Raw genomic sequence first — 72,089 nt, forward strand, 5'->3', positions numbered from 1 at the left:
GAGACCACCACATCTGTTCAGATTCCTGGCCCAAAAGGAACCCACTTGGAGCCCTCTGGACACAGAAACCGAGGAGCAGTCTGGGACAGTATCCTTCCAGTTTCCACCTGTGCCTGGAGCTGACCTGGTCCTACAGCTCTCTGTACTCAGATCCTGCTGGAAGAAAGCCTTTCTCCAGGAGTGTTGACACACAGGCTTGCAGGAGGGTCAAGATACTGTCAGAGACAGCAAGACCAGCTAACACCAGAGACAACCAAATGGCTAAAGGCAAGGGCAAAAACCTAAGCAACAGAAACCATCATCAGAATCCAGTTCCCACACCACAGCAAGCCATAGATAACCCAACACACCAGAAAAGCAAGATTTTGATTCAAAATCACAACTCAGGATGATGTTACAGGATTTTTAAGAAGGACACAAATAACTTCCTTAAAAAAAAATTACAGGACAACACAAACAGATGGAAGTCCATAAAGAGGAAACACAAAAATCCCTTAAAGAATTACAGGAAAATACAAACAGGTGAAGTAATTGAACAAAACCAACCAGAATCTAAAAATGGAAAGAGAAACAATAAAGAAATCACAAAGGGAGACAATCCTGGAAATAGAAAAACCAGGAAAGAGATTAGGAGTCATAGACACAAACATTACCAACCGACTACAAGAGATAGAAGAGAGAATCTCAGGGGCAGAAGATACCATAGAAAACATTTACATAACAGTCAACAAAAATGTAAAACTCAAAAATCTCCTAACCCAAAACATCCAGGAAATACAGAACACAATGAGAAGACCAAACCTAAGGATAATAGGTATAGAAGAGAACAGGTATAGAAGAGAAGATTTGCAGCCTAAAGGGCCAGTAAATATCTTCAACAAAATTATAGAAGAAAAGTTCCATAACCTAAAGAAAGAAATGCCCATAAACATACAAGAAGCCTACAGAACTCCAAATAGATTGGACCAGAAAAGAAACTCCTCCCGTCACATAATAGTCAATACACCAAATGCACAAAAAAAAAAAAATTAAAAAACAGTAAAAGAAAAATGTCAAGTAACATATAAAAGCAGACCTATCAGAATTACATGAGACTTCTCACCAGAGACTATGAAAGCCAGAAGATCTTTGGCAGATATCATACAGATACTAAGAGAACACAAATGCCAGCCCAGACTATTATATCCAGCAAAACTCTCAATTAATATAGATGGGAAACCAAGATATTCCATGCCCAAACGAAATTAATACAATATCTTTCCACAAATCCAGCCTTACATAGGATAATAGATGGAACACTCCAACACCAGGAGGGAAACTACACCCTGGAAAAAGCAAGAAAGTAATTTCAACTAATCCAAAAGAAGATAGCCACACAAACATAATTTCACCTCTAACAACAAAAATAACAGGAAACAACAATCATTGGTCCCTAATCTCTCCCAACATCAATGGACTCAATTCCTCACTAAAAAGACATAGACTAACAGACTGCATATATAAAGAGGACCCAGCATTTAGCTGCATACAGGAAACACAGCTCAGTGACAAAGACAGATGCTACCACAGAGTAAAAGACTGAAAAACAATTTTCCAAGCAAATGGTCCCAAGAAACAAGCAAGAGTAGCCATTCTAATATTGAATAAAATTGACTTTCAACCAAAAGTAATGAAAGAAGATAAGGAAGGACACTTCATATTCATCAAAGGAAAAATCCACTAAGATGAACTCTCAATCCTGAATACTTATTCTCCAAATGCAAGGCACTTACGTTCATAAAAGAAACCTTACTAAATCTCAGTGCACACATTGTACCTCACACAATAATAGTGGCAGATTTCAACACCCTATTCTCATCAATGGACAGATCATAGAAACAAAAAAGTAAACAAAAACATAGAGAAACTAATATAAGTTACAAACCAAACGGATTTAACAGATATCTGTAGAACATTTCATCCTAAAACAAAAGAATATACCTTCTTCTCAGCATCTCATGGCACCTTCTTCAAAATTGACCATATAACAAAACAGGCCTCAACAGATACAAAAAGATTGAAATAATCCCATGCATCCTAGCAGATCACCACAGACTAAGTCTGGTCTTCAATAACAACAAAAACTACATAAAGCTCACATACACATGGAACTCTACTCAATGATAACCTGGTCAAGGAAGAAATAAAAAAGGAATTAAAGACTTTTTAGAATTTAATGAAAATGAAGGCACAACATACCCAAACTTATGGGACACAATGAAAGCAATGCCCATAGCTCTGAGAGTCTCCAAAAAGAAACTGGAAAGAGCATCCACTACCAGCTTGATAGCACACCTAAAAGCACTAGATCAAAAGGAAGCAAATACACCCAAGAGGAGCACAAGCAGGAAATAATCAAACTCAGGGCTGAAATCTACCGAGTAGAAACAAAAAGAACTACACAAAGAATCACAAAACCAGGAGCTGGTTCATTGAGAAAATCAACAAGATAGATAAACCCTCACCCAGACTAACCAGAGGGCACAGAGAAAGTATCCAAATTAACAAAATCAGAAACGAAAATGGAGACATAACAGACATGGTGGAAATTCAAAAATTATCAGATTCTACTACAAAAGCCTATACTCAACAAAACTGGAAAATCTGGAGGAAATGGACAATTTTCTAGAAAGATAACAGGTACCAAAGTTAAATCAGGAACAGATAAACCATCTAAACAGTCCCATAACTCCTAAAGAAATAGGAGCTGTCATTAAAAGTCTCCCAATCAAAAAAGCCCAAGACCAGATGGGTCTAGTGCAGAATTCAATCAAACTTTTATAGAAGACCTATTACCAATACTGTCCAACTATTCCACAAAATAGAAACAGAAGGAACACTATCTAATTCCTTCTATGAAGCCATAATTACATTTATATCTGAACTGCACAAAGACCCAACAAAGAAAGACAACTTCAGATCAATTTCCATTATGAATATCTATGCAAAAATACTCAATAAAATTCTTGCAAACCGAATCCAAGAACTCATTAAAATGATCATCCATCATGATCAAGTAACAGAGACGGTTCAATATATGGAAATCCATCAACATAATCAACAAACCCAAAGGAAAAAAAACACATGAACATTAGATGCTGAGACAACATTTGAAAAAATTCAATACCCCTTCATAATAAAAGTCTTGTAAAGATCAGGAATTCAAGGCCCATACCTAAACATAGTAAAAACAATATACAGCAAAACAGTAGTCAACATCAAACTAAGATGGAGAGAAATTGAAGCACTCCCACTAAAATCAGGGACTAGATAAGGCTGCCCACTCTCTCCCTACGTATTCAATATAGTACTGGAAATCCTATCCAGAGCAATCAGATAACAAAAGGAGGTCAAAGGGATACAAATTGGAAAGGAAGAAGTCAAAATATCACTATTTGCAGATGATATGATAGTATACTTGAGTGATCCCAAAAGTTCCACCAGAGAACACTAAGCCTGATAAACAACTTCAGCAAAGTGGCTGGATATAAAATTAACTCAAACAAATCAATCGTTTTCCTCTAGTCAAAGGATAAACAGGCTGAGAAAGAAATTAGGGAAAGAACACCCTTCACAGTCACAAATAATATAAAATACCTTGGTGTGACTCTAATCAAAAAGGAAAAGATCTATATGGCAAGAACTTCAAGTCTCTAAAAAAAAAGATAAAGAAGATCTCAGAAGATTGAAGGATCTCCCAAGCTCATAGATTGGCAGGATTAATATTGTAAAAATGGCCATCTTACAAAAAGCAATCTACAGATTCAATGCAATCCCCATCAAAAATTTCAACTCAATTCTTCATAGAGTTAAGAGACAAATTTGCAAATTCATTTGGAATAACAAAAACCCAGGATAACAAAAACTATCCTCAACAATAAGAGAACTTCTGGGGGACTCACCATCCCTAGCCTCAAGCTCTATTACAAAGCAATAGTGATAATAAAAAAAACAAAAAACAAAAAACAACTTTATGGTATTTGTTCAGAGACAGACAGACAGACAGGTAGATCAATGGAGTAGAATCAAAGATTTAGAAATGAACCCACACACCTATGGTCATTTGATCTTTGCAAAGGAGCTAAAACCATCCACTGGAAAAAAAGATAGCATTTTAAACAAATGGTTCTGGTTCAACTGGAGGTCAGCATGTAGAAAATGCAAATCTATCCATTCTTATTGCCCTAACAAAGCTCAAGTCCAAGTGGATCAAGGACCTCCACATAGAACCAGATACACTCAAACTAATAGACGAAAAAGTGGGAAAGAGCCTAGAACACATGGGCACTGGAGAAAATTTCCTGAACAGAACACCAATCGCTTATGCTCTAAAATCAAGAATCAAAAATTATGACCTCATAAAATTGCAAAGCTTCTGTAAAGCAAAGGACACTGTCATTAGGACAAAATGGCAACCAACAGGTTGTGAAAAGATCTTTACCAACCCTACATCTGATAGAGGGCTAATATCCAAAATACACAAAGAACTCAAGAGGTTAGACTTAGAAGAATCAAATAACCTTATTAAAAATGGGGAATAGAGCTAAACAAAGAATTCTCAACAAAGAATCACCTAAAGAAATGATCAACATCTTTAGTCATCAAGGAAATGAAAATCAAAACAACCCTGAGATTCCACCTCACACCAGTCAGAATGGCTAAGAAAAAAATTCAAGTGACAACAGATGTTGGAGAGGATGTGGAGAAAGAGGAACACTCCTCCATTGTTGGTGGGATTGCAAGCTGGTACAACCACTCTGGAAATCAATCTGGAGGTTCCTCAGAAAATTGGACATTGCGCTACCTGAGAATCCAGCTATAACTCTCCTGGACATACACCCAAAAGATGTTCCAACATATAACAAGGACACATGCTCCACTATGTTCATAGCAGCCTTATTTATAGTAGGCAGAAGCTGAAAAGAACCCAGATGTCCTTCTACAGAGGAATGAATACAGAAAATGTGATACAACTCAGCTATCAAAAACAATTTCATGAAATTCTTAGGCAAATAGATGTAACTAGAAAATATCATCCCAAGTGAGGTAACCCAATCACAAGGAAAGGAAGAAAGAAAGAAAAGAAAGAGAGAGAGAGAGAGAGAGAGAGAGAGAGAGAGAGAGAGGGAGAGAGAGAGGAGGGAGGGAGGGAGGGAGGAAGGAAGGAAGGAAGGAAGGAAGGAAGAGCGAAAGAAAGAAAGAAAGAAAAGAAAGAAAGAAAGAAAAAAGAAAGAAAGAAAGGAAAGAAAGGAAAGGAAAGAGAAAAAGAAGGAAAAAAGAAAGAAAGAAAGAAAGAAAGAAAGAAAAGAAAGAAAGAAAGAAAGAAAGAACATGGTATGCACTCACTGATAAGTGGATATTAGCCCAAAAGCTCAGATTACCCAAGGTACAATCCACAGACCACATGAAGCTCAAGAAGAAAGACCAAAGTGAGGATATTTCAGTCCTCCTTAGAAAGAGGAACAGAAATATTCATAGAAGGAGACACAGAGACAAAGTTTTGAGCATAGACTGAAGGAATGGCCATTCAGAGCCTGCCCCAACCTGGGGATCCAGCCCATATATATACAGCCACCAAACACAGTCACTATTGGGGATGCCAACAGGTGCATGTTGACAAGAGCCTGATATAACTGTCTCCTGAGAGACTCTGCCAGAGCATGACAAATACAGAAGTGTACTCTCCTTGTCAACCATTAACTGAGAATGGGGTCCCCATTGGAGGAGTTAAAGGATTGAAGGAGCTGATGGGGTTTGCAACCCCATAAGAACAACAATATCAACCAACCAGAGCTCCCAGGGACTAAGCCACCATCAAAAGAGTACACATGGGCAGACCCATGGCTCCAGCTGCATGTGTAGTAGAAGATGTCCTTGTTGGGCACCAATGGGAGAACCCCTTGGTCCTGCCAAGGCCCAACCTCCAGTGTAGGGGAATGTCAGGGCTGGGAGGTGGGAAGGGTTAGATGGTTGGGTGGGGGAACACCCTCATAGAAGAAGGGGAAGGAGGAATGGGATGGGGGTTTCTGGATGGGAAACCAGGAAAGGGGGATAACATTTGAATTGTAAATAAATAAAAAAAATCCAATAAAAAAATTCAAGTGACAGGATAGGGCTCAGTGCTCTCCTCCTGATATCAATTTGCCTCGTTTTACTTAACAGCTTTTGCTGTAATTATTAATTATAGGATCCGCTGGCATTTATCCAACCCATTTTACTCTCACCGTGATCTGTGGAAGCAAATACTTCTGAGGTGTTTTCAGTTGCTCGCACTTATTGCTCTGACCCACATGTAGGCTCCTTCCTGTTTGTCAAGCCACAATCACTAGAAATCAGCATATTCCCTCTCCAGACCCAACTCCACCACTGGGTCTGGACAACTTCTTCCCTTCCTCCTCAGGCATGACATCCCAGAATCTTCTTGAACATTTCTCATTCCAAAATGGAAATCAACTACTTCTTCAAATACTCTATATCCTTCTAAGATAAAATATGAAATTCTTCTGATATTTCGAATTCAAACTGTAGAGTTCTCCTACCTTTAATCATGTTTTTCTTTTCTCTCTCTCTCTCTCTCTCTCTCTCTCTCTCTCTCTCTCTCTCTCTCTCTCTCTCTCTCTCTCTCCCCTCACTCCCTATCAAACATCAGCCTGATTATGAATATGCCTTAATATAAAAAGTAAAAGATACTCAAATGTATGTGAATGACAAAGTTAATGAGAGCTGTTTTTCTACCTAAACTTCTTATAGCCTAGAGCTTCAGGTTTCAGGTGTATCTCATAGTTACGTGGTGAAGCAAGAGTGCTTTAATGTTATTTGAAACTAGTGTGTGTAATTAGAGCTCACTCAACACAGTTAGGCTCATCTGGCTCTGCTTTTCTTTTATAAGGATGGCATTTTGAAAGTTTAATTTAATTGCGTTATAAAATATTTACATAGTGTCAAAACCCAGTCTGCAAAAGCTGATTTATTCAGAGAAAGGTGACTTCTATTCATACCTCTTCTAAATCTTCCCTGTCAGTAACTTTCTGCTCAATATTGGATTATTGGTTTTGTCAGGAGAAAATACGTATATATTTTAATCTCACAACTCTTTCATGAGCAAATGGATTTGTACAGTGCATACCTCTTCCACTGTGCTCTTCCCTACCCTAAAATTGAAAACCACTGCATATCAGAACATAAAATATCCCTTCTATCCTTTAGAGATCTGTTCCCAGAGCCACTCGTCATTCAGCAAAAATCCCACTAAGGATGTTTAGTCTTTTCCAGTCCTTCACTCTCACAGGTAGATCTGTGGTGAATGGTTTCAAGACAGTATGCACTTGTGTGTGTGTGTGTGTGTGTGTGTGTGTGTGTGTGTGTGTGTGTGTGTGTGTGCGCGCGCGCGCGCGCGTGTGTGTATTTTAAGGTATTTTAGAGAATGATTCCTAGAAATGGGAGGTTATTTAACATGAATGTTAAGGAATAGTGCTGAGCTCCCATTCATAGGTGGTGTAAATTATAGTTTCTGACCAGCAGTAATGTGTGTAACCACCCATCTTCCCAGTCTTAACCCATTGGATTACATTGTCAGATTTATGCATTTTTGCAAATTTGTTAGGCTGTAAGATTATTTATGTATATACACATACACAAACCACAATTTTGTCATTACTAATAGGATATTAAACATCGAATGTGAAAATAAAACCCCATTGTAACAGAATGAATTCAACAGCCTGCATTATAAAACACAAAAATAAATACTTCTCTCTCTGTGACTTGATAGTCACTTAGCAGTCACTTTGTGGGCTTCTTCTGAACTCTGTTTAGTTAAACTTGTCTTTCTTTCGCCTTCACATTCAACAGCAAGCCATTCCTGGGATGCACTGGACTGGAATTTATCCTCATATACACACCCTGTCAGAGTACACCCTGTCTGAGAGATTACTTAGTAAAACCATGCTGACCCTGGGCTGGTGGCTAAATCAGATGATTGTCATGCACTCTAGGGGGTTGTAACCTCCTTCCAGCTAGGTGCACCTCTCAGTCGGTATGCCGCACCCACACAGGGACCTAGCAACCATCGCCCACCAGCCTCACAGCCTTATACTGACAAGTTAATTTTCTCCCATTTTACTACTTAACCTCCCTATAACCTCAATCTGTGCAAGGTTTGATGATCAGGACTTTGGTGACCCCACAGAGATGCAGTTTCTCGACCTGGTTTGTCTCCACTTTTAATGAATGGGGAAGAGCAAAGAGAGGTGTTTAGACAAACTACATTAACGTGTGTATTCAAGTACTCAGCCACTAGTGCACTTTTACCTATTTATATTGTTTGAATTATAGCTGTCTATTCTTTAACTACACTGACAATGAAATGTTTGCCACCCCTGGTTCTGGTCAGCCAAGTGTGTTCATCACTCTTTCCTCATGATCCTGCTTTCATCTAAACTCAAACAAGAACCCTTATGTGATACTTTGTAGCTGCTTGCTATAAAAAAAGCAGATGAGCACAAGCAAGCCGAATCCTGCCTTCCTTAAGTTTTGTTAAATTAAATTCTGTTAGAGCAATAAGGGCATTTTCTCAACCATGGGTGATTTTCTGATTATTCTTAAAATAGAGACTCGCTTTAAATTAAGTTTTCAGGAAGGATAGGTGTATATCATAATGAGGAGCTGAAATTGTGGTTGGAAAATGCATGTTTTCTTGCAACTGACTCACAGACTGGATTCTACCTATAGAACTGAATGTCTATGTTTCAAAGACAAAAATACCTAAGATTTATTAAATTAAATAATAAAGGTACTGTGGCACTATTCTAACCGTATGCTCCTAGAGAGAAAAATTAAAGCAAAAATATCTCTCCTTAGTTGCTTTTCTAATTGCAGTGACAGCATATCTGGCTGACACAGTTTAATGCATGAAGATACATCTCGGCTCATGGTGAAAGGGGATGTAGGTAGCTGGGGCATGGAAGACGTGGGGACCAGAGGAGGCTGCGGCTGTAGGAATGGGAACTCGATGTCACCTAAGTGGATTAGGAAGCAGAGTGGAGACAGGAAGAGGGGTCGGTCTCATGATCACAAAGTTCCACTTACCCCAGCCTGATCCAAAGCTCCACAACCTCTCCAAACATGAACATGTGCTGGGGATGAAGGATTCAAATACATAGGCCTGTGGGAGACAAGGTACATCCAAAGCACAACCCTTCCAAGATTTATTTTCTATGCAAGTTCATTAGTATGAAAAAAAATCTGTGAAGTGTCTCAAATTTTGCATGTATATGTATGTTCAAAACACACATGCATGTTTGTATGCAGGTACTTGTGTATGGGTCCACATGTGTGTGCATGGTATATGTGTGCATGTGCATGCAGGTATGCAACTGTGGGGGGGGGAGGAGTCAGGGATCAACACTGGCTATATCTCTCAATGCCTCTCCACCTTAGTTCATGGGGAGCATTCCTTACTGGATCTGGAGCTCACCAATTGGCTAGCAAAGAGGATCCAGGGTCCTCCTGTCTGCCGTCCAGCTCTCGGGTTACAAGGCATGTTGCCTTGTCTCGCTCTTACGTGAGTTCTGGGGAGTAAACTTATGCTTGCACATGAAAACCTTACCAACTGAGCCAGCGCCTCAGCTCCTGTTCTGAAGCATTTTTAATGGAACACAACTGTTCTGTACTCCTCAAATAGATCAACCTAGGAAGCAAGAGCATTCACACCTCCATCAAGTTTTATTGTCAAATACCCTTGCATTGATCATTTTCAAAAGCCACTACCTACTATATTATTTTGTCTGTGTTTCTTTGGGAATGGCATAGAGTTGGGGAATATTATTCACTTTACTAAGATTTGAAAAAAAGAAAACATCTACAGCTGGACTGTGGCCATTCAGCTTTATTTGGTGAGATAAAGGTCATGAGGCTCAATGTTTCTCAGGGTCTTGAATGTCATTGGCGTCTTGTTCTGGTTTGCTTCTCTTGTGTACAAATGAAGGGATCTGGGGTATATCAAACAGGCCATTGCCTTAGGAAATTATTTATAGGCACATTGGATCATGCTTGTCACCATTTATCAGAATTGACTATGTATTCTGCTCCTTTTCTTCCTCAGCTCCATACTGGTAAACGAATGCACATAGAAAAAGTCTCTTCACTGAGGCAGAACAACAGACTTGAGGCAGATTGCTAGCTGAAGCTTTTTCTATAGTGAAGGGGAGGAAAGAAAGTAGGGGACATTAATGTAGTTTCAAGACAGAATGTAGGGAGAGAACTAGACCCTCAGAAATGCAGACACTCCTGAGAACTCAGAGGAGACTACTCTGTCCACATTCCCAACCAAAGATGAAATCACCTACTGCCATCTGTGGCCCCTGAGCACAGAGACCTAGGAGCAGTCAAGAGCAGGACCCTTTGGGCTTCTGCCTGCACCTAGAACTGAAAGCCAGTCACCAGGAGCATGTACACATCCGAGAGCAGAGGTAAGATCAACTTTTTTGCTCCAAGCGACCTACCTTATGGACTCAGGACACACAAAGGCAGAAGTCCTCTTGGACAGGGCACTGCCGGTTTCTGACTGTGCCTGTAACTGATCTGAATGAGCCAACAGTTCCCTGCACACAAATCCCACGGGGAAGAGAGCTGAACACCCAGAAGTGAAGAGCATACTGAGACTTCAGCACAGACTACCACTACTGCCAACCTTTCCTACATCCCTGGCCCAAGAGCTGAAAGCCAGTCGCCAGGAGCGCCTACATGTCCAAGAGCAGAGCTCTCTGTTCCCAGAGCTAGCTGAAAGAAAACAGGTCTACAGGAGTGCTGACACACAGTGCAATAGAAGAGTCAAGCCACTGTCAGAGACAGCAAGACAAGTTAACACCAGAGACACAACCTGATGGTGAGAGGCAAGGGCAGGAACCTAAGCATCAGAAGCTAAGACTATTTGGTATCATCAGAGCCCAGTTCTCCCACCAAAGCAAATACTGGACATCCAAACACACCAGAGAAGAAAGATTTAGATATAAAATGACATTTTATGATGAAGATGGAGGATTTTAAGAAGGACATAAATAAATGTCCTTAAAGAAATGCGAGTCAATACAAGTAAACCAGTAGAAACACTTAAAAAGGAAACACAAAAATCCCTTAAAGAATTACAGGAAAATACAACCAAACAGCTGAAGGAATTGAACAAAACCAACCAGGATTTAAAACTAGAAATAGAAATAATAAAGAAAGCACAAAGGGAGATAGAAAACCTAGGGAAGAGATCAGGAGTCATAAATGCAAACATTACCAACAGAATACAAGAGATAGAAGAGAGAATCTCAGGGGCAGAAGATACCATAGAAAACATCGACACAACCATCAAAGATAATGTAAAATGCAAAAAGCTCCTAACTAAAAACACCCAGGAAATCCAGGACACAATGAGAAAATCTAACCTAAGGATAATAGATATAGAGAATATATAGAGAAACTCCCAACTTAAAGGGCCAGTAAATATCTTCAACAAAATTATAGAAGAAAAGTTCCCTAACCTAAAGAAAGAAATGCCCATAAACATACAAGACACATACAGAACTCCAAATAGATTGGACCAGAAAAGAAATTCCTCCTGTCACATAATAGTCAAAACGCCAAATGCATAAAAACAAAGAAAGAATATTAAAAGAAGTAAGGGAAAAAAGTCAAGTGACATATGAATGCAGACCTATAAGAGTTACACCAGACTTCTTACCAGAAAGCCAGAAGATCCTGGGCAGATGTCATACAGACCCTAAGAGAACACAAATACCAGCCCAGGCTACTATATCCAGAAAAAAATCTCAACATAGATGGAAAAACCAAGATATTCCAAGACAAAAACAAATTTACACAGTATCTTTCTACAAATCCAACCTTACAAAGGATAATAGATGGAAAACTCCAACACAACGAGGGAAACTATACCCTAGAAAAAGCAAGAAAGTAATCTCCTTGCAACTAAACCAAAAGAAGAGACACAGAAACATAATTCCACCCCTAACAACGACAATAACAAGAAGCAACAATCACTATTACTTAATATCTATTACCATCAATGGTCTCAATTCCACAATAAAAAGACAAAGACTAACAGACTGGATACATAAAGAGGACCCAGCATTCTGCTGCATGCAGGAAATACATCTCAGAGGCAAAGACAGATACTTCCTCAGAGTAAAAGGCTGGAAAACAACTTTCCAAGCAAATGATCTGAAAAAACAAGCTGGAGTAGCCATGCTAATATCGAATAAAATCAACTTTCAACCAAAAGTCATCAAAAAAGATAAGGAAGGACACTTCGTATTCATCAGAGGAGAACTCTCAGCCCTAAATATCTATGGTCCAAATGCAAGGGCACCCACATTCATAAAAGAAACCTTGCTAAAGTTCAAATCACACATTGCACCTCACACAATAATAGTAGGAAATTTCAACACCCCACTCTCATCAATGGACAGATCATGGAAACAGAAATTAAACAGAGACACGGAGAAACTAACAGAAGTTATGAACCAAATGGACTTAACAAATATTTATAGAACATTTCATCCTAAAACAAAATGATACACCTTCTTCTCAGCACCTCATGGTACCTTCTCCAAAATTAACCATATAATCAGTCACAAAACAGGCCTCAACAGATACAGGAAGATAGAAAATAAATCCCATGCATCCAATCAGACACCAGGGACTAAGAGATCATTCTTCAATAGCAACAAAATGACAGAAAGCCCATATACATGGAAGTTGAACAATGCTCTACTCAATGATAACTCTGTCAAAGAAGAAATAAAGAAAGAAATTAAAGACTTTTTAGAATTTAATGAAAATGAAGGTACAACATACCCAAACTGAAAATGAAAGCAGTGCTAAGAGGAAACTCCTATAGCTCTGAGTGCCTGTAAAAAGAAACAGAAGAGAGCATATATCAGCAGCTTGACAGCACAACTAAAACCTCTAAAACAAAAAAAAATCAAATGCACCCAAGAGGATTAGAAGGCAGGAAATAAACTCAAGGCTGAAGTCAACCAAATAGAAACAAAACGGACTATGCAAAAAATCAACAAAACCAGGAGCTGGTTCCAAATTAACAAAAGCAGAAGTGAAAATGGAGACATAACAACAGACATGGAGGAAATTCAAAAATTATCAGATTCTACTACAAAAGTTATACTCAACAAAACTGGAAAATCTGGAGGAAATGGACAATTTTCTAGACAAATACCAGGTACCAAAGTTGAAGGAGGAAGAGATAAACCATCTCAACAACCACATAACTCCTAAAGAAATAGAAGTAACTATTAAACGTCTCCCAACCAAAAAGAGCCCAGGACCAGATCGGTTTAGTGCAGAATTCTATCAGACCTTCATGGAAGACTTCATACTAATACTGCCAAAACTATTCTACAAAATAAAAACAGGTGGAGCACCACCAAACTTCTTCTATGAAGCCACAATTATGCCTATACCTAAACCTCACGAAGACCCAACAAAGAAAGAGAATTCAAACTAATTTCCCTTATGAATAGCTATGCAAAATATTCAATGAAATTCTCGCAAACTGAATCAAAGAACACATCAAAATGATCATCCACCATGATCAAGTAGGCTTCATCACAGGGATGCAGAGATGGTTCAATATGCAGAAATCCATCAATGTAATCCATTATATAAAACAAACTCAAAGAAAAAAAAACACATGATCATTTCATTAGACGTTGAGAAATCATTTGACAAAATTGAATACCCCTTCATGATAAAAGTCCTGGAAAGATCAGGAATTCAAGGCCCATACCTAAACATAGCAAATTCAATATACAGCAAACCAGTAGCCAACATAAAACTAAATGGAGAGAAACTTGAAGCAATCCCACTAAAATCAGGGACTAGACAAGGCTGCCCACTCTCTCCCTACTTATTCTGTATAGTACTCAAAAGTCCAAGCCAGAGCAATCAGACAAGAAAAGGTCAAAGAGATACAAATTGGAAAGGAAGAAATCAAAATATCACTATTTGCAGAAGTTATTATAGTATATTTAATTGACCCCAAAAGTTCCACCAGAGAACTCCTAAGCCTGATAAACAACTTCAGCGAAGTGGATGGATATAAAGTTAACTCAAACAAATCAGTAACTTTCTTCTACTTAATGGATAAACAGACTGAAAAAGAAATTAGGGAAAGAAAAAAAAAAGAAAAAAAAAGTTGGGGATTTAGCTCAGCGGTAGAGCACTTGCCTAGAGAGCGCAAGGCCTGGGTTGGGTCCCAGCTCCGGAAAAAAAAAAAAAACAAAAAAAAAAAGAAATTAGAAATGACACCCTTCACAATAGTCACAAATAACATAAAATACCTCCATGTGACTCTAACTAAGCAAGCGAAAGATCTGTATGACAAGAACTAGAAGTCGCTGAATAAAGAAATTGAAGAAGATCTCAGAAATTGGAAAGACCTTTTATGCTCATGAATTGGCAGGATTAATATATTAAAAATGGGTTTTTTCCAAAAGCAATCTACAGATTCAGTGCAGTCCCCATCAAAATTCCAACTCAATTCTTCATAGAGTTAGAAAGAGCAATTTGCAAATTCACTTGGAATAACAAAAAACTCAGGATAGCAAAAACTATCCTCAACAATAAAAGAACTTCTGGGGGAATCACCATACCTATTACAAAGCAATAGTGATAAAAAACAAAAACAAAAACAAAAACTGTATGGTATTGGCACAGAGACGGTCAGATCAGTGGATTAGAATTGAAGACTAAGAAATGAACCCACACACCTATGGTCACTTGATCTTTGACAAAGGAGCTAAAACCATCCAATGGAAAAAAGATAGCATTTTCAACAAATGGTTCTGGTTCAACTGGAGGTCAGCATGTAGAAGAATGCAAATCAATCCGTTTTTATGCCCTGTACAAAGCTTAGGTCCAAGTGGATCAAGGACCTCCACATCAAACCAGATAGACTCAAACTAACAGAAGAAAAAGTGGGGAAGAATCTCAATCACATGTGTGCTGGGAAAATTTCCTGAACAAAACACCAATGGCTTATGTTCTAAGATCAAGAATCAATGAATGAGACCTCATAACGCTGCAAAGCTTCTGTAAGGCAAAGGACACTGTCATTAGGACAAAATGGCAACCAACAGATTGGGAAAATATCTTTAATTCTACCAACCAGAACCAATAGAGGCCATATCCAAAAATATACAAAGAAATCAAGAAGTTAGACTGGGAGACAAAACCCCTATTATAAAATGGGTTCAGAGCAAACAAATATTCAGCTGAAATGCTGAATGGCTGAGAAACACCTAAAGAAATGTTCTACATCCTTAAGCCCATCAGAAATGCAAATCAAACAACCCTGAGATTTCACCTCATACCAGTCAGAATGGCTAAGACCAAAAACTCAGATGACAACAGACGCTGGGGAGGATGTGGAGAAAGAGGAACACTCCTCCATTGTTGGTGGGATTGCAGACTGGTACAACCATTCTGGAAATCAGTCTGGAGGTTTCTCAGAAAATTGGACATTGCACTACCTGAGGACCCAGCTATACCTCTCTTGGGCATATATCCAACAGATGCCCCTACATATAACAAAGACACATGCTCCACTATGTTCATAGCAGCCTTCTTTATAATAGCCAGAAGCTGGAAAGAACCCAGATGCCGATGCCCTTCAACAGAGGAATGGATAAAGAGAATGTGGTACATCTACACAATGGAATATTACTCAGCTATCAAAAACAATGACTTTATGAAATTCATAGGTAAATGGATGGAACTGGAAAATATCATCCTGAGTGAGGTAACCCAATCACAGAAAAACACACATGGTTTGCTCTCACTTATAAGTGGATATTAACCCAAAAGCCTGAATTACCCAAGATACAATCCACAGACCACATGAAGCTGAAGAGGAAGGATGACCAAAGTGCGGATGCTTCACTCCTTCTTAAAAGGGGGGGGGCAACAAAAATACTCATAGGAAGGGATATGGAGTCAAAGTTTGGAGCAGAGACTGAAGGAATGGCCATTCAGATCCTGCCTCACAGGTGTCATATATATAAAGCCACCATGACTAGATAAGATCGATTAAGCTTAGAAGTGCTTGCTAACAGGAACCAGATATAGATCTCTCCTGAGAGACACAGTCAGAGCATGCCAAATATGGAAGCGAACACTAGCAGCAAACCACTGAACTGAGAATTGGACCCCCATTGGAGAAAGTAGAGAAAGGATTGAAAGAGGTGAAGGAGCTTGCAACCCCATAAGAACAACAATGCCAACCAGCCAGAGCTCCCAGGTACTAAACCAGTACCCAAAGACTATACATGGACTGAACCAGGGCTTCAACTGCATAGGTAGCAGAGGATGGCCTTGTTGAGCACCAGTGGAAGGAGAAGCCCTTGATCCTGCCAAGGTTAGACCCCCAGTGTAGGAAAGTGTCAGGCGGGCAGGAAGGGGGATGGATGGGGAGGGGAACACCCTTATAGAAGAAAAGGAGGGGGATGGGATAGGGAGCTTATGTCCTGCAAACCAAGAAGGGGAGTAACTTTTGAAATGTAAATTTAAAAATCCAATAAAAAATTGAAAATAGATAAATGAATAAAACAGAACGTTTCCCTGAAGAGAAGAAGCAATGAAGAATAGGGACAGTTATGTGGTTGGTCTGGTCTTAGCTCAGCTCATCACTTGGTGGATTTGCCTAACAGATTCTAGTGGATGTTGAACTCTGTCCATCTATCACACTGGTTAGGACAAACGGAAACAGGATAAACAGTACTCCTAAGAGTGGACGTCCCAGGCATCGACAGACTCAACCTGAGTCTGTGGCAGTGAGTAAAGGTGGCAGAAGGCTCTCTCAGGGAATTTGTATCTCAAAGGCATTCGCCTTTTTTCCTCTCGGTGTCTCTACATGCTAAAATGAAGAGACATTTGGAGTCATTTTATGATTTAAGGTCTTAATGCTATTTTGAAAGGTTGAAGGTAAAGTTCTCTTAAAATTAATGGCATGTACAAGTCTATGGTGGAGTGAAATTTAATCAGTATTATTTTATCAAGTCAGTCTGCACAGACAATTCAATGATGGTGGTGCTTGTGTATCTGCTCTGCGTGCTATGTTCCTTCTATATTGTCACAATAATTCCAATTGTACTCCTCCTTATAAAACTTCTTTCTCATTTTATATGCCATGCATACACACACACACGTATATGTATATGTATATGTATATTATATATAAAAGTTTACATATAATTTTTATTATTGCTGCCACTTGGTTTTTTAGTAATTTTTTTCTCTGTCACACTCATAAGCATTGACTATACTATGCATACATTTATTAATCAGAATGGATTGCATTCCTCTATTTTGGCATCTCTTATACTAATTATCAAATTAAAAATTATGCACACAGCATAGCATGATTCTTTCATTGTTCCTAAAACATGAGACAATGAGGAGATAGATGATCCAGACATGCAGTATCTGGAGTCAAACTTTCACAGAGAACTCTCAGTTGATGGTGTAAAAATAAAAGTGATTTACTGAAATCACTTTAACTCAAGCATGTGTATTCAAATGTACAGACTCATCTAATAAATATTCATGAAGTTTAATTTAATATTATTTCGATGTTTTTCAAATGGCCTCTTAGAACACAAGTTAATGAAGCTCCTAAGGATGAATTCATTTCATCTAATCATGAATAGCGCTCAAATTTTTTGAACATTCCAGTGTGCTGTGAGAAGTGCTAATTTTTCCGTGTGCCTTATCATGATCAATCTTATCCATCTGCCATTTGTTCTTTCTGTCTCACCCTTCCCCTCCTGAACTCATAATTTATGTTTTCTCTGCAGGAGAAAGATTGCTCCCTGGCCAGGCCAGAACAAAGATGGCAGATTTGCAGCTCATTGAAAAGATTAAATCACATAACATCAAAGATTATTTAAAGCTGGTACAGTTCAAGGCACTGAAATGACAGAAGTCACTGGAAGAGTGGAGAGGGTACCAATGCCTAAGCAGCAACCTAAGGAATCACTTAATGTGCCATGCCTAAGTCAACAACCTAAAGGATTGTCTTAATGCCCAAAGTCTTCACCATGACTCTTATCTGGATTAATTCACCTCGTTATTTTATTTTCCAAGTTCTTGTCATGGAGCAAAAGTCTATTCATGTAGAGTTCAATATCATGTGTCATATCTGTTCTTTCAAATAGCGATACTTTGTTGCATTTGATGTTTAAAGATTCCCCAACATTCAAATGTGTGCTAAATGACACAGAAGATACATAAGCACTCTGCTATGCCACCATTGAGGGGTGTCCCCAGCCACCATTCTTCTGGTATGGATATGATTCATTCAATCCTCTTTAGTTATTATTACTATGATGTTCTTTCCTTAAGTCTACATACTTTCAGATTATCTTACAGATCGCTATGATAGGTCATTCTTTTATAAAGAAGAATAGTTAAATTGGTGATGCTTATGAATTCCATCTTATATTTTAAAATTACCAACAAAGTTGACCTCAGAGCATGCATTTTCATTGGCTCGGGGTTTTCTGTAGCTGCAGAGTTAGAGGCTTCTCTTGTGGAAATAGACACCAGTTGTTCAAGGCATATCTTGTCTTCAGTCTCACCTCACATTAATGTGTGAGGGAAAAGCCTAACCCTTTACCTCATAGCTTGTACTTGTACCTTCCTGAGCGTGGAGTTCAGTGGAACACACATTAGACTGAGAATTTTTGTTACACGCTGGATTCTTTTAATCGTCTTTTGCTGAAAAGGGTCGTGTTGTTGCATACAGGGAACAATTTCATATTCACCATATCATCAAACATGTCTGAAGCGTTACTGCTCCTGACTGCTCCCAACGTGTTCAGTGTGGAATAACCACAGTGCTCCATCCACTTTCACTTAGGCTAGACACAGCACTTAAATACAGCCTTTGCTCTGAAGTCGGCAGCCTGAGAACATCACCCGCGTTGCTTATGCTGCTCGATAATGAATGAATTTGGAGTGATTAAGCTGGACTCTCATTTGTACATCTTAGCCCGATATTTTAAGGACGAATTACCATACCAAGAGAGCTATGTCTCTCAGTTGGCTCCTGAGTGACTTTCCAGTAATGACCAGCTAACCTTTCTTTTTCTCTTTGTCTTGGCATGTAAGGTAATGCTTCTTCACATCCTTCAGAGGAAGCCTATGTGCCAGTGCTTTCCTACTGTAAAAGCCCACTTATAACGCATATGTTTCTATTTAATTAAGCTCCCCATGTGTCACACATTTTCCAGGCAAAATTCACACAAGCAATGCATCGCCTCATGTATTTCTTAGGTCGACTCAGCTACATAGAGTTTTATATAAACAAAAAACCAAACTTCAAAATTCCAATAACATAAAAAAAACTCTCTCTCTAAATATGTTTCCTATTTAGGAAAGTGTTACCAAGCTTACTCCGGTTTAATTCCAAATTTAATCCTTAACCAGTTCAAACGCACCCAAACATAATGATCTACTTACCAATCCATCACTTGGTGTGTCTGCTAGGACGGGCAGGTGGTCTCTTTCAGAAATACCATTAGATAATGATAATGATTGTAATTAGGTGGTAATGATTTTGGTCATTTACAACATGCAGAGTCATTTGTATAAATGATTTTTTTGTAAGTATGGCAAGTAGCTGGAAGGAACCAAAAGATATTTCATTCCTAGATTACAATTTCTCTAAATAGACACAATTAGTTAGGCATATGGGTCTGGGAAAGTTTCTTCCTTGTTCCTATTTAATAAGGCAAATTATATCATTATTTTCAGGGATATGAACTGGCAAAGAGTCATGGCAAATGCGGTCTCCTGCTTACATGTTCAGCTCCCATCAGGCCTCAGATGTTTTGTGACTGAGTCTTATTAGGTAGCTAAGCTAGGTCTAGAACCTGTGGCCATTCCACCTCTGCATCCTGAGTCCTGGGATCACATCCTCAACCACCAAGCAGGTAAAACAAACTAGAAGTGGCTGGAGTTTTTTAATCTCAAAGCCCACCCCCTAGTGCTGAATTTCCTCTACCATGGACCCTTTCACCTAAACCTCCCCAAACAACATTACCAACTTGGGAACAAGTTTCAAATGCCAGATTGTGGGAGCCATTTCCTATTCAAACCAGCTCGATAGTAACCCCCAACCCCCAGATTTAGCACGGAAGTCCTGCTTCTACTTCTGCTTCCTTACAAGTCAGTCTGAGATGGAGCCCTGTGTTGTTCTCCCATGGTTCCCCTTCTCTTATTAAAGAAACTGTGGACCATTTACCATTTTTCTGACGTGATTGACTCCAATCTCCAACACTAAACTATCTTAGTTAGGGTGCTGTGAACAGACATCATGACCAAGGCAACTCTTATAAGGACAGCATTTAATTGGGGCTGGCTCACAGGTTCAGAGGTAAAGTCCATTATCATCAAGGCAGAAGCATGAAAGTGTCTAGACAGGCATGGTGCAGGAGGAGCTGAGAGTTCTACATCTTGTTCTGAAAGCAAACAGAAGACTGGCTTCCAGGAAGCTAGGAGAAGGGTCTCAAAGCCCACACCCACAGTGACACGTTTCCTCCAACAAGGCCACACCTACTCTAACAAGTCCACACTTCCTAATAATGTAGCTCTCTGGGCCAAGCCTATACAAACCATCACAAGGACGTAGTCTCCTCGTGGAATTTTGTTCCTCTCTAATGAACCACTGAAAACACAATTCTAGATGAAGATAGTTTTTTTTTTAATTTCTCTTGTGGTTTAAAATATAGTATTTCCTAGTTTACATATAATTTTTTTAAATATGATATGAATTGTTAAGCAAACCATATTGTTTGCATATGAACTCTGCACAACACAATGCATTCTGACCAAATAGGCATGTTTCTTTGCCTTTCATAAATAAATTCCACAGTGTGTTCTACAGAAATACATTAGCTTCTTTAGTGCACGTACATGTTGTAGCAACACTATATTTGTTGAGCGCCATTCAACAAGACCTATGTAATTAACACATAATTCATGTCAGTGTTGCATTAACACAAGGCTAAACTGGGTCTCAGAGGTCAAGTGAACGTTCATACCAAGTATCAGAAATGGAATATAAATTGATTTTTCTTTTAGACCATTTATTCTTTCTATCAGATTATGCCGCTTCACCTCAGGATAAGGAAAAGAGAGAAAGATTGTTGAGAGTGTTTTGGGTGTACCAAGTTTCTCGAATAGTGACATTAGATTCCACCTAAGCAAAAATGATTCTCTCAGAAACCAAGCAATAGATAACTTTACTAATTCAGACACATGGTTGCTAGTTTCTGTTTTATAATCATTTTGCCTAAGATACAGGAAAAAGAACCAAAGGGAATTTGTCTTGAACTCTTCTGGATCACAGGCATCATCAACAAAGAATGAATACAGGCAAGGGGTGGACAGCCTTGCCAGAAAGAAGGTTTGGAAGCTGAACTGCACACTGAAATAATTTCTTCTTAGATTTTTTTATAATGTCCTTATTCTTGGATTTCCATATGTCTAGATACTGTGTTCAGATCAAATCAACTCCTCCCATCCCCTCCCTCCAACTCCTTCACTGCCTCTACTTACCTTTCCTGACCCTACTTGGTGCTACCTGCAGGTACACAGATGCGAGACCATCTACTGGAGCATTCGTGGTCTCTTTGGGGCTGCATCTCTGAAGAAAACTGACTGTCTCACCACCAGCAGTTATCAATTGCTCTACAGTTAGGGGTAGGATTTCATGAGTCCCTCCCTATCTATACTAGATGTAGGTTGGCTTGATCTTGAGCAGGTCTTGTGCCAGTCATCCAGTAGAATCAAAGACCAATTGAAAAGTACTGGTTAGTCCCATGACATCCATCCCTCCATTACACCAGTGATGGCATGCCATACATATCTGTGTGGGGATGTATTCATGTAAGTTCATATGTGTTCATATATAAGTTCAGTGCCCAAGGAGGCCAGAAGAAGCCATATCCTCTGGAGTTGATTATAGGATATTGTGAACTTCTGCTATGGATACAGGGAACTATACTTAGATTCTCTGGAAGGTCATTAGGGATCTTAACTCCTTAGCCATCACTCCAGCTCCATAAACAGCAATCTCTAAGGTCCAAATGCCATTGATTCTATTTAGGGAAAGTGTTCTCTTATAAACATTGTTTTACAAATGAAATTATGCCCCAAATTGGACAACTGGGAATTTTACTGAACATAGAAAAGTTAATGATGAAAATCCATAACAAATAAACTTCCTAAGCAATTTTTTGGGACGTGATCCAAAAAGGAATTTGATAAATCTGTGTTTTGAGAGTCATAGGCAGTACTTTGAGGGAATGAATTGTGGGGTAGTAAGGGCAAAGTCAGTTGTTACAAACCCACTGTAAACTGACTTTAGTTAGCACTCAATCACACTACTGTTTGACGTATTAGAAGGACTGGTTTTATATTGCAAGATACACTTAATAATGAAAACACAGTGCAAACTGTTCTCTGACAATAAGAGACTATTGTGACACTGAATTCAAGAGTAACAGTCCAACAATAGACCCTACAGAAGAAAGGAATTTCAGACCCTTAGAGGGAGAGGCCCTGCCAGGGACTGGAGCTACTTCCTGAAGTTCCCTTCTCTCTCCTAGCAACCATAATCTACTTCGTATGTTCATAAGAGTAGTTGTTTGACATCAGAGAAGAGACTCCAACACAAAGCAGGAGAACTGACAGAACAACAGCTGTGAATTGCAGAGGGCATTCCTTTGAGAAAGACAGACAGTAGTATCAACATGCGGGTATGTGGGGGGGGGGTGTGTGGTGTGTGATAAATAGTTTTGCCTATATAGGCTGCACTATGGTGGGTCACACTTGTGATCCCAGTGTTTTAGACGCTGGGGCAGGAAGATTGACACTAACTAGTTCAAGGTCTGCCTGGACTGCACAGGGAGCCCCAGGATACTCTGGGCTACATAGTAAGAACCTGTCACAAGCAAACAAAAGTGTCATAACGAAGAACTTCAAAAATATGCAAGACATACACAGGCCATCCCTTGGCTCTGGGCTTTGTCACAGCAGTCACACATGATATCTTTAGAGGATGCCTCCTGTCTAGAAACAACCTTCCCTTTGTCAATGTTTAATGACAAATCTCATAAACACAAACGTGGAAAAAAATAAAACAGATAGCCATGAAACTGAAATCACTTCAATGAAACAGTATTGTATTTGCAAAACATGTTTCAAATTATAATAAAATGATTATTGCAAATAAATTAGAATAAACAATTCAATATTTTATTTGTGTAACATTTATATTTTTTCTCAAATATATTTTCAAAAGGAAATGTAAACTGGGAAAGGTTAGAATTAGATAGCATTTTCTGTACTTGGAAATTAAAGAGATTAACTAATTAGGCCCATTCTAGAAATAAATACTCAGGTTTTAATGGGTTACATGACGTTTATTTCAGACTTAGGTGAGAGTTTTATATAATGGGTCAGGTGGTATTCCTGTCTCACTTTGACCCAGTCTGATGGAGACAGTGAGGTCATCGTCTGGTTTCTGACATCTCCTGGCACTAACCATCACCATGAGTAGGAGAAAGGAAAGCGTTTCTACAGCTTTAATCACAACACCCCACTTCCACACAAAACCCATGAGCTGACTCTCATGTACGTTGCTGCATACAGCTGCCAGAATTAGCTATAAACGCTTGTATACTAGAAGGGGAAGTAAGATTTTTTTCCCCTAAGAGTAAGACAACTAAATTGACATTTATCTACATTGTCAAACCCAGATTTTATATATCTCTAGATAGTAAGCTGAATTTTTTGTCTAGCATGGTATTAACTCCTGGCAGAGTTAATCAAAATTGGATTTTAGTATAAGTATCTTAAACCCATGATACCCTTTTAGTTAGGACTCATTGCCAGTTGGAAGCAACAGAGAGGATTCAAATCACCTGAATCCAAAGCACAACAGAGCAGGTTCCTAGGGCCATGTGGGAGTAGGCAGAAGCAGGAGTTAGGGAAGCCTTAGCAACGAGCTAACGACTATTCCTTTTCCTGGCGTCTGATTTCTTTCCCCCATTGAACTATCATCTCCCATGAAATGATTGCTGCTTTCACTCTACTTCCGTAGATTGTTCTGTCACAATTCCCCCACCTCATAACAAAGGCTCCCTCTAGATTCAGTCTCCATGGTCTTAAGTCTTACGACATCATGACATTGTATCAGATTCCTGAGAGGAAAAAGAAAGATAGATGCCAGCTCATCTAAAGTCCAACCCTAGAAGACAAAGATCTAGCCGGTCTATTGATTTGTTTGGTCATGGATCACTGTCTGCTTCAGGTCTAATCAACTGTAAACAGGTATTGAGTGTATGTAATTTCTAGACAAGGAATTACAGTGGTAATGAGTTGGCTCATTGATTAAGATATTTATCATAGGCTTTGAAAATAATACAAACATATCTAAAGAAAAATAAACAAAAACTCAAATAATCCATGTTTGGAGTCAACAGGGGGTAGCACAGGCTTCTTTTTTTTTTTAATTTTTTCCCCATTTTTATTAACTTGGGTATTTCTTATTTACATTTCGATTGTTATTCCCTTTCCCGGTTTCCGAGCCAACATCCCTCAACCTCTCCCCCTCCCCAAATTCGAGCATTTGGGTTAATATCCACTTATCAATGAGTGCATATCATGTGTGTTTTTCTGTGATTGGGTTACACCCTTCTCTATGGGTGTTCCCCTCCCCATCCTCCCCCCATTACCACTCTTCCCCCAACAATCATGTTCACTGGGGGTTCAGTCTTGGCAGGACCAAGGGCTTCCTCTTCCACTGGTGCTCTTACTAGGCTATTCATTGCTACCTATGCAGTTGGAGCCCAGGGTCAGTCCGTATAGTCTTTGGGTAGTGGCTTAGTTCCTGGAAGTTCTGGTTGGTTGGCACTGTTGTTCATATGAGGTCTCAAGCCCCTTCAAGCTCTTTCAGTCCTTTCTAAGATTCCTTCAACAGGGGTCCCATTCTCAGTTCAGTGGTTTAATGATGGCATTCACCTATGTATTTGCTGTATTCTGGCTGTGTCTCTCAGGAGAGATCTACATCCGGTTCCTGTCATTCTGCACTTCTTTGCTTCATCCATCTTATCTAGTTTGGTGGCTGTATATGTATGGGCCACATGTGGGGCAGACTCTGAATGGGTGTTCCTTCTGCCTCTGCTCTAAACTTTGCCTCCCTATTCCCTGCCAAGGGTATTCTTGTTCTCCTTTTAAAGAAGGAGTGAAGCATTTGCATTTTGGTCATCCTTGATTTCATGTTTTCTGTGCATATAGGTGTAATTCGAGCATTTGGGCTAATAGCCACTTATCAATGAGTACATACCATGTGTGTTTTTCTGTGATTGGGTTACCTCACTCAGGATGATATTTTCCAGTTCCATCCATTTACCTATGAATTTCATAAAGTCATTGTTTTTGATAGCTGAATAATATTCCATTGTGTAGATGTACCACATTTTCTGTATCCATTCCTCTGTTGAAGGGCATCTGGGTTCTTAAAAGAAGGAGTCTTAATTGAGAAAATACCTTCATAATATTGGCTTATAGGTATATTTGTCTATCATTTTCTTGATTTATGATGTAGGAGGACCTAGCACACTGAGAGTGATGCCTCCACTGAGTAGGTGGTCCTGAGTTCTATAAGAAAGCACGGAAAGCAACCAGTAACAAGAAGCATGCCAATAAGCAGCTTTCCTGTATAGCTTCTGCCTTAGTTCCTGCCTCTAGTTTTCTGCCTTGACTTTCCTCAGTGGTGGACTTTTATGTGAAAGTCTAAGAATAAATCCTTTCTTCTCCATGTTGCTTTCATGGTATCTTATAACAGCAATAGAAACCTCAACTAAGACAGGCATCCTTTCTCAATTATTGCACATATTATTTTTAGAGACAGGGTCTTTCATTGAGCTTGGAGCTCACTTACTTAGCTAGGCTGGTTGGGTGGCCCCAGGGATTCTTCTGTCATGGCCTCCCTACTGCTGTGATTGTAGGTGGTCACCATGTAACCTTTCTGTGTGCGTACTGGCATTTGGAACTCCTGTCCATACACTTGCTTGGCAAACACTTTATCAGCCAAGCCACCCACCCATCAGTCTTTCAGAGATCATTTAGTCATCTTGGATGCTGTACATTATAAGCAATGAAAATGACGAACATCATATGACTTTCTTTGAATTTAGTGGATTTGACAATTCCAAAAGGAAGGAAATATTTTATTTATTTTCGCTTTTGTGAGACAGGGTCTGGCAACTTAGCCCAGGGTCGGCTCCAAATCGTGATCCACCTGTTTCAGCCTCCCAAGTGCTGAATATTCATGTCACTAGTTCCTGATTACAAGGTTATCTTTTAATGAGATAGACGATCAAGTGAATGCTTTGATGGTGAAAAATGGCAAAAGAAACTGTTTAAGTAGTAATGGCACTATTGCAATTAAAACATCATTGGGTATTTGTCCAAATCTGCATATAAAACAGATGATATAGACAGCAAAACTATGAACCTGTTGATAACATTTTTATGTGAGGGCGTATGTGTGTGTGTGTGTGTCCTTGTACATGTATACACACAAGGGTGTAGAGGCAAGAGGATGATCTTGAATGTTCTTTTTAGGCACTGTCCACTTTGCTTTTGAGATTCTGTCTCTCACTGGCATGGATCTCTAATTATGCTAGGTTCATCAGCAATCTCTAGTGATCCCCAGGGATCCTTATGTCTCTGTCTTCCCAGCTTTGAGATCGCAATCAAACTCCCTACGTGATGCTTGACTTTTCCTCATCTCCCACATGGGGTTGAGCTCACATTCTTTTTTTTTTTTTTTTTTTTTTTTTTATTAACTTGAGTATTTCTTTATGTACATTTTCGAAAGTGTTATTCCCTTTCCCGGTTTCCGGGCAAACATCCCCTCCCCCCCCCCCTTCCTTATGGGTGTTCCCCTCCCAACCCTCCCCACATTGCCTCCCTTCCCCCAACAGTCTAGTTCACTGGGGGTTCAGTCTTAGCAGGACCCAGGGCTTCCCCTTCCACTGGTGCTCTTACTAGGATATTCATTGCTACCTATGAGGTCAGAGTCAGGGTCAGTCCATGTATAGTCTTTGGGTAGTGGCTTAGTCCCTGGAAGCTCTGGTTGGTTGGCGTTGCTGTACATATGGGGTCTCGAGCTCCTTCAAGCTCTTCCAGTTCTTTCTCTGATTCCTTCAACGGGGGTCCTGTTCTCAGTTCAGTGTAGCACAGGCTTCTAATCCCAGCATTTAGAGTGTTGGAGGAGGGTGGAGAAATCAAAGTCTACCTCAGTAACTCAGTAACACAGAGAGTTCAAGAGCAGGCTGGGCCACAAGAGCTCCTGTCTCTGGATAGTCCAGTGGTTGGGGGATTATCCTCCAAGAGACCTTGTCTCACAAAACCAAAAACAAACAAACAAACAAAGAGAACAGATGCCCAGTTTTTGTACCCATTGCCCAAAACTGAGACATCGCTCACCCACTAATTTACAATTTCCTACTTTAGTTCTCAAGGTCATTTGTGTAGTGAAATAAAGTCCCCACAATTTCTCTTTAAAGGGTTCAGACAGCAATTCCAATGAAGATCAAAACTATTCTCCAACCAAATGTATGATTTCACACCTTTAATCATATATTTCTCAAATTTAGCGACTGTCCAAGTGTCATAAGATACAAGCCCCCAATTGGTCTTTCCAAGTACAGAGTTGTGAAGCATTACTACACAGTGTCCAATGTCAATGCTCTCCATAGATCATATAAACACTATAAATGCCCTCTTGTTGGGTCAGATGCAGTCAAGTTTTATGGATCACATAATATTTTACTTCCTTATGAGATTTTTTTAAGTTTTTGGAAGATCTGGTGAGACTATTCAGAGAGCAGGGATTCTATATTTCAATTGCAATCTCTGTCTTAAGACCCACACTCATCTTTAAAAAAAAATCTCACCTGCTTTAATTGGAATTCACAGAGCATGTAAGTCATTTGTGTCCATGCATATGTGTGTGTGCAGATACATATGCACATACATGTGTATGAATATGGAGACCAGAAATGATGTCATTCCTCAGTTGATGCCCATCTTTTAGTTTGTTTATTAGTTGTTTGTGAAGACAAGTTCTCTCACTTATCTGGGGCTGGCCAAGTAGATTAGGCTGCCTGGCCAACAAACTCCAGGGACCCATCTAGCTCTTCCTTCCCAGCACTGAAATCATAAGTGTGCCCCATGTTCAGTGTTTAAGTTGGGCTCTGGAGAGCAAAACCTCATTTGCACACCTACGAAACAAGCACTTTACCACCTGCACTGTCCTTCTCAACTACCCCCTCCCCAATCCTTTATTTTTCACCTAGGCTCCTTGGTTGAAGGATATCTGATTACACTGTAAACCTTGAGATTGTGTTGTTTACTGGGAAAACATATTTCTAGTTGCAGTGTAGCTGGTCTTTAATCCCTTTGGCTGGAATGCAGACATGCCCTTTAGTGTACACACACACACACTCACACACACACACACACACACACACACACACACACCTTTAATCTCAAGCAAGGAACATAAAGTTAGCTTATTTTGCTTTTTTTTCTTTTTTTATCCACAGCTGAGGACCGAACCCAGGGCCTTGCGCTTGCTAAGCAAGCACTCTACCACTGAGCTAAATCCTCAGCCCCTTGTAAAGCTAGCTTATAAAAGGAATCAGTGGTGTTTGAAAGTCATGTGTAATTGAGTGACAGACAAAATGACAAATCAGAGGAGGATTTGATAGAATAGGACATACCTGACTCTCATGAGAAGAGAGAGGAAATAGAAGTGACATAAAGAGAGCAGTGCAGAGAAAGAGAGAAGGCAGTTTTAATGGGACAGTGGCACAGAGACAGGTTGAAGATAGAATGATCCAGAGAATAAGGAGCCAGAAGATTAGAACACATTGCCAAAGTTAGTATCAGGCCAGATAAAGCAATTCAGAGGCTGAGAAAAGCCAGATGGAATAAATCAGCTGGGAGAGGAGTTTGAGCCAGAAGAGTTGAGTTGAACCAGCCAGCCAGAGTTCAGAAAGAACACACACACACACACACACACACACACACACACACACACACACAGAGATAAATATTTTAAAGACATTTTCTCACTTGCTTATAATGTTGTACAGAATAAATGAGTGTGTGTCCCCTCCAAACCTCTTATGTTAATATCCTATGCAGAACTGAGGTTCGGGGAGGTAATCAGGGATAAAAGTGGAGCTGCCATTGATATCTTTGGTGCCCTTTTAGAAGTTTCTAGAGAGCTGCCTTTCCCATTATGTCTTACAAGAATACAGGGATACAATGTTCTTTATCAACCAGGGAGTGGGCACCAATACTTTGGCCCTGGACTCCTCAGCCTTGAGCACTGAGAGAAATAATTGTTGCTTTAAAGACTTAATTCATGGAACTTTGATATTGAAACATGAAGAGACTGAGGCACATGACAACCTGGAGTGGACGTTGTTATCAGAAAGTTACAGGCTTGATTCTGAGTTAAATAAAACTGCCCACCACTACTGTTAAAGACGGAGTCAGAATTCAAGTGACATTTGTCTTAATGGGCACATTCACTGTGGGCCTGTTCTTCAGCACGCTCTTTTAAGAGAGGTTTAAACGAATATATATTTTAAAAAGTTGAAAGTCCCAGTGATGTCTGTATGTGTTGACAGATACCAGAGTTCCCTGTATCTTCCTCTATGGGGTCAGATGCTGTAGCTTTGGATCCTCCCTGTAGGGAGCAGCTGGGTCAACTAAGGCCGATTCCCACACTAGTCCAACGTTAAAACACAATTTGACAGCGATATGATCCTAGGAAGCCAGCTCACGGCTGGGAAAATTCTCTTCTTCCTCAGATCAGATAAATATCTGTACAAGCCCATCCTCAGGTAATTCACACATAGTCTAAAATATCTGGGGGCATTCCCTATGGAGGAAGGAAATCATTTCCCTAAAATGTAAGTACATTTAACAAAATAACTACTACTCCCTAGAAGTGCTCCATTTGACAAAATAACTTTTGCAACAGAATTGCAAGCACAGGAGGAGAAATGCCGGATCTCAAGATCATTTGAATGTAAATGCCAATTTGGAAACATTGTTAAACCTCAACACTTTGAGAACTATTTGAAGCAACAACAGAGGTAACATGGTAGACTCCAGAATGCATATCTGCACAGTTTTTTATGTATTTGTCATTGTAAGACTGTGATGTAATTTTATTTCACTGTTTCAATATCGAACCGAGACAATAAAAACTAAAGTAAATTTGAAGAGCTCAAGACAAAGATCATGCTAAGACTGTTACTAGAGAAGAAGGGGGAGGAGTGCAGCTAGCAAACATCTACCCTGTTTCAACATTCGTCACCATCTTACTTTAAGTTGTTCCCAAACTCCAACTTTGAGATACTGTACTTTAATGGCAAATCAACAGGAAGAAAACTTAACAGAATGCAGCTGGTGTTAGTGTATCTTTCTGTCCTCTTATGAGTCACCGTGATGTGAGACATGCATACTTGAATCCTCAAAACCTTTCATGGAGACACAACCCACATATTTCTATGAGATGAATGTTGAAGACAGAGCTCATTCTTTTTTTTTCTTATTTACATTACAAATGCTATTCCCTTTCCCAGTTTCCAGGCCAACGTCCCCCTAGCCCCTCCCCCTCCCCTTCTCTATAGGTATTCCTCTCACCATCCTCTCCCCATTACCGCCCTCCCACCAAGAATGCAGTTCACTGGGGGTCCAGCCTTGGCAGGACCAAGGGCTTCCCCTTCCACTGGTGCTCTTACTAGGCTATTCATTGCTACCGACGCAGTTGGAGCCCAGGGTCAGTCCATGTGTAGTCTTTGGGTAGTGGCTTAGTCCCTGGAAGCTCTGGTTGGTTGGCATTGTTGTTCACAAGAGGTCTCAAGCCCCTTCAGCTCTTTCAGTCCTTTCTCTGATTACTTAAACAGGGGTCCCATTCTCAGTTCAAGGGTTTGCTGCTGGCATTCGCCTCTGTATTTTCCATATTCTGGCTGTGTCTCTCAGAAGAGATCTACATCTGGTTTCTGTCAGCCTGCACTTCTTTGCCTCCTCTATCTTATCTAGTTGTGTGGGCCACATATGGGGCAGGCTCTGAATGAGCGTTCCTTCAGCCTCTGTTCTAAACTTTGCCTCCCTATCCCCTCCTAAGGGTATTCTTGTTCCCCTTTTAAAGAAGGAGTGAAGCATCTGCATTTTGATCATCCTTGAGTTTCATGTGTTCTGTGCATGTAGGGTAATTTGATCATTTGGGCTAATATCCACTTATCAGTGAGTGCATACCAAGTGTGTTTTTCCGTGATTGGGTTACCTCACTAAGGACGATATTTTCCAGTTCCATCCATTTGCCTATGAATTTCATAAAGTCATTGTTTTTGATAGCTGAATAGTATTCCATTGTGTAGTTGTACCACATTTTCTGTATCCATTAATCTGTTGAAGGGCATCTGGGTTCTTTCCAGCTTCTGGCTATTATAAATAAGGCTGCTATGAACATAGTGGAGCATGTGTCCTTGTTATATGTTGGAGCATATTTTGGGTATATATGCCCAAGAGAGGTACAGCTGGGTCCTCAGGTAGTGCAATGTCCAATTTCTGAGGAACCTCCAGACTGATTTCCAGAATGGTTGTACCACTCTACAATCCCACCAAAAATGGAGGAGTGTTCCTCTTTCTCCACATCCTCGACAGCATCTGCTGTCGCAGGAGTTTTTGATTTTAGCCATTCTGACTGGTGTGAGGTGGAATCTCAGGGTTGTTTTGACTTGCATTTCCCTTAAGACTAAAGATGTTAAACATTTCTTTAGGTGCTTCTCAGCCATTCGGCATTCCTCAGCTGTGAATTCTTTGTTTTGCTCTGAACCCCATTTTTTTCATCTTTATTAACTTGAGTATTTCTCATTTACATTCCGATTGTTATTCCCCTTCCTAATTTCCTGGCCAACATCACCCTAACCCCTCTATCTCCCCCTCTTTATGGCTGTTCCCCTCCCCATCCTCCCCCATTACCACTCTCCCCCCAACAATCACTGGGGGTTCAGTCTTGGCAGGACCAAGGGCTTCCCCTTCCACTGGTGTTCTTACTAGGCTATTCATTTCTACATATGCAGTTGTCTTTGGGTAGTGGCTTAGTCCCTGGAAGCTGTGGTTGGTTGGCATTGTTTTTCATATGGGGTCTCAAGCTCCTTCAAGCTCTTTCAGTCCTTTCTAAGATTCCTTCAACGGGGGTCCCGTCTTCAGTTCAGTGGCTTAATGATGGCATTCACCTATGTATTTGCTGTATTCTGGCTGTGTATCTCAGGAGAGATCTACATCCGGTTCCTGACGGCCTGCAGTTCTTTGCTTCATCCATCTTCTCTAGTTTGGTGGCTGTATATGTATGGGCCACATGTGGGGCAGGTGCTGAATGGGTGTTCCTTCTGCCTCTGTTCTAAACTTTGTCTCCCTATTCCCTTCCAAGGGTATTCTTGTTCCCCTTTAAAAGGAGTGAAGCATTTGCATTGTGTGAACCCCATTTTTAATAGGGTTATTTGTCTCCCTGCGGTCTAACTTCTTGAATTCTTTGTATATTTTGGATATAAGCCCTCTATTAGTTGTAGGATTGGTAAAGATCTTTTCCCAATCTGTTGGTTGCCGTTTTGTACTAACAACAGTGACCATTGCCTTACAGAAACTTTGCAGTTTTATGAGATCCCATTTGTCAATTCTTGATCTTAGAGCATAAGCCATTGGTGTTTTATTCAGGAAATTTTCTCCAGTGCCCATGTGTTTGAGATTCTTCCCCACTTTTTCTTCTATTAGTTTGAGTGTATCTGGTTTGATGTGGAGGTCCTTGATCCACTTGGACTTAAGCTTTGTACAGGGTGATAAGCATGAATCGATCTGCATTCTTCTCCATGCTGACCTCCAGTTGAACCAGCACCATTTGCTGAAAATGCTATCTTTTTTCCATTGGATGGTTTTGGCTCCTTTGTCAAAAATCAAGTGCCCATAGGTGTGTGGGTTCATTTCTGGGTCTACAGATCTGTTCCACTGTTCTATCTGCCTGTCCCTATACCAATACCATACAGTTTTTATCACTATTGCTCTGTAGTACTGCTGGAGTTCAAGGATAGTGATTACCCCGTAAGCCCTTTTATTGTTAAGGATAGTTTTAGCTATCCTGAGTTTTTTGTTATTCCAGATGAATTTGCAAATTGTTCTGTCTAACTCTATGAAGAATTGGATTGGAATTTTGATGGGGATTGCATTGAATCTGTAGATCATTTTTGGTAAAAATGGCCATTTTTACCATATTAATCCTGCCAATCAATGAGCATGGGAGATCTTTCCATCTTCTGACATCTTCTTCAATTTCTTTCTTCAGAGGCTTGAAGTTCTTAACGTACAGATCTTTCACTTTTTGGTTAAAGTCACACCGAGGTATTTTATATTATTTGGATCTATTATGAAGGGTGTCATTTCCCTAATATCTTTCTCAGCTTGTTTCTCTTTTGTGTAGAGGAAGACTACTGATTTATTTGAATTACTTTTATTCCAGCAACTTTGCTGAAGGTGTTTATCAGCTTTAGTAGTTCTCTAGTAGAACTTTTGAGATCACTTAAATATACTATCATATCATCTACAAATAGAGATATTTTGACTTCTTCCTTTCCAGTCTGTATCCCTTTGATCTCCTTTGTTGTCTGATTGCTCTGGCTAGGACTTCGAGAAATATATTGAATAAGTAGAGAGAGAGTGGGCAGCCTTGTCTAGTCCCTGATTTTAGTGGGATTGCTTCAAGTTTCTCTCCATTTAGTTTAATATTAGCTACTGGTTTGCTGTATATGGCTTTTACTATGTTTAGGTATGAGCCTTGAATTCCTGTTCTTTCCAGGACTTTTATCATGAAAGGGTGTTGAATATTGTCAAATGCTTTCTCAGCATCTAATCAAATGATAATGTGGTTTTTATCTCACAGTTTGTTTATATAGTGGATTAAGTTGATGGTTTTCCGTATATTAAACCATCCCTGCATACCTGGGATGAAGCCTACTGGATCATAATGGATGATTGTTTTGATATGTTCTTGGATTCGGTTTGCAAGAATTTTATTGAGTATTTTTGCATCGATATTCATAAGAGAAATTGGTCTGAAGTTCTCTATCTTTGTTGGGTCTTTGTGTGGTTTAGATATGAGTAATTGTGGCTTCATAGAAGGAATTTGGTAGTGCTCCATCTGTTTCAATTTTGTGGAACAATTTGGATAGTATTGGTATGAGGTCTTCTATGAAGGTCTGATAGAATTCTGCACTGAACCCATCTGGACCTGGGCTCTTTTGGTTGGGAGATTTTTAATGACTGCTACTATTTCTTTAGGAGTTATGGGTTGATTTAACTTCGGTACCTGGTATCTGTCTAGAAAATTGCCATTCCCTCCAGATTTTCAAGTTTTGTTGAATATAGGCTCTTGTAGTAGGATCTGATGATTTTTTGAATTTCCTGATTCTGTCATTATGTCTCCCTTTTCATTTCTGATTTTGTTAATTTGGACACACTCTCTGTGTCCTCTCGTTAGTCTGGCTAAGGGTTTATCTACCTTGTTGATTTTCTCAAAGAACCAGCTTTTGGTTCTGTTGATTCTTTGTACAGTTCTTTTTGTTTCTACTTGGTTGGTTTCAACTCTGAGTTATTTCCTGCTTTCTACTCCTCCTGGGTGTATTGCTTCTTTTTGTTCTAGTGCTTTTAGGTGTGCTGTCAAGCTGCTGATATATGCTCTCTCCTGTTTTTTTCTGCAGGCACTCAGAGCTATCAGTTTTCCTCTTTGCACCTTTCATTGTGTCCCATAAGTTCGGGTATGTTGTACCTTCATTTTCATTAAATTCTAAGAAGTCGTTAATTTTTTTCCTTATTTCTTCCTTGACCAGGTTATCATTGAGTAGAGCATTGTTCAACTTCCATGTATATGTGGGCCTTCTTCCCTTATTGTTATTGAAGACCAGCTTTAGGCCGTAGTGGTCTGATAGGAAGCATGGGATTATTTCTATCTTTCTGTATCTGTTGAGGCCTGTTCTGTGCCCGATTATATGGTCAGTTTTGGAGAAAGTACCATGAGGTGGTGAGAAGAAGGTATATCCTTTTGTTTTAGGATAGAATGTTCTATAAATATCTGTTAAGTCCATTCGGTTCATAAATTCTGTTAGTCTGTCTATGTCTCTGTTTAATTTCTGTTTCCATGATCTGTCCATTGATGAGAGTGGGATGTTGAAATCTCCTACTTTTATTGTGTGAGGTGCAATGTATGCTTTGAGCTTTAGTAAGGTTTCTTTTACGTATTTAGGTGTCCTTGTATTTGGAGCATAGATATTTAGGATTGAGAGTTCATCTTGGTGGATTTTTCCTTTGATGAATATGAAGTGTCCTTCCTTATTTTTTTGATGACTTTTGGTTGAAAATCAATTATATTCGATATTAGAATGGCTACTCCAGCTTGCTTCTTCAGACCATTTGCTTGGAAAGTTGTTTTCCAGCCTTTTTCCTGTGAGGTAGTGTCTGTCTTTGTCTCTTAGGTGTGTTTCCTGTATGCAGCAAAATGTTGGGTCCTCATTACATATCCAGATTTTCAATCTGTGTCTTTTTATTGGGGAATTGATTCCTTTGATATTGAGAGATATTAAAGAATAATGATTGTTGCTTCCTGTTATCTTCGTATTTGGAGGTGAGATTATGCTTATGTGCTTGTCTTCTCTTTGTTCCGTTGCAAAACGATTAGTTTTTGCTTTTTCTAGGGTGTAGCTTGCCTCCTTGTGTTGTTCTTTACCACTTGTAGGGCTGGATTTGTAGAAAGATATTGTGTAAATTTGTTTTTGTCATGGAATATCTTGGTTTCTCCATCTATGTTAATTGAGAGTTTTGCTGGATACCGTAACCTGGGCTGGCATTTGTGTTCTCTTAGGGTCTGTATGACATCTGTCCAGGATCTTCTGGCTTTCACAGTCTGGTGAGAAGTCTGATGTAATTCTGATAGGTCTGCCTTTATATGTTATTTGGCCTTTTTCCCTTACTGCTTTTAATATTCTTTCTTTGTTTTGTGCATTTTGTGTTTTGACTATTATGTGACGGGAGGAGTTTTTTCTGGTCCAATCTATTTGGCGTTCTGTAGGCTTCTTGTATGTTTATGGGCATCTCTTTCTTTAGGTTAGGGAAGTTTTCTTCTATGATTTTGTTGAAGATATTTACAGGTCCTTTGAGTTGGGAGTCTTCACTCTCTATATCTATTATCCTTAGATTTGATATTCTCATTGTGTCCTGGATTTCCTGTATGTTTTGGGCCAGTAGCTTTTTCCATTTTACATTATCTTTGACAGTTGTGTCGATGATTTCTATGGAATCTTCTGTTCCGGAGATTCTTATATTCTGTTGGTGATGCTTGTATCTATGGCTCCTTGTCTCTTCCTTTGATTTTCTATATCCAGGGTTTCTCCCTTTGTGCTTTCTTTATTGTTTCTATTTCCATTTTCAATTCCTTCACCTGTTTGATTGTGTTTTCCTGTAATTCTTTCAGGGATTTTTGTGTTTCCTCTCTAAGGGCTTCTACTTGTTTACATGTGTTTTCCTGCATTTCTCTAAGGGTGTTCTTTATATCTTTCTTAAAGTCCTCCATCATCATGATCAAATGTGGTTTTAAATCTAGATCTTGCTTTCTGGTGTGTTTGGATATTCAGTGTTTGCTTTGGTGGGAGAATTGGGCTCTGATGATGCCATGTAGTCTTGGTTTCTACTGCTTGTGTTCCTGTACTTACCTCTCGCCATTAGGTTGTCTCTGGTGTTACCTTGTTTTGCTATTTCTGACAGTGGCTTTACCGTCCTAAGGCCTGTTTTCCTGTTTTCTTTCAGCCAGTTATGGGAACAGAGTGTTCTGCTTTCAGTCGTTTAGTCATTCCTGTCCACTGGCTTTCAATTGTTCCTGTGGGCGTGTGTCCTGAGTCTATGAGGCAGGTCATTTGGGGCAGAAAAGTTGGTCTTACCTCTGGTCTCAGCCCTGAAGTCACTCCTTGGGGCTAGGTTTTAGCTCTCCATGAGGGCAGTAACCAGAAGGGCCTGCCCCTACTTCTGGGTCCCTGTGCTCAGGGGGCTCTGATGGTGCTAGGTGTTTTCCTCTAGAGTCAGAAATGTGGACAGAGAGTAGTCTCCTCTGGTTTCCCAGGCATGTCTGCCCCTCTGAAGGTCTAGCTCTCCCTCCAACGGGAGCTGTTTGACCGGGTCCGTTCAGATCCAGGCACAGTCTGGACCGCAGGGCTCCTGCAGCTTGACTGCCCCTATCTTCCTGTTCCCAGAGTCCCTATACAGTTTCCTCTTGGGCCATGGATGTGGGCAAAGGTGGCAGATGTGGCGGTCTCTCCTGTCCTGCATTGTCAGGATTGCCCACACGTCTGGGTGATGAGCTCTCTCTCTCCCACAGGGCTTTGGAGCAGGGAGCTCAGAGCTCATTCTTTTAACTCAATTCCACACCATCCCTAATTTTGGAGCATTTTATTCAATAACTCATCCTACTCCCTGGAAAATAGTGATGTCACTTTGTCATTTATTCTTAAAAAGTGAAAACAAACAATATAATATAAATAAAAACAACTTGCAGTTATTAAAAAAACATGGCCTTATAAAGCCAGGCAAATGATTTATATATACATGTATGTAAATTTTTATGTGTAATGCAATTAAAAGGATTCATGATACATATTTCAAATATTATTAAGTACATCCTTGGTAATTCTACCAATAAAGCAATGTGTAAGTGTATCATTTATTTTATGTCTTAAGGGACATATGCCTAAGTCATTAAAGGTCTCCCAACCAAAAAGAGCCCAGGTCCAGACGGGTTTACTGCAGAATTCTATCAGACCTTCATAGAAGACCTCATACCAATATTATCCAAACTATTCCACAAAATTGAAACAGATGGAGCACTACCGAATTCCTTCTTTGAAGCCACAGTTACTCTTATACCTAAACCACACAAAGACCCAACAAAGATAGAGAACTTCAGACCAATTTGCTTTATGAATATCGACACAAAAATCCTCAATAAAATTCTGGCAAACCGAATCCAAGAGCACATCAAAACAATCATCCACCATGATCAAGTAGGCTTCATCCCAGGCATGCAGGGATGGTTTAATATACGGAAAACTATCAACATGATCCATTATATAAACAAACTGAAAGAACAAAACCATATGATCATTTCATTAGATGCTGAGAAAGCATTTGACAAAATTCAACACCCCTTCATGATAAAAGTCCTGGAAAGAATAGGAATTCAAGGCCCATACCTAAACATAGTAAAAGCAATATACAGCAAACCAGTTGCTAACATTAAACTAAATGGAGAGAAACTTGAAGCAATCCCACTAAAATCAGGGACTAGACAAGGCTGCCCACTCTCCCTACTTATTCAATATAGTTCTTTAAAGTTCTAGCCAGAGCAATCAGACAACAAAAAGGAGGTCAAGGGGATACAGATCAGAAAAGAAGTGTCAAAATATCACTATTTGCAGATGATATGATAGTATATTTAAGATCCCAAAAGTTCCACCAGAGAACTCCTAAAGCTGATAGACAACTTCAGCAAAGTGGCTGGGTATAAAATTAGCTCAAATAAATCAGTAGCCTTCCTCTACACAAAAGAGAAACAAGCCGAGAAAGAAATTAGGGAAATGACACCCTTCATAATAGACCCAAATAATATAATCGGTGTGACTTTAACCAAGCAAGTAAAAGATTTGTACAATAAGAACTTCAAGACTCTGAAGAAAGAAATTGAAGAAGTCCTCAGAAGATGGAAAGATCTCCCATGCTCATGTATTGGCAGGATTAATATAGTAAAAATGGCCATTTTACCAAAAGCGATCTACAGATTCAATGCAATCCCCATCAAAATACCAATTCAATTCTTCATAGAGTTAGACAGAACAATTTGCAAATTCATCTGGAATAACAAAAAACCCAGGATAGCTAAAACTATCCTCAACAATAAAAGGACTTCAGGGGGAATCACTATCCCTGAACTTAAGCAGTATTACAGAGCAATAGTGATAAAAAACTGCATGGTATTGGTACAGAGACAGACAGATAGACCAATGGAACAGAATTGAAGACCCAGAAATGAACCCACACACATATGGGCACTTGATTTTTTGACAAAGGAGCCAAAACCATCCAATGGAAAAAAGATAGCATTTTCAGCAAATGGTGCTGGTTCAACTGGAGGTCAACATGTAGAAGAATGCAGATCGATCCATTCTTATCACCCTGTACAAAGCTTAAGTCCAAGTGGATCAAGGACCTCCACATCAAACCAGATACACTCAAACTAATAGAAGAAAAACTAGGGAAGCATCTGGAACTCATGGGCACTGGAAAAAATTTCATGAACAAAACAACAATGGCTTACGTTCTCAGATCAAGAATCAAAAAATGGGATCTCATAAAACTGCAAAGCTTCTGTAAGGCAAAAGGACACTGTGGTTAGGGACAAAACGGCAACCAACAGATTGGGAAAAGATCTTTACCAATCCTACAACAGATAGAGGCCTTATATCCAAAAATATACAAAGAACTCAAAAAGTTAGACCGCAGCGAGACAAATAACCCTATTAAAAATGGGGTTCAGAGCTAAACAAAGAATTCACAGCTGAGGAATGCCGAATGGCTGAGAAACACCTAAAGAAATGTTCAACATCTTTAGTCATAAGGGAAATGCAAATCAAAACAACCCTGAGATTTCACCTCACACCAGTGAGAATGGCTAAGATCAAAAACTCAGATGACAGCAGATGCTGGCGAGGATGTGGAGAAAGAGGAACACTCCTCCATTGTTGGTGGGATTGCAGACTGGTACAACCATTCTGGAAATCAGTCTGGAGGTTCCTCAGAAAATTGGACATTGAACTGACTGAGGATCCAGCTATACCTCTCTTGGGCATATACCCAAAAGATGCCCCAACATATAAAAAAGACACATGCTCCACTATGTTCATCGCAGCCTTATTTATAATAGCCAGAAGCTGGAAAGACCCAGATGCCCTTCAACAGAGGAATGGATACAGAAAATGTGGTACATCTACACAATGGAATATTACTCAGCTATCAAAAACAACGACTTTATGAAATTCGTAGGCAAATGGTCGGAACTGGAAAATATCATCCTGAGTGAGGTAACCCAATCACAGAAAAACACACATGGTATGCATTCATTGATAAGTGGCTATTAGCCCAAATGCTTGAATTACCCTAGATGCCTAGAACAAATGAAACTCAAGACGGATGATCAAAATTGAATGCTTCACTCCTTCTTTAAAAGGGGAGTGAATACCCTTTGGCAGGAATAGAGCTGCAAAGATTAAAACAGACACAGAAGGAACACCATTCAGAGCCTGCCCCACATGTGGCCCATGCATATACAGCTATCCAATTAGACAAGATGGATGAAGCAAAGTGCAGGCCGACAGGAGCCGGATGTAGATCGCTCCTGAGAGACACAGCCAGAATACAGCAAACACAGAGGCGATGCCAGCAGCAAACCACTGAATTGAGAATAGGACCCCTGTTGAAGGAATCAGAGAAAGAACTGGAAGAGCTTGAAGGGGCCTCGAGACCCCATATGTACAACAATGCCAAGCAACCAGAGCTTCCAGGACTAAGCCACTACCTAAAGACTATACATGGACTGACCCTGGACTCTGACCTCATAGGTAGCAATGAATATCCTAGTAAGAGCACCAGTGGAAGGGGAAGCCCTGGGTCCTGCTAAGACTGAACCCCCAGTGAACTAGATTGTTGGGGGGAGGGCGGCAATGGGGGGAGAATGGGGAGGGGAACACACATAAAGAAGGGGAGGGGAGAGGGGGATGTTTGCCTGAAACCGGGAAAGGAATAACACTTTAAATGTATATAAGAAATACTCAAGTTAATAAAAAAAAAAAAAAAAAAGGGGGGGACATATGCCAAAAATAGTTTCAAGAGAAATTTTAAAACTACCAGTTAGGAGCCATTGTCAGTCTGTGACCAAGCAGAGATTTCACCATGTGCCATATTTTGTCTATTTTCCATTTCCTCATCAGGTATGGCACATTGTACTATAGATGGAAGACTGTGTTTACACTAATTACACCAGAGCAAACAGCATCCCCATCCTAAACAATGTCTTGAGTATCTTTATGTAACATCCCATAAATTCCACCCCTCTTCCAATCGCTGTGGTGTAAATGTGCCATGATTTATATAGCAACTGAACTTTACATCTCAGTATTCATTCATTCATTCATTCATTAGGAAGAATGGATTTTCATTCATGCTTCCATTTAATTTTGCTTCCATTTAAAGCAATACAAAGAACGTTTTAGGTCAAACTACCTTGTAAATGTGAGAACATTTCTCCAGAGAAGCCACTGGCAGTCTAAGTTCTGTAAGGAAATGCTCAGTGTTTTAAACATTTGCACAGAAGCTGTCCAATCGGCCTGCTGAATCCCTAACACTCTGTACACTAACCAGCAATACAGGAGAACTCGTTCCCCAAATAACCCTGAGTGCTTAGTACTTCACAACCTTCAATCTCTGCTAGTCCAGTAGAGGAAAATGGTGACTCCTTCACTTGATTAACCTTTTGTGTATCAAATCAATGCTCATAATGTTGTTAATTGTATAAGCAATAGGTTCCTTTTTTGATGTTTCATAGATGTTTGATGTTTTGAAGATATACTTTGATTACACCCACATCTTTTCTACCCTTTCTTTCCCAGCCCATCTCCCACTAGCCCATTTTCTTCTCCAGTAGACCCCCTCCTTTAACACTTAAAAAAAACTACATCATTCCATTTTCATTTTCCTAATCATAAAAAATTAAGTTTTCTTTTTATGGGTGTGTGGTCCTTTTCTCATTGCGATGGTAAATACAGATTGCCAACTTGACAGAATCTAGAGAGATAAGCCTCTGTGCTGGAGCATATTTTGTGCACTCTGTGCTCACATGCTGATTTCTGTACCCAGAGATCTGGTTGCGATATGGACCTTGGAATGACTCAGTATTTGGTAAAACATCATTCTCCACCATCCTCTGGTTGGTTAATAAAGAGCTGCTCAGACTATAGCTGGCAAAGAGTTCTGATGAGACTTCGGGACTTCCCCATCCCAAGTGGAGAGAGGAGAGAGTCGCCATGAGGGAGTCCGGGTGAGGACATGAATGGAGCAGTCAGGGCAAGACTAAGATACAGGGAACTGGTTATGTAGCTGGGTAGGAGGCACCGTGGTCGGGGTAGAATAACCAGACCCCTGCCCAGCTGTAGTGCGAGAAGCTTATTAATAAATATACCAGGTCTCCGTGTCACTATTTCAAAGCAAGGACAGGCACGGGAAAGCCTGCGCTTTTACACCTCTGTGTGAGGGGCTAGGTAGATTGGGTTAACTGAAGGGGGAGGCCCCATCCTAAATGTGAGCAGTACCACCGCTGTGTGGGCTGTGGTCCCAGGATGAATGAGTGAAGAAAGCAAGCAGAGGAATAGCATTCATCTTTCTCAGCTGCTTAGCTGAGGATATGATGCGTTCACCTGGCCCACACTGCCGGGCCTGTCTTCCCTGCAAAGCTGGGCTGTGCCTCCAACTGTGGGCCAAGATAAACAAACCTCCCTTCTTTGAGTTGCTTTGTCAGGTATTTTGCCAGAGCGATGAGAAAAACACGATTAATACATGTAACTGTTAACATCTTCTGTGCTTTGTGTTTTAATGGTATCTCTTTTCCCATGTGTTGCACATTGTTTTCTGTTTGTGAGATACCTATTCAGTAAAGGTTTGGTATCTTGATTTTGGAACTATTTCATTATTAATGAATGTATCAGTTGTATTTATGTATTTTCTCATTACACATTAAAAGAGTATCTTCACTGCTTTAAAATTCAGGTTTCCTGTTTTCCTTAAAATACCTGTATAGGGTTTCCTTTATTTAAAGATAGATAATAGGTCAATCAATAGATAGATAGATAGATAGATAGATAGATAGATAGATAGATAGACAGATAATAGGTAGATAGATAATAAATATATAAATGATAGATAAATACATTATAGACAGACAAATAGACATGTAGATAGATATATAGATATATAATAAACAGAAAGATAATAGAGAAATAGAGAAATAGATGACAGGCAGATATATAGATAATAGACAGGTTGACAGATAGATAATAGATATATAGGTGATAGACAGATAAATACATGATAGATAGACCGATAGATATAGACAGATACATATAGACAGATAGATACATGATAGATAATAGACGGAGATAGAGAGATAGACAGATGACAGAGATAGATAGATAATAGGCAGGCAGACAGAGATATGATAGGTACATGCATGCATACATACATATATGCATACATACATACATACACACATACATACATACATACATACAGCTATGTCTTATAGTTACTTGGAACATTTTTTTGTTTCAATGGTAGGGAACCCCATTGCTATCTTCCAAATGACTAGGAAACCATTCAATCCCACTTTTTCTAAGTGAATGTTGAACAATCTGAAAAAAAAAAATCTATGGTGAATTTAATATAACAGAAAGTATGTACATTTCTATTGTGCTCCATGAGACATATCAGCTAATAATTACTAAGCATGGCAAGTATGTTTGGTATCTGATAACACCTGTTATTTTCCTTCACAATTGCTTTTATTTCCTTTTGCATTCTCCTTTCTACACAAGCCTTAGAACTAGCTTTCAGGCTACAAGCAAAAGTCAAACAGAAGGTCCATGACTGTTGTGCTGACATCAAAGATGAGTTTTTAAATGAAAAGACTAGAATGTTGAGATTTTACAGTTATTAATATATCTCTTTTTTTATCATTGTCTTTTAAGTACAGCTATAAAGTTTTATGCTCCAGTATAGGGGCTGTGCACTCTGTTTTTGGAAGGCTTATCACTTATCACTTATCATGATGAACATTCTTACTTTGAGTGGGAATATTTTCTTTTACATTGTCTAATGACCTGTTATTAGTACAACCATTACTCTGTTGTAGCATTTAAACTTAGGCCTCCATGTTCTTCCACTGAGTTACATCCCCAACTACATTTGACTTTTATTTGGAGACAAGTTTTCACCAACTTACCCATGTTGGCCTTGGAATCATTCTGCAACTCTGGAAGGCCATGAATTGGAGATCCCCTTCCTTAGCATCCTAAACAGCTGAGACTGTCGGCGTGGAAACCAGAGCAAAATAAAATTGTTGATTGGTTTTTATTAATCACAACACTGATCTTTCTTAATATTTCTTAATATTTCTCAGAATGTTCCAGCCAACTTTGCTATGGAATAACACCTACCCAAAAAGATGCCTTCATATTCTACTCTTTCATATTTCTATTTATGTTTTTATTATTGTCATGTATAGACTCCGTACTGTAGGATAGAGTACTTTATTCCTGACTTTATAGACTGATCTAACTTTAAGCTAAACTCTGTACAGTACTTGAGTATGTCATTCACATTAGTGCTGAAGGCTATGCTTAAGTAGTGATATCACAAGTGTTCTTGGTGCTAACCACTGTACATCCAGAATGAAAATACTGACTTCATGTGTTTCTGAGCAGCACACAGTAGAGACTGTGTAAATGTGGGTTATTGTTATCCTATTTTGACAGTAAATTAGAGGTTTGATGTAATAATTGATGTCCTTGATCCTAGTTCTGAACTTCTAGAATATGACCTACCTACTACCTGGTAATAGCAGAGGGTTGCATCATAGGCTTTAGCACTGGTCTTAAGACAATAATCAATGTCAAATGCATTCGAGTATTTGGAATGAAGACTAAAACAAAAAGAAAGCGAGCATGCACTTATTGAGCACAAAATACTATCGAGGACACGTGGAAGAGAACACGGTGGTGCCATAAAATAAGGTGGCACCGTATGACTTTGAATATGAAGGTGTGGCTGGTGAACTGGCACAATATTACCCATGACGTTGGCAGAATATTCAAATTCTTCTAGACTCTGCAGTTTCTACCAACGTGGAGGTTGGCCTCAGAAGCGTGTGGATGTTTCTTTTCCTTCCATGTGTATCTACTCCAGAGAAAGTGAAATTGAAAGGACAGAGGTATTCACCCCATTAAAATATAAACTCACAAGAAACAAGATCAATTCCTCTCAACCTGACATCCAGAAAAGATGCCAGGCTTCTAATAAATCACTAAAATACAGTTGTTTAAATACCAGGAGACTGAGGAGATGGCTCAGAAGTTAAGAGTACTTACTGTCTGCTCTTGCAAAGGTCCTGGGTTCAGCTCCTACATGGTGGCTTCCAATTACCTGTAACTCCATGTCCAGAGGATCCAACAATCCCTTCTGGAGCCTGCAAGCACAAAGCACACACATGGGGCACATAAACACATGTAGGCAGAACACTCATATATATGAAATAAAAATAAGTATTTTGAAATACCAGCTAATGTTAACACATGTGAGCGCATAGATATGTGCTTATTCTGAAGATGCTCATAGCCTGAGGTACAGATGAATGGTTTCCATTCTAAAGGATTGTTTCTGTTTTACATGTTGATAATAATTTATATTTTTTTACCTCTTTAAATACAAGAGGGCTGTGAAGCACACAAACAATAGAGAAAAAAATTATAAACTTAGAATTTGATGTTTGCCATGGTATATAGTGTAGCTTATATTGAGAAAGACCATTCACATTTACATATTGGAGGGAAAAAAGAGCTCATCAAAGCTGAAAGATAGATAGAGAAAGAGATACTTGTCCATGTCAATTTTTTGATATTAAATAAAATTGGGGGTATGATATGCCTTTATATACTTACAAATAAAGTCTCCATTACAGTTGACCACCATAAACCATTGAGACTGATATTTTTAGCTGCTACAACAGGACACAGGAAGGAACTGAAGCTAAGGGTAGTAAAATAATTTTTGCAAGGTCACTAAGCAAGTCAAAGACAATTACAATTCAAACCTGGAGGGACTTTTTCAGAATCTTCATCTTAACACCACCCCTATTGTGATACCTCAAATTCATAGCACAAAGATCTTCAGAGCGTTGCCTTCCTGGATGTGCATTCAAGGCACACCCAGAGGTTTTTCTCACACCATGCTAACGATTCTTCATCTGCTCCCATACGTTTGTCTAAAATTTCAGAAGAGAACAATGTTCCCCTTTTGCCGTACACAACAGCAGCCTTACCATGAACATGTCAGCATGTTAAATTTATCTTTGAGACCTTCCAACCAAGCCTCAACTTTCACCACCGTCAGTTTGTTAAAAAAAAAAAAAAAGTGGATAAGTTATTTATGCACTTTTCAGTAAATGATGGGATCCTGCGTTATGTGCTCTGAGTAGCAAAGTTTCTTCAAAGCATGAGTGTGCTGCTGTATTTCGCATAGAGAAAATTGAATCTGTTCTTGGAATGAGCAATCTCTTGGCAGCGCAAGTTGCTTTAATGGACGTCTCTTTCTGTTCAGCCTTTGCCATCTGCTTCACCCGCTAATTACAAATGCGGGAAGAGCGCAATTCACAGTTGCGTCTATAAAGAAAAGTACAAGGGACTTAAACGTAGGCTTGTATCACTGCATCTGCTGAGGATTTTTAAGCCTGGAAGGAACAAAGGGGCAAGAAACCTTCCTCTGCCTTCTCCATCCAATCAGCGGGAACAATAGAATTCGCAGCACTAAGTTACCAAGATCGGCTCGTCTGGAGAAAACTGGCAAATTACACTATTACTCTTGGCCTGTGCTTCGCTTCATATTCCACTGAGGTTGGCCGGCTGGCTAGCTGGCTGATTTCTGTGATTCCAATAGTGATGGAAACACGGGGAATTTTTAGAGGGTAGGCACAAAAAACCTTAGAATTTAGCCAGAACAGTTCTATAAGGAGTGGAGGCAGGCCCTTGGTTAGATACAATGTGTTAAAAGAAAAGACAGAATTGTTTCTTTCCCTGTTCACAGCCTTCTGTTTGATAAAGCTCATGTATTTGCAGGTTGTGGGAATCTTAAATCTAGACCATTTGCCCAATGAGGGCTGAGGCTTCCTCAGCTAGTTATGCCTGAGGCTAGACCTACACCCTAACTAAGAAAATTGGTGAAACTGATTATGCTGGTTATGCATAACTGGACCCCTCCCCATTTGTAGGTTCCATTTCTCACAGGTGTTTTAAACGTGGTGGCTTTACTGTCTTTTCTCCCTAATTATGATAGCTATAGTTTGTTTCTTAGTTCTTGGGATACAGAAGCTGTTCTGTTAAGCTGTGAACCAGTTGGGTTATTTTAAAGGTGGAATCCACCCAAATATCCTTAGCTATGCAGAAACAGTTACTCGTATTGGGGGAGGTAGGGGTTGACATCGGGTGTCTTCCCAATCCTACTCCATCCTTTTTTTCTTTGAACTTGGAGCTCATACATTGGGTAAACTGGCTGGCCTGGGAGGATCACGCTTACCTGCCTGTTGTTCCCTCCTCTCTCCCAGCATTGGGATTACATATGCTCACCATCATGCCTGCTCCCTACATGAGTGCTAGGAATCTGTCTCATTCTTGAGTAGCAAACACCGAAACTAAGCAAACTCTCCATTCCCTGTAGACTGAGCATATAGATATTACCTGAGCATATAGACAGTAATCCTCACAATCACTGGGCTATCTTGGTTCTAGACTATAAAATATGGCAACACAGAAGCTATCCCCTCCTTTACAAAATACATAGTAGCAAGAGGCTCCTGCCTGTAATTCCAGAACTCTTTAAGCTGAAGCAAACTTGTTTCAGGTGCGAGGACACCTTTGGTTACATAGTGAGAGCCTGTTCCCAATGAGCAAGAGCTAAAGGGAAAGAGAGGAGAGTCCCTAGGGCACTAACTAAAGGTATGGCAATTGCACTGTCATTTCCAATATGACACTAAAATAAGAACCCATGAAATAACCAAAGACTAGGGTAGTCACCGGAAATGAATAATTTATGCTTATAGACACAAGCCTTTTTTTACAATAGCAAAATAATTTTTATTGGTTATTTTATTTATTTACATTTCATATGTTGTCCCCCTTCCCAGTTTCCCCTCTGCAAACCCCCTATCCCTTCCCCTGCCTCTAAAAGGGGCGCTTCCCTCACCCACCACCCACTCCCACCCACCACCCAAGCATCCCCTACACTGGAGCACCAAACCTCCATAAGACCAAGACCTCCTCTCCCATTAGTACCCAACAAGGCCATCCTTGGCTACATATGCAGGTGGACTCTTTGGTTGGTGGTTTAGTCTCTGGAAGGTCTGGGAGGTCTGGTAAGTTGATATTATTGTTCTTCTTATGGAGTTACAAACCCCTTCAGCTCCTTCAGTCTTTCCCCTAACTCCTCCATTTGAGTCCCCATGCTCAGTCTAATGTTTGGTTGTGAGCATCTGCATCTGTATTAATCAGGCTCTGGCACAGCCTCTCAGGGGACAGATATACCAGGTCCTGTCAGCAAGTGTTTTTGGCATCACCAATAGTGTTCTAGGGTTTTACGCTCATAGATGGGATGGATCCCTTAGGTGGGGGCAGTCTCTGGATGGCCTTTCCTTCAGTCTCTGCCCACCTTTGTCCCTGTATTTTTTAGACAGGAACAATTTGAGTTAAAATTTTGAGATGAGTTAGTGACCCTATCCCTCAACTGGGGGCTGTACCTATCTATTGGATAAGGTCTCTACAGGTTCCATCTCTTTTCCATTCTTTTCACGTCCTGACTAGAGAGTAGATATAAGACATTTAGTTCAGGGTTTTATCTAAATGTTCATAATTATCATCTTTTTGATGCCTATAGATGTTTCTTTCAACTAAATCCCTCATGCAGAAGAGGGAGTTACTCTACTGACAACCCAATCACGTGGGTTATTATTCCACATTCTCTGGCTATTTTCTGGGCACTAATGCTGTGGAATGGGTGTGGAAGCAGGACTTGACCCTGTTAAACTTAATAACCCAGTGAGTTATACCACATGACACATCTGAAGTCAACTGCTCTCACTGTCTCATTAAGCAGTGCAGACAAGGGTGGAAATACTATTTGCCAGTGCTCTGAGTCTGAGTCCACAGGAGCACAGCAATAGTATGGTCACTTCAAAGCCATGTGCAGATTCTCAATTGTTATTCAAAGGAGAGAACGATATTTGGCTTTGAATTTTGTATAGGATGCAAAATCAACTTAGTTCATTTTGCTCGTGCCATTAGCATACAATCATTGTTATCCTCTTTCTGACTTGATCATTTCAGCATCTGTGGCTTCTCCCTACAAATCTCACATCTATTTTAACGATAAATGTGACCTACTCATAGCCCAAAGTCCCCCTTCCTTACTCCCTGGGTGTCTCAGTCAGGATTTTACTGCTGTGAACAGACACCATGACCAAGGTAACTCTTATAAAGGACAACATTTCATTGGGGCTGGTTTATAAGTTCAGAGGTTCAGTCCATTATCATCAAGGTGGGAGCATGGCATCATCCAGGCAGACATGGTGCTGGAGGACTTGAGATTTCTACCTTGTGTTCCAAAGGCAGCTAGCAGAAGGCTCGCTTCCAGTCAGCTAGGATGAGGATCTTAAAGTCAACCTCTACAGTGACACAACCACTCCAACAAGGCCACACCTACTTCAACAAGGTCTCACCTCCTAATAGTGCCATTCCTTGGGCCAAACATCTTCAAACCATCACACTGGGCTACTGTCTTCACACTGTGTACTACACAGCCTGGAAGTCCCTATTGCTGAAGATTATAGGACTACAAATGTTTGCATGTGTAAAAACTTTTTTATTGTGGCATAAAAGAAATACTTTCAAAGCTCAAATGAAGGTTCACCTATATTGTTTGCTCTTTATAGCAAGTGAATATATGAAAGCATTATGGGTAAGATTACTCGGGCTCCCTTTTTCCTTTTGGATTTATTTTGCATGAGTGTTTTGTCTACACTTCTGTAAGTATGCTGCACAGTGCGGATGGCCATGGAGGTCAGACAAGGGCGTCAGAATGCCTACAACTAGAGTTACAGACAGTTGTGAATCACCTCATGCATGCTGGGAACAAATCCCAAGTCTTCAACAAAAGCAGCAACTGCTCTCCGGCCCCTGAAATATTCTTATTTATCTGGTAGATCATTTCACAGCCAGGTTCTAAATTCATCAGCAGTTTCTAGGGAGCTTCTCTGGCCTCATCACAGTCCAGGTTTATTTCACTAATCTCCAGTAACATTCATTTTCGTGTAGACCTCCATATGTCAAGACTTTTTCTATCTTGAGTATATTTTCTTTTTCTGTCTCACTACATAACTCTGGTTGGTCCGAACCTCACAGGGATCTGCCTAGATCGGCCTCCCAAGTGCTGGGATTACCACACCTGGATATGTTTATTTTGCTGTATTGTTACATAGTCTCTTCCTTAAGATTTTGAATTCAGTTACTGTCTAAGTGATGTGACTCCATGAGTATTTGGTACTCAATATACCTACACAAAAGCCTTCTTATTTCATCTTTGCCATTGTTCACCAATACCTAAAATGAAGTCCTGGTATAAGGACTATGCTCTGATAATGTTAAAGATTCAGCCATATTTGGCATGTTTCAGGTGATTGGGTGATCTGTATTTGCTTGCTAACAGAATTTACTTACCACAACCCTACAATAACCCTTGATTGCCTTCATATAGTTCCATCATTGTACTGAAAATTATCTGAATGTGATTAAGATAACTATGTTTAAAGGACTTTATTTTTAATCACGTGTATCTGTGTATGGCGTAGTGTCTTGGCCTATAAGTGCAAATGCCCTCTGAGGTTAGAAGAGGATGTTGCCTTTCCTAGAGCTGTTGTTGTAAAAATATAAAAAATAAAAAAAAGTAGGGTTGTCTTTTACCTCGCTAAGTTCAGCACTGCAGTGCCCCAAGTTACCTGCTGGATATCTTGGCAGAAACACATCCCAACTCTGCGGCGGCCCAGTGTCTCCAGGTGCCACACCCTTTCTTACATGAAAGAACACACAACACAATAACCTTTGGCCCAATTGATAAGATATAATTGCTCACCTAAACATACAAAGCCCAATACACATCCATCCCTTAAAAACATTTTTAACAACTTATAAAGGTACAGCGTGGAATCTTTTTTTTTTTTTTTTATTAAATTGAGTATTTCTTATATACATTTCAAGTGTTATTCCCTTTCCCGGTTTCCGGGCAAACATCCCCTCCCCCCTCCCCTTCTTTATGGTGTTCCCCTCCCCATCCTCCCCCCTTGCCGCCCTCCCCCAAACAATCTAGTTCACTGGGGGTTCAATCTTGGCAGGACCAAGGGCTTCCCCTTACACTAGTGCCCTTACTAGGCTATTCATTGCTACCTATGAGGTCAGAGTCCAGGGTCAGTCCATGTATAGTCTTTAGGTAGTGGCTTAGTCCCTGGAAGCTCTGGTTGCTTGGCATTGTTGTACATATGGGGTCTCGAGCCCCTTCAAGCTCTTCCAGTTCTTTGATTCCTTCAACGGGGGTCCTATTCTCAATTCAGTGGTTTGCTGCTGGCATACGCCTCTGTGTTTGCTGTATTCTGGCTGTGTCTCTCGGGAGAGATCTACATCCGGCTCCTGTCGGCCTGCACTTCTTTGCTTCATCCATCTTGTCTAATTGGGTGACTGTATATGCATGGGCCACATGTGGGGCAGGCTCTGAATGGGTGTTCCTTCTGTGTCTGTTTTAATCTTTGCCGCTCTATTCCCTGCCAAGGGTATTCTTATTCCCCTTTTAAAGAAGGAGTGAAGCATTCACATTTTGATCATCCGTCTTGAGTTTCATTTGTTCTAGGCATCTAGGGTAATTCAAGCATTTGGGCTAATAGCCACTTATCAATGAGTGCATACCATGTTTGTTTTTTCTGTGATTGGGTTACCTCACTCAGGATGATATTTTCCAGTTCCAACCATTTGCCTACGAATTTCATAAAGTCGTTGTTTTTGATAGCTGAGTAATATTCCATTGTGTAGATGTACCACATTTTCTGTATCCATTCCTCTGTTGAAGGGCATCTGGGTTCTTTCCAGCTTCTGGCTATTATAAATAAGGCTGTGATGAACATAGTGGAGCACGTGTCTTTTTTATATGTTGGGGCATCTTTTGGGTATATGCCCAAGAGAGGTATAGCTAGATCCTCAGGCAGTTCAATGTCAATTTTCTGAGGAACCTCCAGACTGATTTAGAATGGTTTGTACCAGGCTGAAAATCCCACCCCAACAATGGAGGAGTGTCCTCTTTCTCACAGCATGGAATCTAACGCCACCATGGCATGGTTTCTCTCCCTCTCCCTCCTGTCTCTTCTTTCCGTTCCAGTCTCCTCCTCTTCCTACAAACTTTTCTCCCGCCCATCCTTCCTTCTCATCCAATGACAGGCCTCCTTCTATCCTGCACCTGCCCCTCACCTGTATCTTATAAATTCAATGGGGAGAAGGTTCTGGTGAAGTCACCTGAGTCCTGATTATGTGACTAGGCAGCTGTCCTTGGGGCAATGGAGTTAGCATCAGAACACAGATAATTTCGGGGCAAACCACAACATAGAGCTGGAGTTATAGGTAGTTTGGAACTGCCTAGTGTGGGTGCTGAGAACTAAATTCACGCCCTCTGTATTAGAAGTACTCTTAACTACTGAACCATCTCTCCAGCCCAAGATGACCATTAAATGTTAAATCGTACTGTACCATTGAGAGATATACAAGGCTCTGGCACTGGAGAAACGTCCATGTAGTTTGCTAGCCAACCAATCTAGCGAAATAGGTAGGCTCCAGGTTCAGTGAAAGACACTGTTCTCCCCAAATTCAGGTGGAGAGAGCTAGAGAAAGAAATCTGACATCATCCTCTAGCTACCACATGTACTTGCACGGTAACTTACATACATCCCCACATAGCACATACACAAACACACGCGTGCACACACAGACGCAGGAACGCACTCACATGAGTCAGACATGATAGACAGAGTGAGGAACACAGTGGCTGCACTTCCTCCTTGAGGTTTGTGCCATGGTAGAAATCTTCTATTCAGTGAGATGACTAACACAGTCACCGTTCCGCTCATGCCTCCTAAGCACCTGAAACACAAAACTGAGTTGAAATGGGGCTATTTGTCTACAAGTCCCATTTCTATAAATATCAGAGCATTGGAAAGCAAGGGAGCTAGTGAATATGTTCTCGGAATTTCTCTCTATTCTGTTGAGTAAATACAAGTAGAGACACAAAGGATGCAATTAAGCAAGTTAGAGAATCAAGAAGCAACCAAGTAAACTATAAGTGCTGGTCTGTGGTAGTTAAAAATTATTGATTACACTTGTGTTAGGGAAAATATCTTCTGCTTCTTTAGCTTTTCCTGTCTTTGCATGGATTTGGGTTTTAAAGGCAGTTAATATTTTAATAAATTGCAGCTTTACATTAAAAATTAGTTTGGGCCTTAAGGATCATTAGTATCTTCTTCATAGCAACATAAAGAATGCTTAATTGTTCTACATTATTGGTGAAAGGTAAGTGGAATATTATGAATAAAAGAAGATGAAGAGGAGATCAGAGATCTCTAGTGCTAGATCTCTAGATGGAAACTGCAAAATAATTTCTATTCTGTACTTGTGGCTAATAAAAATCATGTAAGGAAGTATATGCAGATGCTATTTGTAAAAATGAAACACCCTTTTGGGCTTTTTCCTAAATATGTCTTGAATTAGTAGAACCCATTTTTTGCTAATTTTCCACATCCAGTAGAAGCACTCTTTCTTTCAGTTTAACAACCAAATGAAATAAAACAATGGACGGGTGGATGGTGGGTGGATGGATGGACAGATAGGTTGATGAATAGATGGATGGATGGATGGATGGATGGATGGATGGATGGATGGATGGATGGTAGATGGATAGGTGAATGGATTAATGGATGGGTGGGTGAGTGGATGGATGGATGGATGGATGGATGGTAGATAGATAGGTGAATGGATTAATGGATGGGTAGGTGAGTGGATGGATGGGTGGATGGATGGATGGATGGATGGATGGATGGATGGATGGTATAAACAAACCTTATCAACCTAGAAAGCATTGCACACGTATTTCAGCTAAATGGTGAAGTGAATATTTGGGTCTTCTAATCAAGCAGCTAGTCCAAGACTTGAGGCTAATGCATGCTCTGTTGTCAGGAATAATACAAGTCACAGAGACCCCAGGGAAAGAGTGTGAGTTGTTTGATCTGACAGGAAATGGTTGCAGAGCTCAGGGTGCTCTGGTTCCTCAGGCCACAGGCCACCAAGTGGCTGATCCTGGAGTAGCTTCAAGAGTCAAGATGATGCCAAACCTCTGGGGGAAGCTGTGAGAAAATGACAGGCATTTAAGCTTTTTTTATCTTCTTTCATTTTCCATTTTTAATGTCATAGCAATTTGACAATAAGTACAAAGAGATAAAATGTACGAAGAGATTAAGCAGCCAAGAGTAAGTGCCGTCGTCGCCTTTTGAAGAGTTTAAAGTACATTTGTGAGTACCATCCCACACTGAGAATGATATTGAATTCTTTGAAGCTTTAGAAAGCAAGCTTAACAATATTTAAAGGGTACACACGTGCTCTCTCTTCTTTGCCCAAAGGGAATCTGTGTTCTTCTCATTGTCTTGGTACTTGCTCTATCTTTAATAAAATAAAATTTTAAAAAAAAAAACCTTGTTTATTGGGCTATAGTTTGCTTTTTGTGCAAACAGTCTCATTCTTTTTCTACTTCTTCGATGAGCTATTTTTTTCCTCAGTTAAGCCCAGATTTTATATTTGTTTCATTGTGTCTTTCTCATTCCCGAAACCCTCTTGTTGGAATAGGATATGGTAGAGATCAATAATTCACCTTTGTGGATAGATGGCCTACCAGGCTTTAATTCCTAACAGATTGATCACATAAATCCCTCTCTTCATGTACTTAGTTCTATATTATTGTTCACTAGACCCTGACAGTGAGTGCCCCAGGCTAGAGACATGTTTTATTCATCTTTATTCTACCTACAGGGCCAGCATAAGATTTACATGTTGTAGGTATTCATGCAACATTTATTTAATGATTGAGGAAAATTAATGAATTAATTAAATCAGATGTTCCTTTCTTCTGCATTTATGAGAAGTACACATGCTAAAATCCATTCTCATGCTAGGCAGGGATTAATTTCCCAATTGCAATAACTAATATTCCTATTATATCTAGTTTATTTAACTCCAAAGTTTTTCCGATAACAGTAGAACCCATTTCTCAATTGCTTTTTATAGTCCAGACTTAAAAATATCAAATACAGAAAATAAGCATTAGCCTCATGGTTCACCACGCTCCACGTGCTGCCAGAGTAGAAAATCTGGGATAAACAAGGATCTGTTTTATCACGTCCACCCACGGCCATGTGCAGCAGGTCACACTGTGTGGTCCCTCGCATGTTTGGTAATTCTCACCCAAGTTCCACAATTACACAGTAAATTAGAAGATTGTATTGACATCTTTATATAAATATAATGCTTCTTATTTATAGTTCCTCCAAAATGTCCAGATAGAATTCATGATTGAGTCTAAGTCCTGCTTATCTGGTTATGCCATGCGTCCAGAAGCGAGGGAATAAACAAGGTTGACTTATCTGTTTCACTCCCCCAGACCTGTCTTTCTGAAAGTTTGGTTTTGAGGCTTCTTGCTGCTAGAAACACTCACATTTGCCACCTTTAGAGAGAAGACTTTGTCCATGATATCAGCATCTAAGGGTAGAAAAGCAAAGTCCTAGATGCCACCCCATAGATAGGTAGATAGATAGATAGATAGATAGATAGATAGATAGATAGATAGATAGATAGATAGATAGTAGATGATAGATAGATAGATAGTAGATAGATAGATAGATAGATAGATAGATAGTAGATGATAGATAGATGATAGATAGATAGATAGATAGATAGATAGTAGATGATAGATAGATAGATAGTAGATGATAGATAGATAGATAGATAGATAGATAGATAGATAGATAGATAGTTTGATAGATAATAAATAGAGATGAATAATAGATGACGGATATAGATGGATGATGGATTATACATAACTCTGTGTTCATATATTACTGATTGTGTATAAAATGATGCATCAGAAAATTGGTATTCATAAATTATTTGTTTTGTTTAACAACCAATTAACTGTAACTACAATGTCAAGGCTACTGGTTTTGAGCTTTAATAGCTTTGTAATTGTTGATTTACAGACATCAAATGTATTTCAATGTAGCAAGAATAACCAAAATCACTTTTCTAAGTGATTTGAGTAACTGTTACAGTGTGAGTTTTGCTCATGTTATAATTGGATGAATAGTACTAGAGAGAAATAGTCTTGTGTTTCTTAAAACAGTTTTATTTACAAACTGCTTACCTATTATCTTATGGCTTTCAGTATATTCTAAGTCACAACATTTTCATCACTGTCATCATAAACATATACTATAGTTTCACAGAAACTTATTTCACTGGTCTTAGATAGCTTAGAAAAAAATTATTCCTTTCCAAATACCAAAGAAGACTTTGAGTTCTTTCTGGAATCTATCATTGTTTTTAAATTAAATTATTTAATCTCAACTCATTTACTTATTATTTGTGAAGTTCAATTGTAAAATAGAATTGAGAGTACAGACATCATTCACTTTTTTTACTAATATAAAAATACTTTAAATTTACTTCCTCCCACCAAATCTGTTTATTATAGTATGTTTCTTTAAGTCTTGACTAAATGTGGAGTTTTAAAATGTGAAGATAATATAGTACTTGCCTCATAGTAATACTTTAAAAGATATAAAAACCAGTCTTAAATAGTTGATAAGTTGAAGTTGTCTGAATGTTGCGGAATGTGATCCTGTTACATTTATATAATAAGAATACGATAGACTAGGATTCCTAGAAAGAAAATTATTATGTTGAATAAAAACTGGGTAGATTTGGTTTGTTTCAACAGAGCTCTGATCTACAACATTACATGGATATAAAGAGGGAGAGCCATTTTAGTAATTTAAAATTATCACTATAGTTGATTGTCAAAGCCCATTTTAAAGTGGGCCAAGTAATACATTTGGAATGATCTCTCTGTATTTCAATCAATAAATTATTTCATCAAAATAATTCATTTCTCTGGAATTTTTTTCAACTCAATGATGCCACAGAGTCGTAGCTGATTATCGCTGAAGCCAGACTACCTGTGGAAAAGTTTGGACATTCTCTTTCTTTTCCTTCATTTAAGACAATAAATGAAAAGGTACTTACTATTTTAGCCTAAAGTTATGTCTGCAGAACAGCCAACACTTTGATATATTTATATTTATCTTCATGTCAAAGAGACATATATTTCAAAGTCAGAGGTTTTGAATAAGCTTATTTTTAAATGTGATGTGATTAGATAGTTCACACTCAGCCAGACATTAGCTGTGAAGATAGGACTTCATTTTCTAGTATTTGTAATTTCCTCAAGAATATCCCAGTGTGATTTTAAAATATAGCCCACTGAAAATAGAGCTTAAATATGGCTGATTTTGCAGCTTGATTATAATTAGAGGCAGTAGATAGCAAGATTTTTTTTTAAAAAAAAACCAGCATGATCCAAATTGAGGCCAAAGCAGCCAATGCAGCCCTAGATGTCTTGAACAGTCAGAAGATTTTAGATTGTGAAACCCAACTTCGAGATTCAGCCCTTCCGCAAAGAATGGTGCCTTCGAAGGAAACCAGAACATGGAATGTCTGTTTTACATGGTTGGGACAAGCTGGCGTTCCACCGGAGGAGCTGCCTTCTGGGCTCTCTTCGCGAGACTAATGCTGTCCCCAGAAGCTAACCAATTACTTTCCCAAGCAGAGATAGTCTCTCCTATTTATTTTTCTGCTCCTCTGTCCTTTTTGCCTTAGTAAATAATCTTCTAATCAACTGTTTAAATTCCACTATAGTAACTATTTTGCAAGCATCCCTATTAATTATTTAGAAAACAATTGAAGGACTTATTATAATCTCCTATTGTTTTATTTGTAATTTAATTTGTTGATACTGCTAAACCACCTATTAAATAACAGAAAAAAAATCTAAAATTGTGACCGTCAAACTAATTAGCTCTTTAATTTTCTCCAACTCATTGCTTTTGTTTATAGAGCATTTTTTTCTACATAAGGAGATGAAAGATGTTGAGAACTGTTAACTTGTGTGTATGCGTGTGTGTGTGTGTGCCTGTGTGTGTGTTTGTGTGCCTGTGTGTGTGTGTGCCTGTGTGTGTGTGTGCGTGTGTGCGTGTATGCATGTGCGTGTGCGTGTGCGTGTGCGTGTGTGTGTGTGTGTGTGTGTGTGTGTGTGTGTGTGTTTAAAGGATTTTATAGAAAACATTGATAGGAAATGTATTTGTTTGCCCGTATAACCTAAACGAGTTAATTTTTTTTTTAACAAATGTCTTTAAGTTTTGGAGAATGAGTTCCACAGTGTTAAGAGGTAGGGTTTAAATAATTTAAATTTGTCTGCCCCTCCTGCTACCCCACTATGGTAGAAGGCAGCACAGTGTTCTAATGAGCACAAATCTAGGACAAGGAAAGCAAGCTGACACACAGCACGGAACGGAGGTGTCAGCATTTTTTTTCTTGTCAACAGAAAATGGATGTCTTGTTAGAAGAACAGAGAAAGCACAGAAAAGTTAGACCTATGCATTGAAGTGCCTCAGGACACTTCTTGCTTGATGATGCAGCCTCCTCAGAAGATAAGTGTTACAGTATCACTGTACTTCATTTTTAAAACCTGAAGAGACGGAGAGATGAGATCCACGGTACTTAATCCACAGCCCAAGAGGCTAATACCATGTGTCAAGCTAACAACAGTCAGCTAGAACAATACAGGAAGTCCGACTGCGGTCAGGCAGGTCATGGAGGAAGTCCCTACTCAAGGGGCCATGTGATTTCTTATTCCTCTCCACTGTCCAATGTGTCTTGATTAATATGTGTAACCTAGGAACGAGGTATCAAAACAATAGATAAATATAACATATAAATTCCCATCAATGAAATTAAAATTATTCGAGATAGTGTTGCTCAGAGAGTCTCTCTAACTTGCAGGAGTCAGCTTTAAAAAACTGTCTTGGGTACTGTTCTTTTGCTCTGAGGGGACACCATGATTAAGATGACTTATGAAGGAAGCCATTAACTAAAAGCTTGTTCATAGTTTCAGAGGGTTAGTCCGTGACCAGTATGGCCAGGAACATGATAGTAGGCAGGCAGGTATGGTGTTAGAGCAGCACCTGAGAGCTCACATTTGATTCACAAGTTACAAGCAGAGAGAAAGAAAGAGACAGTGGATCTGGATGGGTTTTTGAAGGCTTAAAGCCCACCTCAAGAAAAACATATCCTCCAACAGAAACATTCCTAACATTCTCAGAAAGCGCTACTAACGGGGGCCAAGCATTCAAACATACAAGCCTATGGGGACCATTTGCACCCAAAGCAGCAGCACACGAACTAATCCTTCTGTCCTTATCTCTCTTACTGTGAAATCTAGAGGTTACACATTTTTCTCTTAAATTTCAAATGCCTGGTTAAATAAAAGCTCATCCTGAAATCTGTGTAAACCCGTGCCTACTGCTGAAACAAGTAACGAAATATTAAGAGCTAAAATCGCCTTTGCTCGCCCAGAAAGACCTGGTTTCCTTGTGCTTGTAGGTGAGGCAAAATTTGGTTTGAAATTTCACTTTTGAAATCTGGTAATGAGGGAATGGCTAAGGTACCCGATAGCATTTGTCTCAAGACCTCATCGACGAACTCTTGTTATCTGCCAAAAAGAACCAAAGATACATGTGCCATCAAACGGTCAGAGGTGAGTTCCCTGCAGGAGCTGTTAAGTGTCAGAAGACCTATGAACAGAAATACACGGAATTTCCACCTCTGCTAATTCAATAATCTGTCCTGGGATGTGGCTGTCATAAAGGAAGCGCTGGGTTCTGTCATCATCATGAATGAGAGGGAAGGGGAGGAAAGAAGAGAAAGGGAGATAAAAGAAATAGAGAATATTTCCCATACCATCCTTTTTTCACATTTATAAAAGAGAATGTTGTTGGGAGAAATTGAGCCACGAGGTTCCAGCGATTCCAGGGCTCTGGCACGTTGTGCGGCAACTTAATAAACTCTGTACAGTGATGATCAGAGCAACTTAATAAACTCCGTACAGTGATGGTCAGAGCAAAAGGAACAGGTGGGAAGTAATTCTTACAGGCTAGTGAGAGTTAAGGAGCAGATTTTTATAGGAAACAGAATGGGGTGCTTCTCTACCAAAATAATTAGAATTATCAGTGCATTGTGTAAAGCATACATAACTGAAAATGTCACCAATCATTCAGAAAGTGGGGCAAAGGAAAATAAACGTCTAAACCCTTTTAGTCCTAGGTCAAATAAAAGTTTTTGGACAGTGAATTATGGGTATCTACGAAATGCAGAAAGCAGGAAAAGCAAAGCAGTCTTCCCTGAGGGAGAGCCCACAGTTGCGTATCCAATACCAGACGGAAAGTCCTGAGAACAGGTCTGTGCACACAAGTAACATTAGATGAACTGAGCAGGATGCATTTACGTGTTCAGGGAAATACATGCATGTACATAGATGCCTGTAATAAAAATTAATGAAGTGAGAAAGAGGAGGAGGAATAAAGGGGGACACAGGAAGGTAAGAGAGAATCACAAATAAAACAGTTAAAGTAACAATAATGTAAAATTCTTCAGAACTTGAGATCTGGGGAAGGCAACATAAAAGAAACATAAAGGGAAAAGAGATTATGGCAAAGCACACAGAACTTCAAGAGTAAGTACATAAAGAAAGGCCAAATATTTGTAGAGGGTTAGAAGTGCTCAGGGTATATTGTATGCACTGCAGGTATCAATGAGAGAATGTTGGATGTTTGGCCTTGACTCTCCCAGGATACTATTTAGAATCATCTAGGAGACAGGCCTCCTCTGGGCGAGCCTGTAAGGATGATGGGGGTGGGGTGAGGACCTCAAAGCACTTGGCCCCCACCAGGCAGCCCAGAGATCAAAGGAAAGGGAAGTAAGCCTGTGCCTGCCTTCACTGCTGTCAACTCCTCACGGATGTCACCCTCCAAAATCTTTGGCTTTCACAACAGCAACTTTCCAGGGAGCTTCCAGGCTTTCAGCATCTCAGTGGACCCACTGAGGCACCCAGCTTCTTGGATAGAGCAGCTACTGGGTTCTCTTCCTCTCCAGAGCTCAAAGGGCAAAGGGCATTGTTGGGCTAGCAAACTCCTATCATGGAAGACAAAGACAACACAAGGAGTCACACACAGGTGAGTACACACAAACATACATGCACATGCCCATGCACATACTCACACACATGCACACACACACACACACACACACACACACACACATTCTGTTCCCACAGACAACCCTGCCTAATACATGGCTTCCGTAAACAAAGGGAATTAGGACATAGTGCATAACTGGAGCATACATCTCAAATCGGAGAATGTAACTTTAATTTTGTTAAGCCTATTTTAAATGGCGGTTCATAAAAGCTTTAAACTCCCTTTTATCCCATCACCCACCAGAGGTAGTGAGAAAGGATACAGGAAAGTGGACCTGTTTAGAAAGGTTGGAGAAACTCTCAGCTGTGTCGTCTGGAAACCGGAAGCTTAGTTCACAGCTCAGCAGTAGCAGCTTGATCTGAACACCACAAACACTTCACGGATACACCAGTAGTGAGTTTGGGAGAGTAGGGATGGCAAACAGGAATCAGCAGCAGTAGCATGACCTAGCATAGACAGCCAGGCCTCGACCTTGGCTCGAGTCAGCAGGAGGGACGCTGAGAAATGCCACTTCTCAGCTGTGCCTCTCTCAAGGAAGCAAAGATCATCCAAGACTCAAGACCCACAAGCATTGTATGACTAGTTCTATAAGCAAGCCTACCTCAGCCCCCTCCACATCCATCTAGTCCTTACAGCCTCCAAACACCTCGTGTCTTCCAGAGGTCTCACCTCAGCACGTGCGTCTGTCTCAGCTGACATCACTCTGCCAATCAGCCCGAGTCCTTGGAAGAGGCAAGAAAGTGCAGCACTCCACCAGAAGATTTTTTTGTTGTTGTTGTGTTTCTCTCTATGGTGTCTGGACAATGTAGCTCAATTACACAGTGTAAGGCAGACCACTAATGTGTGTCATTAGTGAAAAATCCTTCATCATGTGACCTTTCACATGCTTGCTTTAGCAGAACATCCTCTCTCCTGTGTCTGCTTCAGCACAATGTTCCTTCAGGAGTCTGCCTTACTCTTTCACCTGTGTTCACTTTAACAAAATGGTCCTTCAAGGTCCCAGCAGAACACCATCCAGCCAGCTTTCCTAGGAAGAAAAGACATCATCATCATCATTATCATTATCATCATCAACAACAACAACAACAACAACAACAACAACAACCCCAAAACTGGAACCTTATTATTCTTCATACCAGGAAGATCCTCATGTGACAGGTGACCTCCTTGTCTAGGCAGGATGCTGCTCACTCTCGATGGGAAGATTCTGAAAGAGCAGACTGGGGGCCCTGTAGTGATTTACCATTACACAACACCTGTCACAACACAGCTGTCCATTTCTCACCAAAACTAAACATCGAATAGTTTTCCCAGGCTGTTTAGTCCCTAAATACATTAAAAGATGGTTATCAGATTTTAAATATAGTAAATACACCTATTCTATGTGTGTGAACTTATGTGTTATACGTTGTATGTTTTAAATAGAAAAATTTAAAAGTATTCTCTACATGTTTTCAAAGTTTAAAAACTATTACATACTGACTTCATTGGCTCCATTTTGAGTGTTTCGTTGTGAGAAAATATGCAGCAAAATGAAGCTCAAAGCAATCTGCCTGCCTCTGCCTCTTAGACACTGTGATTAAAGGCGTGAGCCACCATCACCTGGCCAATAAAATGTATTTTTATATTATTTAGTTTCATTTTTTTTAACTTTTGCTTCAACTAATGGATAATTAGCATGTTAGAAATCCATGTGTGTTAATGAGTTTAAAAAAAAACTCTCTGAATCCAGTGATATTTCTCTGCAATGTTTTTCTTGTCCACCCTTGTAAACCACAAACCAGGAATTTACTATAATGGGTATCAATGGTTTCTTCCAGCCTTAGGAAAGTATGAGGACAAAGTTGCTCTTTATTGAGCTGTTTTAAATTCTTTCTGAAGCATCAAACAATCAAGCGAATGCTGTTTTAGAATTCTGAATCCTCTTAACAATGCTCATGGGACGGCACAGTCTGGAGTCAGGAAGACCTGCACTGACCCTATGATTGCCTCAGGATGGACAGAGAGATCTTTCACAAAGGGACAGCTTGGAAAGGAGAAAGTGTCACAAGAAGAAACAAAGGCTCCAATGTATCTAATGGATTAGTAAAAACTAAAGTGGCCTTTGATTCCCTGCTTTAGCCTGGGGTGAAAAAGAAAAGATTCTAATTCACTGTAGTTAGAAATATACATTTACCTTTAGAGAGAGTCAGAGCAAACTATGGTTCATACGAACTATGATATATAACTATTACATATCTATTTCACTACTAGGTATGTACAAGGGTAGGACTACATTGTAGCTTATGGAAGCAACACATAAGATAATGGATACATTTAGGCCAGGTGTGTGAAATATAATACACACAGTGAACACTATCTGGGAGTTTAAAATAAACTGCTTGTATACTTATTCTCATAAAATGACCTTCAAACCATAATGATAAGCAATCAGGTCAAAGAATGCTTTTATTCTAAAAGTACACATACAAAAAAATCATAATTCTGAAACTACGAATGGCGATCTTAATGTGAATTTAGGTCTAAGCAGTGTTTAAATTTAGGGGCAACATTAGTGTTCATCATTGAAAGAGATTAGCATGATTTTAATTTAGTGGATAAATGTAAATCTGAGGAATAGAATGAGAAAATAATTTAATTCTGTTTTAGAAGTAGGATAAGTTTTTCAGAAGTGTTTTTTGCTCCCCCCATGAATTACTCAGTGAAGATGAGCAAGCACACCATGGACTCAGACTGACACAAAGGATGCCAGGCAGCCAACTGACACATGCCAAGGTGACATCAGAGAGACTTAAATATCCTATTATTAAATATCAATAAAGATAATGTGTTTAATTCAATAAGCGGATCAGATAAAACATGTATCATTGAGCAACCCAGTGTCACTGTCTACTCTCAGCTTCTTTTCTCTGGGTTAGGACATGTTTCAGAGTAGTGGAAGGCTGCTCACATCAGTCTCTTCTCATTCCTAAACAAACTCACTTGGTAGGAAAGAAAATGGAAGGTATAAAGTCCACAGCAGTGAAGAAAACCGTGAGGACACAACCATAAGATGTGTACATTCTAGCAGAAGATAAGAGAAGAAAAAATATGAACTAGAACTCACAATGAACTGCAGCTCAGGAGAAAAGAGAAAAAAAAGCTCCCAGAGATAAGGTCAAAGAGAGAGAGAGCCTATCCATCAGGAGAGCCTTAAGTGACTTTGATGCCAGGTCAACAGAGAGGGTTCCTGCCCATGAGGGCAAAGTGAGCTTCCTACCAGGCACTTAGCAACAGAGGAAAATTACAGAAGCTTCTCCTTTTAAATCTGTCATCCCAGGATAATCAGTGCAACCTGAGGGTAAAAACCTGTTAAGTGGAGCTCCAGGTCGCAGCATTTAGGAGCTTTGTGGCCTAAGGGCCACTTACCCTAACGTGACATTTCTGAACTTCCCCACATCTTCTTTTTTTTTTTTTTTTTTTTTTTCAGTGTGATCCAGAAATCAAGATTCAACTTGGGATGGCAGGAACATGAGAGAAAGATGTAACAGAAATATTGTTTGTGTAAAATAATAGGAAATTAAAATTAATTTTTATCAGAGAGATGAAAGAATATATAATACCCACAAAGTAAGAACATACATATGTATAATACTAATAATTAAAGAGGTCACAGATTTGAAGAGGAGACAAGGAGGTGTTTGAGTGGAAAGAGGAAGTGGGTAAATGCAGAATTTATGTATAAAATTCTCAAGAAAAGAAAATTGAATTTTAAAAAGAATAGGGTGCTGTGGAAATAATCAAAAGATGACAACAATTTCATGCTAAGAATAATATTGCAAGATTAGTTAATTAAATGATGTTAATATAGAGGGTTTATAGGATGCATGAAATAATAGATAAATTTCAGCAAGCACTTGTCAGAAACTGTAAAAGAATAAAGAATTTTTCAAATTCAAGGCAAGGTTAACAGTAACAGGTGTTTTGAAATTAAAGTAAGAGGGAGAGATTGTCAGGACCCCTTCGTGGCTGACGTTTCCCTGTCTGCTAGGAGGCTGAGAACTCTTTCCGGAAAAAGAGGGGTCTCCAGGAAGTCACAGCATGCCTGAAATCTCAGCGTGGAAAAACGGAAGCTGGCCAAGGTAACTTTCGTATTTAATCAGCATTGTCTCATGGGGACGCGTGTAGTGCTCAACTAGTCGGTACCACAGATCTCTACTCTTTACCCAGCTGAGTATCGTCCCTGTTGGCAGGAGAGCAAAGTGTGCAGGAGAGCAAAGTGTACACTCCCTCTCCCTTGGTTTTTGAGGTAGGGTTTCTCAGTGTAGCCCTGGCCACCCTAGAACTCCATCTGTAGACCCGCCTACCTCTGCCTACCTAGTACTGGGATTAAAGGACTGCCTTGGCATCACTTGGCCAAAGGGTTTAGCTCAGTTGAAAGGTTCGGGTGATTCCTGTCCAAGCTGCAACTTTGGAAGCAACAAATATGACCTGTAAAAAAAAACAATAAAATAAATAAAACGCAACAGATAAGGTATCTTCACTGTTACAATGAAAAGGAAAAAAATGTAAATTTCTTTCATTAGTCTAGAAATAACTGCCCCTTTTCTCTACAGAATCTATCCTTTATCCGTTTTTGTCTCTAGAACTTTGGGATGATACGCTAAAGAAAACGTTCATTTTTAATTCAATGAAAGGGTGAGCAGTTTTGTACTTCCAGGCCAACACATGACAGACCTAATTTTAAGGCAATGGATGATAATTTACCTTTCATCAGAGCTCATGATTCTAAGGCCTAGGGTATTCTCTGAAGGGAGCAAGAGGTTGAGAGGCGCTCACGAGAGCAGCCTTGCACCTCAACTGGACAGCAAAATGGACCTAGCCCTTTCGGTGTGAATGGAGTGAGCTGACCCTGAGGGCATGAGAGCCTGAGCGCTGTCTCTGACCCTTGCCAGTTGTGGCATTGGGTAAGCTAGCCAGGGCAGTGCTGCAGAGCTCACCGGACAGTTTGTGTCCAGAGACCCTGAGTGGGCTGACAAACTCCTGCTACCACTGATGCCCCAATCCAGGGCTTTGAGTTGTCTCACTCCATCTACGAACTGCTGCATGAAGGGGCCTGTCCTACAGATCCAAAACGGTAGGATCTCCACGGTGCAGGTCAATAACTGGCTATCCCAGAAGAACCCAGTGAGGTTCCAGTATTGATAGTGTAGCTAGAGAGAGGCCTGAACCAGACCAATGACGCCATCTCGACAGACATTGGCAGGCAAAGAAGTGTGAACCAGAGTATACTGTGACACACTACAGCTTCTATGACGAGATTTTTTTCCGTTTTGGAGGGGAAGTTGCATGAGCAGAGGGTGGGTGGGAAGGGATGGGCAGATGAGTGGGATTGGGTGTGTGATATAAAATTCACAAAGAATTCTTGTGAATATTGATGAATTTTTATCCATCAATAAAAAGTTAAATTTGTATTATTTTTTTTTAAATCACTGTGACTCAGCCCTTCTTACCTCCCTCTGTAGGTGGCACTGTGTGTGGGTGCTGGGGAAAGGGGGAAAAGAATATTGCCTACTTCAGCTTTCCTTGGTAGAATCTTGCTCTTAGTGAACACATTCCATTCCAGTTCAAAAAAATTGATATTAAGAAGAAGAAGCAGTGAGAGGGGGTTGGGGAGGAGATGGGGGAGAAGGAAGCAGTGAGTTGATTCAGATGTAAAAATGCAGCCACAAATTTCTCGTTTTTTCTAAAATAAGAAAAAGGATGCTTATCTTTTATAAATTGCATTCAACATAATACTGGAAACCCAGCCAGAACGACCAGGAAATAGAAAGAATCAAAAAGGCACACGCTTTGGAAAATAAGTCATTTCTCCCTGTTTGCACTGGGCATGGTGCTATACCTTGAAAACAAGAAAACTGGGCAGGATAGCCCAACAGTTAAATCACTTGCTGCTCTTACGGCAGAATTCAGTGCTCTGCACCCACATTTTGAAGAATTGATCCTTTGGTAGAGAGTGCAAGGAATTTGTGGATCACTTACAGTAGAGTGGGTGCTTTAATAATATTGATTGAATTAGAATAACCTGCAATCCATCCCCAAGGGGTCTAATGGATTCTTTTTGTCTCCCCTGCTCCCCTTTCACATATGCCATACATTCACACAGACACACACAAACAAAAATAAAATAAATGTTTAAAAACAAGATCCTGACGGTTTCGCTAGAAACATGTTAGTTAGGACTAATAGATTTCACATAGTGTTGCGGTTTCACTGAGATGGCCCCTGTAAGCTTATGTATTTGAATATTTGGTCCCCAGTTGATGAAACTGATTGGGAAGGATTATGGGTTGTGGCCTTGTTGTTGTTCAAAGCCACTGAGGTGGGCTTTGAAGTTTCAGAGTCTCCCTGCAGATCCCTCCCCTCGCTATGCTTCCAACTTGTAGATAAGATATAAACTCTCAGCTATTGCTCCAGCGTCATGCCTGCCAGCCCCGACATGATGATGATCAAGGACTAATATTTTTAAACTGTAAGCAAGTCCCCAATTAAGTGCCTTTCTTTATAATTTGCTTTGGTTACTGTGTCTCTTTGTAGCAATAGAAAAGTAAGGTACAAAGTTCAGTGTGCAAAATCAACTTACAAAACAAAACAAAACAAAAAACAAAAAATATAGTGTTTTTTATTACTAATTACATGAAATAGAAATGAGAAAAGCAATCTCACTTAAAACTGCTGTAAAAATAAAATGCTTAGAATGAATTCAATGAAAGAAGTCAGAGGTTGCTTCATGTAAACTATGAACATTTAAAATATATTGAAGAGAACACACAAAACTTGGACAGACATATTTTCTGTTAATAGATCAGAATAACCAACATTACCACAGCACCCATACTATAATAAGTGATCTACAGATTTTATGCAATCTCTATCTAAGTATTAATTTTTCACAGAGCCTGCAAAAATTATATGGAACCACAAGAAGCCCTAAATCATCAAAACAAACTTGAGTAAGAACAGAGCTGAAGACATCATACCTTCTAGCTTATACAGACAGTGCAAATCTGTCACAATCATCCAATCATGGTATTGGTGTAAAAGAGGTATGTAGGGTTAGATTTTTCAAAACCTACTTTTAGTAAGGGTTCTTAAATGCTCTAGCCCCCATGCTAGATCACCACCCACTAGAGTGGAAAGGAAAGGTTAATAGGGCAAAGAGGATATGGGTGTGTTTAGAAAGAGTTCTTTGGAGGAAATCTAATCTGCATTGTCAGGATGTCAGCAGTTCAGTTCACAGAAACCGGTAGCTGCAGCTCAATCCACTCACAGATACCATTCACGAATCAGCAACAGCAGCTCAACCCAGAAGAAACTGAGAGATTGCCAATCGGAAGGAGCAAAAACCTGTGGAAACAGCACCAGAAGTTCTTTGGTGCATTTCTGTCTATGAAGTCATGACAAATGATGACCAGCAAAGAGTGGCAAGGTGTACCAATGCCATATAGTGTTGTCAGTAAAGACCAGTGTCAGCAAAGCCCAAAGATAACCAGCAAAGAATGGCAAGGCATACCATTACCACCCAGCCTTGTCCATTGTCTGTTGGGCTAGATGTCTACCCTTCCAAACATCACATGTTCTCTCAGGTGTCTGCTCTAGCAAAACATCACATGCCCTTTTCCCAAGATGCTTCCAGAAAAACACCACATGTCTGCTTCAACAAAACCATTCTCTCAAAAGACAGTTTCCAGGAAAAAAAAATCCTATGACACAACTGAGTCTCCAAAGAAAGCAGACATTTCCATTTCAGAGGCACACGGGTGAAAGGAACTGAATAGAAAATGTAGCATAGACATAAGTCCTCTCATCTACAGCCAGCTGATTCCCTACCAAGAACCAAAAGCACGCTTAGGAGACAGAATGGTCTTTCTCGGAAGTGGTGCCTGAAAACTGGGCAACCACTTTCGGAAGAAATAAACTATACTTTTATCTCTTAGTAGTTATAAAAAACAATTCAAGTAAATTAAGTATAGACCAGAAACTATAAAAGAGCTAGGGGGAAATGTACAAGAGATGTTTAGGACATAGGAATGGAAAAGAATATTTGAAAGAGTTCAAAAGAGGAATAGGAGGGGAGGATGGACAAATATGACTATATCAAACTAAAATGCAAGAGAAACGGTGTGACACCTTCAGAAGAAGAAAGAATAGTCACCAACTATACATGCATGTAACATACTCCAGAAGTTCAGTAATAGCAATAGCAGTGAGTCGGAGCCCAGGAACCAAACCCCTTGGAAGAGGAGGCAGAAGGAATAGAAGGACCAGAGTGCATGGAGGACAGAGGAGAACACACTCTGTAGTGGGTGCTTCTGATGTCTTGATTGGGAATCCCTGAAGTCCTGTTCCCCATCCAGTTCTTGATCGATCAATAAAGATGCCAGTGGCCAATGAACTAGGTGGAATAGGCGGGACTTCCAGTTTTCCCACAGGCAGGCGAGCAGATACAAGGGAAGAGAGAAAGTTTTAACCATGCTTTGGAGGAAGAAGGAGCCACCAGCCATGTGAGATTTAGAGTGGAGAGGCCATTGGCCACTTTCCTGACTGGACTTGGGGTAGCAGGTGGGATATTAGAAACATAGTTAAGCTGAGGGCAGATTCAGGGTGCTGAGCTGGGAGTGAAGAGAAGGGTGCATAGCCAAGGCTTGGAAGAGCCCAACCATTGAGCTAAAGCATCCCAAAGATAAATTAGTGTGTGTGTGTGTGTGTGTGTGTGTGTGTGTGTGTGTGTGTGTGTGTGTGTGTGTGTGTGTGTTCATCCATGGATCTGAGAGATCCTAGGCAGGGCTGGTAGCACGGTCTACCCAGAACTTAAAGCGGGGTAGCAAAAACTACATGCTACCACCCTCTATCAACTGGTCAAAGTTTATATATATTCATGGACACTGGAGCAGCAAGCACAGGACCGGCAGCAAGGGTCTGCACCAGATATGAGAGTATTGTTCTCTTACTGTTTTTTATGTTCTCACACTGCATTGCAGTGCTGAAGTAAAAAAATATACTACGGTATACTTTTATATACTGTTTGCTTTTATTAAAGTTTCCATATATTTTCCTTTAAAAAAATTAGCAACAGAGTGATAGGTTATTTCTCTGATAGGTTATTTCCCCAACAATGAAATGAGCCAATTCAAGCCAGATTAGAATATACTAAAGGCAGGTTTATCAGGAAGCTGCTCTCAGACAGCCCCAAGGAAAGAGGCCAGGGAGATCGCCACATGGAGGGGGTGGGGGTGAAAGGAGAGCATGAGGAGAGAAGAAGAGAGAGACCAAATTGTCTGGATTATAGAGGGAAGAGCCTCTGAGGGAAGGGCAGCCCAACCCCTGGGCTGGAAGGGTAGGGACTGAGGAATGCTGGGAGAATCTCAATGCCAGGTCTGCTTTGATATGTAAAAGATGCACCTTAGTCCCTTGTTCCAGGGTCTGAAACCAAACACACCATTTAATATATATCTCTCAAAAGAAAACATACAATGACAGGTAGATTGTGGAAAACGTCAGTTCCTAATCACCAGGGAGGTGCAAATTAGAGCTACCGTGTATTTATTACTCCCGTAAGAATTATTGATATCAATGTAACAAGAGACCAAGAAATGCTGGCCAGGACAGGAAGGAAAGGGACCCTAGTGTACCCTTGTTGGAAATATAGCCTAATACACCCATTATGGAAAATAGTATTGGGGCTCCTTAAAATAAAACTACTGTATGATACACCCATCTCACTACTGAGTATCCAAAGGGAATTTATTAGGCACATTGAAGAGCTATCTGTACCCTCGTGTTCATTGAAATGCTGATGGTTTTTATGTGTTCCATCCAGGGAGTGGCAGTATTTGGAGGTGTGGCCCTGTTGGCGTAGCTGTGTCACTGTGGGAATATGTATGTCACTATGGGTGTGATCATTAATACCCTCGTCCTAGCTGCCTGGAAGTCAGTATTCTGCTAGTAGCCTTCAGATAAAGGTGTAGAACTCTCAGCTCCTCCTGCACCATGCCTGCCTGGATGCTGCCATGTTTCTGGCTTGATGATAATGGACTGAACCTCTGAACCTGTAATCCAGCCCCAGTTAAATGCTTGTCCTTCTAAGAGTTGCCTTGGTCATGGTGTCTGTTCACGGCACTAAAATCCTAACTAAGACAAACAGAATCCACCGTAGCCAAGCTGAAGAAGCTCTCTAAGTTTCTCTTGATTGATCGATGGATACAGTGCATATTGAAATGGATTACAATTCGGTCACTCAAACTACAATATGTCACTCAAAAATTAAAAAACTAAACACAGATAGAACCAGAGATTAGAATGTTAAATAAGATAATCCAACAACAGAAATCCAATGGCCTCAAGAGTTCATTCATAAATGAAACCTGTATGAGTTAGAGAAAACACGAGTAAGATGTTTGGAGCGAGTGGGAAGGGTGGGTTAAGATAC

The sequence above is a fragment of the Rattus rattus genome, chromosome 1 (assembly GCF_011064425.1).
Source record: "Rattus rattus isolate New Zealand chromosome 1, Rrattus_CSIRO_v1, whole genome shotgun sequence".
Taxonomy (NCBI): Eukaryota; Metazoa; Chordata; class Mammalia; order Rodentia; family Muridae; genus Rattus; species Rattus rattus.